The sequence below is a fragment of the Solanum lycopersicum genome, chromosome 7 (genome assembly GCF_036512215.1).
Source record: "Solanum lycopersicum chromosome 7, SLM_r2.1".
Taxonomy (NCBI): domain Eukaryota; kingdom Viridiplantae; phylum Streptophyta; class Magnoliopsida; order Solanales; family Solanaceae; genus Solanum; species Solanum lycopersicum.
This window is the reverse complement of record NC_090806.1, coordinates 10,635,929-10,708,017: the sequence shown is the minus strand read 5'-3', so window position 1 is coordinate 10,708,017 and position 72,089 is coordinate 10,635,929. Positions and strand designations below refer to the sequence as shown.

At 38.2% G+C, this 72,089-nt stretch overlaps 1 long non-coding RNA gene across 2 annotated transcripts; it reads left to right on the top strand.

The window, feature by feature from the left end:
• The first annotated feature begins 37,516 nt into the window (after nt 1-37,516).
• On the top strand, nt 37,517-64,116 carry LOC138337455 (uncharacterized). Of its 2 annotated transcripts, XR_011210865.1 has the most exons (4): nt 37,517-37,674; nt 37,738-37,818; nt 44,570-44,604; nt 44,683-44,876. It is a non-coding gene; the product is annotated as an uncharacterized lncRNA (long non-coding RNA). The 2 variants fall into 2 exon arrangements; XR_011210866.1 differs by lacking the exons at nt 44,570-44,604; nt 44,683-44,876 and adding an exon at nt 63,590-64,116.
• Nucleotides 64,117-72,089: the final 7,973 nt, after the last annotated feature.

Below are 72,089 nucleotides of genomic sequence, written 5' to 3'. Positions count from 1 at the left end.
ACTATCTCTCGATCAAAGTTTAAGAGAGTAATAATAATCTACCTTGAAAGCCCAGTATTCGTGCCATGAACTGTTAAAAAATATAGCCTTGGAACTCTCCTAATTTATGAAGAATAGTCTATATGAGTATATGAGTCTATCAACACCTATATTATTATTATTTTTTAAAAAAATATAAACCAATGGTCATTTATTTATCCTAAAGAAGTATCACAAAAAACAGGCCAAATAATAGCCCAATTTTAAAAAAATGAAAAATTGCCCAAAAAGCAAATAAAAGGACAACTCATCTTGGTATTCATTACCAAGAACTTTCCATTCATTAAAATGGGGTTTTCTAAAGAAAACTCTCCATTTCTCACTCTCTTGTACTCTGACACGTCTATGTTTCTCGCTCCCTTCTCCCTTTATTTGCTCATGCTTCATCCCCGGGTCCCTAACATTCTTCATCCATGTAAAAGTAGGGTATATCAGCTCACAAAGGTATATAGAACTTATTTTTTATCCACTCCCAACTATAGTTGACCTTTTTCTTTTCTTTTTGTTGATGTGAAATCCAGTGGAGGTGTTTAGACTTCAAGATTAAATTTTTGTTGGATTTTACGATGAAAGTCCTTATGGAGGCTTGAGGTAGGTCAACACCTATACTTATGTATAAACTCTAGTAAAACGCCTCACAGAGGCAGCCCTGAGCCCCTTAATTCAAAAATTGAAATTGATTTCAGAATTAGATTAGATATCGAGTGAAAAGCTCACGCGCCTAAAATCAGATGAATTTGATAAATTGATTCTCAAATATAGAAATTACATTGCATTTATCTTAGGTGATTAAACTAAATTTACCTAATCCAAATACAATTTTTCGATAACTGTAAATCTTATTACTTACCATATGTGTTATTCTGTACAACTTGGAACTTTGGATATCGACATGTTTCAATTTCAGATCAAAATCTTCTTTACACTTGTGTACTATTCTAAAGATAAAAATTAAGACTATACATACATTTTAGGTATCATGCTAGATCTATGATGCATATCTTGGATAATTAGTTGGTTGATCATTTCTATGGTCCTCTCCTTATGTTTGAATATACATATGTTATTGATATGGAAGGAACCTCGCAAATGCGAGGTTATTGATATGCACTGTCCTCGCAAAAGCAAACCTTGGTGCACAGTGAATCTCCGGTGAAGCAAACAATGAATCACAAAAGCATAGCCGCAGAAATCTAAGAAACCTACCCCAATCCCCTTAAGATCATCAAAGAGGAATCAATCCAGAACCTCCCAGAAAAACCAAACATATAACTCTAGCTTCTTGTAATAATTAGATCATCAATTGATGAAAACTTAGACAAATGTTGATTGGGGTCAAATCTAAACTTTAGGGAAAAAAAGAAATCAACTCATGACATTATTCACTCTCGAATACCTTGATATCCATGTAAAAGTAAATCATAAATAAACCCTAAATCTCATGGAATCATCAAAATTTTTATCTGAGTTTGTTAACCTAAATTATCCACTTTAGTCAATTATCACGATTCAAAACTATAAAAATAGTTGTTCCCAAGATTCTACTTAGAGCACCTCGAGAATTAAGTCATCCATGTGTACAAGTAATAAAATAAAGAATTAATCTGTGAGAAGGCCAAAAACAAGAAGAAAAACACAAAGAATATGAGGGTCACTATATTACTTTAAGCCTTTCACATATTATAAAAGTATTAACTTATCAAAAGTTGAAACACCCTTCAAAATATTTCTTGTTACTTCATGGATTACGCCACTAATTATGTCATGTCAACGCAAAATTATAACATTTCAATATATAATCTAGACGCAGAGAAAGTGGTTAATGATTTCCCAACTTTTTATTTATCAAATATGCATTGCAATTATTTTCTTCCTTAAATATATCGAACAACAAGATTTACTTCTTCATATTTATTGATTTGTAGTAATTGTTTTTCCCTATATTATGTATCCTCTATATATATGGACAAGCTAAGACTTTTTGCTAAAATAGTGGTCTTAAGTTATTGTAGATTGAGTATTCTCTGTGATGATCTATCTTGATAACTTATTCAATTCACCCTTTTCTCTAATTTCATCACTTTAGAGACATTTTTTGAGCAACAATAGCAAAAATTATGATCTTTTTTAATGTTTATGTAAGATACTTGACCAATTTCATTTATGTTAATGACACGTACTTCTAAATATATGTGTATTATGAAACAAATATCATATGTATGGTTTCAATCTAGCTTTAGAGTCATGTGGTATATTTTCAGCTATAATTCATTTTCCTTCACGAGCTTCCTCTTCTTTTTATTTAATTGAGAAACTCCTTTTTTATTAAAAATGTCTTAGAGATATAGTTTGGGGAATTTCATTTTCCCTTTTTTTGATTTTGTGTAAATAATTTTTCGTGTTTTGTTTTAGCTATATTTGCTTTTTGATGTAGTCTGTCAACATTTAAAAGAAAAGGAAAGTGATTCATAAACAGACGTATGTGCAAATGTTGATCCAACTATTAATGGATGTTGCAAGAACATGTAAGATGGCTTAGTCACTTTTGTTTGAGGTATGCCTTATTTTGTAGTTTTAAATAATGTATATTGTTTCTAATGCTTATATTCAACTTCGAGTGAAACTGTAATTAATCTCTGTTAGGTTGATAATTCGTTGAAGTGTTAATTGATCAGTCGAATTACTTCAATTTATGGTTTCCATCTACTTGTTAATTTTTTAAAATGATAAAGTTCCCTAAACTCTACCGGAGAGAATATATATGATATGAGTGCCCAACTCCAAGCCAAATGCAAAACCCAATACCATACTCAAGCAAAACACTTTGAATATCTATCATAAATCCTCTAAGAACTCTCTCTGTACTAGAACTTACCCAAATGAGGAAGTGTCAAACCAATACTATGAGCACAGTTTCACGGAATAAGAGTATTTTCTAAGACTCTGTGCGTCCCTCGACGACTTACTCACTAATCTTTCAAGATCTTGTAAGTTCAAGAAAGCTATTAAGACTTGGAACACTAAGAGAATGCTTTAAAAGACTTAGAAAGAAAAGGAAAGAGAGCTTTGAAGAAGACTTTTGTATTTTGCATGGAGAATGATTACAACTTGTTTGGTGCCTTTGCAAATGAGGAGTACCTCTATATATACTACAAACTAAGGACTAAAGTTCAATTAATTTTTAATTTACAAGTCCCTAAATAATTATACGTTTGTCCCTTTTCTAGAGAATTCTTCACTGTTATGGGACCTTGCCTATCCTTCTTGAGACTTCAGAAAGGTTCTAGAGTTCTCCACACAACTCTAGAACATTCTGCCTCTATCAAGACGCAGAATCAAGATGGAATCATGGAGGGACGTCACACACTCTCCTACCTAATGATGCGACAACCGTGGGACATTGCTGCAAAAACTCCTGAACTTTGTCTTTGTATTGCCACATGTCTTCCTATTTCTCCCATGTGGCCTCTTCTGGGGTTTGTCCCTTCTAATGCACAAGGAACATGGTGCTGGCTTGTCGACCTCACTTCCGTTTGGCTTCATAATATATGATAGCTTCAATTTACCTGTCATGCGAGACAGTGACTGTTATAGGTGCCCGTTGTGATCAGTTCCGGCTTGGATCCTCTTTATCCTTATGGTATGGCTTTAGGATGCTAGCATGAAACACCGGATAGATTTTGAAGTGTGGAGGTATCTCCAACTTGTACGAGATCTTGCCAACCTTGGAAACGATCTTGAATGGACCCTCATATTTACGCACTAACTTTTGTTGGACGCCCCTTAGTGCCTTGAATTGTCTTTGGTTGAATTTTACCAGGACCATGTCGCCTTCTTTTTAATCAATAGGACGACGCTTGCGGTCGGCAAATATTTTCATCTTCTTGGATGTGTTGTCCAAGAAGGAGTTGGCAGTTTCAAGACGATCCTCCCGTCCCTTGGCAAGATGGTAGGCACCCAAACTCTTACCTCAAAAACAGCTAGCTACAAATGCGGAGTTTGGGGTTGTTGTCCTGTCGCCAACTCAAATGGTGTGCGCCTACTGGACTCACTTCTATGCAAATTAGAGGAAAATTGTGTCATGTATAGGAGTTTGGCCCAATCCTTCTTATGCGCACTAACATAGTGCCTTATATAGCACTCCAATATGGCGTTGATGCGTTCGGTCTGGTCATTGGTCTACAAGTGGAAACTTGTGGATAAGTGAAGCTCCATACCAAGTATCTCAATCAACTCTCTCCAAAAGTTCCCAGTAAAGTGGGGTTCTCAGTCGCTAATGATATGTCTTGGCAGCCCCCAATATTTCACCATATTCTTGAAAAATAATTGAGCAGCTGATGTACCATGGTTTCATGGTACTTTGAATGCTTTTTCCTTAAGTGTAGTGTGTGTCTAAGACCTATTTGTATTGGTTTTAATGTAGTTTTCTCTTTGTTTGCAGGAAATCTGTCTAGAAGGAGAACGTGGAAGAATTGTGCTGAAAATTGCAGAAGTGACGACCTACGGAGCCATCGATGGTCCGTCGTGACCTCAACGATCCATAGGTGGTTACCGTCGTACGAAGAGAAATAATTATAAAGGAAGTTGGGGAATTCATACAAAGTGTGGGGCTACAAAGGATCTCGACAGACCTTCATAGACATGACGGACCATCATGCACATCCGCCAATGTTAATAGAAAGTATTCCCAATACCCATCTTCAAAAGATTCTAAGTATGGACGAACGAAATCCATCGACGGGCCATTGTGCATTCAATGGACCATCATCCATGTATATCGATTGTAACAGAACATTGCTAAAGAAAGCTGCAGAAAAAGAAGTTAAGTATTGAATGACGGAGGGCCTCGATGGTACATCGCTACAGTCGTAGACTCAGACGTGTTTTTGGGCAGATTTTCCTTAAATAGATTTCCCTTTTATGTTAAGACTTGGATATTATAAATATTTGTAAAAACCTCAATTTTTGGGTTAGACTCTGGGTATTTATCAGATTTCATTATTCTAGTTGTGAACTTGTGATTTTGGGAAATTATTCTATTTTCCAAAAATCATTTATTGCAAGCTTAATGATCAATTCAAGTAATTTTCTAGGTCTTCAGCAATCCTATGAAAGTAAGTGTATGAATTTTTATCAAACTAATATGTGTGTGATTATTTACATGGGTAACTAAATCCATAGCTAGGGTTGTGGGAACCATGGGTTATTAACAAGGTAAAAACTAGCTGAAATAATAATCTTAGAATAGTATTTTGCATGTATTGATAATTCTATCATTTAGAAATCTTTTTAACGAGTGCACGCGTTAGAACTCGCCTTGTTGTTACTTGCCGGACCAAGGAGGTAGATAATAAGAAAAGAATTGTCAACGTAGTTTAGCATGTACTATCTAATAGGCTAGTGCCGATTGGTGCAAAGTAATAATAAAGTCATACATTGATTATGATGCCTAGTATGAGGTAAAGGTAAGGTTTAGTAAAGCATACACACCTAGCCGGACCAAGGTGCGGAGTGAAATTTCCTAGTTGCCGGACCAAGAAATAAGGGATTCATCACTTTCAACTTTGCATGCAAGATACTAGGAAAGGATTGTTATAGCTAGAAATACCGCGTTTTGAACATGTGGGGAACAGTTAAGCCCTAGTTACGCTCATTACTTGATGAAAATCAAATCTTTAAACCTATCACTTGTTTATTTAGAAATAGCTAATTACATTTATTGCTTAAAAAACCCTTGTTTGTTACTTTTTTTTGGAAAGGACTTGACTAAATAGAAGTAATAATAAGTTAAAGTTAAGTCTAAATCATTTTCCTCATACGACCGTTTTATAATTCTTTTTCAGAAGTAAATTTGAGCGTATCAAATTTTGGTGCCGCTGCCGGGGAAAGTGGATTTTAGATTAACTTTAAGCTTATTACCAAAGTTTAGTCCATATTTTTCTAATTTTACTTTTTCTCTTTGTTTTTGTTTCTTGTTGATCTAACTTCCATATATGCCAAGTACGCGGAGTAGAGGAGAACTTATACTCTCACCTGACACCAAACTAGAGCGTACATAGTGCAGAATGAATCAAAATTTGGGTATTCTCGATAAAGATCACAACCAGGAACTTCTACCACTTGTTGTGCTCATGATCAATTATTACCTGAAAATCATGGGGAAGGTGAAATACAGAGGAATCCTCCCACTCCACGCCCTCAAGAGATATGATAATAATATTGACACTGACGGGCCAATTGTCTTACCTCCCCTACCACACGACCATACTTTCATGGTAACTAGTAGTCTGATGCAAATGGTCACTGCTAAAGGTTTGTTTTAGGGGCTACCTTCAGAGGATCCACATGCTCACATCACCAAGGTGAGGTCGGTGTGTAAGAGTTGTGTAGGGAGGCATGATTTGAATATGGACGTAATAGGGCTGAGAGTGTTTCCTCTCAACTAACAGGAGAGGCCGCTATATGGTTTATCTAGCTCCTTTTTAACTCAATCAAAACTTGGAATCAATTGAGAGGTGTGTTCTTAGCACATTACTACCTGGTGTCGAAGAATCTAAACCACAAAGATAGGGTGAACAACTTTGTGGCATTGCCAGGAGAATCAGTCAGTAGTTCTTGGGACAGGTTCACTTCCTTCTTGAGAAGTGTTTTAAATCACTGCATTGATGATGAGTCACTCGAAGAGTAATTCTATTGGGGACAAGATGATACTAATAAAGCAGTACTGGATACTATAGCAGGTGGTCCTTATAGGGAGTGTCCTTGTGCCGAGATTGCTGAGAAGTTGGAGAAAATCTCCCGAAATAATAAAGGTTGGAGCAGTAGAAAGTCAGATACTTGGAGAAACACTTTTGAGTGCATTCTGCACACAACCCAGCCACAGATGAGAATTGTGAAGAAATGGCTCAAATGAGAACTGAGCTTGGATTGGTGTTAAAACACACTAGGGGTGCCCGAAAAGTAAATACGGTGAATGATATGCTCAAACTTACTCCTCAAATAAGAAGTAAAGCGGTCGTGTCAATTAAATAACCCAACTAGTGAGGTTGGGATCGTTCCCACGAGGAAAATAGTTTAGACTTAACTTAAATCTAATATTACTATTGTTTAGTCAATTACTTCCTTGGAAAGAAAAAATGATAAAAGGGGGGTTTTCTATTTATAAATAAATGAAAATAACTAGCGAAATTGAAGGAGACAACTAACAGCTTCAAATGTTGGAGTTCAATCAATTAATAAAAGTAACTAGGGTTTACGTGTTCCCCACAGGTTCATAACATGATAATTCTAACTATAACAATTCTTTCCTAGTATCTTGCATGCAAAGTGATAGGTTATGTATTTCTAAATCTTTGGTCCGGCATCTAGAAAATTTCACTCCGCACCTTGGTCCGGCTACGTGTGTTGCTATACTAAACCTTATCTTTACGTCATATTAAGCAACTAAGTTATTACCTCGTACCAATCAATACTAGCCTATTAGATAGTATAAACTAAATCTATGTTGATAATTCTTTTCCTATTATCTACCTCCTTCGTCCAGCAAGTAGCATTAAGGCGAATTCTAACGTTGGTCATCCGTTAAAAAGACTTCTAAGCAAAAGAATTATCAAAGCATGCAAGACACTATTCTAGAATTGTGATTTTAGTTAGGTTTCACCTCATTATTCGCCTATGGTTCCCACAACCCTAGTTATGGAGTTTAGTTACCCATAGTCATAATCACAATATTCAAATATATGGTATAAGAATTCACGCACTTACTTCACTAAGAAAGAGTAAAATCCAAAAGTTCACTTGATTAATCAGCAAAAGTCACCAACAATCAATTACAAAAGTCTCAAAATATTCAAGACTCTCAAAATAATCAATAATCTCACAAAGAGTCTAAAAAATAATCAAGAGTCTAACCTCAAAAATTAGTTTTTCGAACTATTTATAAAAAAATTAAACCTAATCAAATAAGGACTCTATTTGCTGGAAATCTGTCAAAATGCGGCTGGATCGACGGACTACGCGAGAGATCGTCGTGGTCACGACCGGCCGTCACAGACTCCGTCGTCCCATACTTAAGCAATTTCTTCTGCTTCTCTCTTCATTACCCTCGACGACAGGTATGACGGATCGTCACAGGCACAACGGTCCATCGAGGGTCTCTGTTACAAACACTTGAACTCTTGGAATTTGGGTACTGGGATTACTTCTCTTCTCTTAATGACGAACCAGCAGTACAGACCTTCATGGCTACGACGGTCCTTCACGCTTTCCGTCACCCCACACTTGGTCGGACATTCCCATCTTTCTTCAGCAGCTACAGTATAATGCCACCTACGGACCGTCACGAGCATGAGGGACCGTCACTAGATACGTAGGTGGTACTTTTGTGTATTATAGATCAAAAACCTCCACATTCATATTTTAGACAGATTCCTCCAAATAAAGAGAAACTTACATAAAAATTAGCACAAAAAGGCTTTTGGACACACTAAACTTAAGGAAAAAGTATTAATAATACCGTGAAACCACAGTATATTAGTGAACTACTTGTCTAAACTACCACCTCCAACTGATGAGTATAACCATCAGAAGGACTCTTATGTGGTAAATGAGCAGACGGGGAGTTTCCGATCAAACGCCAAAGGCTCCAATCAGGAGAAATAGCGCCAAGTTTTAGGAAATCAAGGTTAGAACTATAGTAATTACAACCTATAGGGTCATTATGTCCGAGATGCATATTACAATCGCAAAAACAACTTCAATCAAGGTAACTATGGTAACAAATGATAGAAGTGGGCACTACGTTCCACCTTAAAATCGTGAAGTTGCTCTTATGGATGGTAGAGTTAGTGTGGTGCAAGTTTAGGATATGTTGCAGAAAATGATGAGGAGGTTTGATGCTAGTGATGAGAACACTAAAGAGTTGAGGAGTTACTTAGCTAGTATTGGGCAAAAAATTGATGCACATGCAATCTCGATCAAGCATCTTGAGTTGCAAATGACCTAGTTGTCTTCGACTATGAACCCATGCCAATCAGGCACTCTTCCTAGCAATACTTTCAAAAATCTAAAAAATAATGGACATTTAATGGCAGTAACGACTCGAGGTGGTAAGCAAACCATTGAATCACCGATGTCTTCTGGTGTAGAAAATGTGATAAGAGGCAATGATGAGGTAGTGGAGTTTAGTGGTGAGTTAGGAGACAAAAAGGGGAAAGAAGTTAAGGTACCCCAAAAGGTGACCCCCATGCCTAGACCATCACCTCCATTTCCACAGAGGTTAGTGAAAAAGATCAAGGATTGTAAATACCGGCGTTTTATCACTATGCAAAAACAACTTTCCATCAATGTCCCTTTGATATAAGCTCTTGAACAAGTGCCCGATTGTTTCAAGTTCATGAAAGATATGGTCACTAAGAAAAGATCGATCATTTTTTAGGATGATAATAGAATGCAACACGTAGTGCTATTGCTACAAGGTCTCTAGTGCAAAAGAAAGAAAGATCCGGGTGCCTTCACTATTCCATGTACAATCGGTTTATTACACTTTGAATAAGCATTATGTGATCTTGGGGCAAGCATAAATATCATGCCTCTCTCTATTTACAAGAAGTTAAGTTTGGGTGACCCAAAGCCCACTGCGATGCGTCTACTGATGGACGATTGGATTGTGAAGAGGCCTACTAGGATACTCCACGATGTGTTAGTAAAGGTGTAGTCATTCATATTTCCGGACGATTTTGTGATTCTGGATTGTGAGGTTGATTTTGAGGTATCTATTATTCTTGGGAGGTCATTCCTTGCTACGGGTAGAGCCTAGGTTGATATGGAGAATGGGCAAATGAAATTTTAGTTGAGCAATGAAGTTTCTTTAAACATTTGTAGGTTCATGAGGCAGATAGGTGAGATCCAATTGGTATCTGTCATATCTTACAAGGTTAAAAAGTTACCTAAGGTACAGATTGAAGAGCGTCTAGGTGTAGAAGCACTAGCGAAAATGATCATGAATTTGATAATGATTGCATGGAAGAGTATGGGTCATTGGTGGCGGCACTTGATCGAGGTAATGTTCGATTTAAACCAAGAAGTTGGAGTTAGATATGAAACATCGCGACTCTCCACCCGTAAAACCATCTATAAAGAAGTATCCAAAAGTAGAACTTAAGGCTCTACCACCTCATCTAAGGTATGTATTCTTGGGACAAGGCGACACTTAGCTAATAAATATTGCATCAGATTTGAAAGTGCATCAAGTTGAGAGTTTGGTGGAGCTGTTAAAAAAATTTAAAAGAGTTATTGGGTGGACTATTGCAGATATTAATGGGATCCCTCCAAGGATTTATTCACATAAAATCCAACTGATGCCTGATCATAAGCCAAGTATTGAGCACTAGAGACGTTTAAATCCACCTATGCAAGAGGTGGTGAAGAAGGAAATCATTAAGTGGTTGGATGTTGGAGTGATATATCCAACCGCCGATAGTAGTTGGGTATGCCCTGTTCAGTGTATACCTAAGAAAGGGGGAATGACTATGGTCCCCAATGAGAAAAATAAGCTTGTTCCGATGAGGTTGGTGACTGGATGGAGGGTATGTATGGATTACCGTAAATTAAATACATGGACCGAGAAGGACAATTTCCCTATGCTCTTCATGGATCAGATGTTAGATAGACTTGCCAGAAAGGGGTGATACTATTTTCTTGATGGCTATTCGGGTTATAATCAGATTTTTATTGCACCGGAAGATCAAGAGAAATCACCTTTACTTGTCCTTATGGGACCTTTGCATTCAAGAGAATGTCGTTTGGGTTATGTAATGCGCCAGCCACATTTCAGATATGTATGATGTCAATATTCTCCGATATGGTGGAGGACATTATTGAGGTGTTTATGATGATTTTTTAGTGGTTGGTGACTACTTTGAGCGGTTTTCGAGTCATTTGTTTGAGGTTCTCAAGAGGTGTAAAAATTGCAACATTCTGCTAAAATGAGAAAAAAACTTCATGGTGAAATAAGGTATTGTATTGGGTCATCGCATTTGAGAGAAGAGGATAAAGGTTGATCGAGCTAAAGTTGAGGTGAGCGACTTCCTCCACCTATCTCTGTAAAAGGTGTGAGAAGTTTTCTTTGACATCTAGTCTTTTACCAGAGGTTCATCAACGATTTTTCAAAGATCGCACATCCTTTGTGCAAGTTGCTTGAGAAAGAATGTAAGTTTCATTTTGATGAATCTTGTCTTAAAGCATTTGGTTAGTTTAAGGAAAAGTTTGTGTCTGCACCTATCATCATTTCTTCGGATTGGAGCAAGCATTTTGAGGGGATATGTGATGCGAGTGGGGTTGCTTTTTTGTATTATTGGGACAAATAAGGAACAAAATCTTTCATCTCACTTACTATGCTAGTAAATCCCACCGTGACTGAAAAAGAGCTCTATGCAGTAGTCTTTGCTTTTGAGAAATTTCGCTCCTATTTGCTTGGCACGAGGGTTATAGTGCATACTGATCATTCTGCTTTAATATATTTGATAGAAAAGAAGGATGTGAAACCGAGGTTTATTCATTGGGTATTACTATTCCAGAATTTGACTTTGAGGTGAAAGATAGGAAAGAGACCGAAAATCAAGTTGTTGATCACTTGTTTTGATTAGAATATGAAGCATTGAGGGAGTTAGGCAAAAAGGTTTAAATTGATGATACTTTCCCTAATGAGCATGTATTGGCTGCCTCCCGAGACTTGATTCCATGGTTCACAGATTTTGCAAATTATCAGGCTAGTGATATCCTCCCACCGGACTTGTCCTTTCATCAAACGAAAAAAGTTCATGCATGATGTGAAAAATTTCTTTTGGTATGAGCCATACTTATATAGGAGTTTTGCCAATGGGCTTATTCGGCATAGTGTGTCGAAAGTTAAGATGTTGAGTGTTTTGAAGGCATGCCATTCTTCGCATGTAGGTTGGCATTATAGTGGTATCCGGACTACTCACAAGATCTTGCAATGTGGCTACTATTGGCCAACCATCTACCAAGGTGCTATGTGTTGGCCAAGGCATGTGAAAGATGCCAAAGAGATGGTCATTTTGAGAAAGCAAGAGCTCATTTTAATTCCAATTCTTGTGATTGAATTGTCTGATGTATGGGGCATTGACTTTATGGGACCTTTTATGAGTTCTCATGGGATGAAATACATTCTTGTGGCAGTCGATTATGTGTCAAAATGGGTAGAAGCTATCGCACTTGCGAATAATGAACGGAAGAGTTTCACCGCGTTCATGAAAAAGAACACATATTTTATATATGGTAGGCTATTATTAGTTGATGGGGGATCCCACTTTTACAACAAGTTGTTTAGGGGATTATTGGAAAAATATGGGGTTCACCATAAATGTGGCCACTTCTTACCATTCTCAAACTAGTGGGAAAGTTGAGGTGTCAAAAAGGGAGATTAAGCAAATTTTGGAAAAAATGGTGAATGATAGGTGATGGATTGGTCAAGGAGGCTTGATGATGTTGTTTGGGCCTACTAGACAGCATACAACACTCCCATAGGTATGTCTAACAACTTGTATATGGGAAGGCTTGTCACTTACTGGTTGAATTAGAGCATAAGGTCATGTGGGAAATGAAGAAGTTTAAAATGGTTTGGAATGAGGTTGCAAAACAGAGGTTAAACGGGTTGAATAAGCTTGATGAATTTTGCTTGAAGGCATATGAAAGTTTAGTCCTCTATAAAGAAAATATTAAGAAGTACCATGACCAAAAGATTGAGAAGCGCGATTTTTTAGTTGGGGATTTGGTGTTTTTGTTCAATTCTAGGTTGCGTTTTTTTTTGGAACAAACTCAAGTCTAATGGAGTGGTCCCTATTTGGAAACATATTCCCTCATGGTGCGGTTGAGTTGGACAACAATGAGGTGTGAGGTTTAAGGTGAACGGGCAGTGAATAAAAATATATATAGGGCATGCTGAAATGGCAAAGGAAGTGATCGAGGCATACCACCTCGATGAAGTCTGAGTAATCAAGACTCCTTCATCATGCCGCGACGTTATATTATGCGCTGATTGGGAGATAACACAATGTGTATCCTCTAGCCAACTATAGTTTTTTCATAATTTTCTGGTCATAGTTGCATTATATTTGCTTTTATTTATTTAGTGTTTCGTCTTACTTCTCTTTTCTTTTTTGTTAGTAGTTTTGGCTAGAGCATTAGATTCCATGTCCAAAAAGTTTCCAGAAAATACAAAAAGATTATTTTAATGGGTGTTAAATGTGAAGGTATCAAATCACCAGAAATCTGCAGAAAATTTGTCTACTGCACCCATCGACGAAACCATCGACGGATCGTCGGTGGGATCCGTCATGCCCATGTATGTCTTTCAAAATTTTCCAAGTAAGGTCACCCTCGAAGGACCCATGATAGAACGTCGACCCTGTTATATTCCGTTGATGGGTAATTGTCGTGTCTTTACCCACCAACCCGACCTAACATGTCCAGCTGAATATGAAAAGTTTTAAACCTTTAAAGTTCCCACCTCTTCACATAACCTCTCATAGCTGTTTCTCTCCTCATTTCCTACCATTTCTTCCCACTTCATCACAATTAACTCCCATTCCCTCTCCATCTTCTGATTTCTCAAAAATTTCCCCAAATTCTCACAGTCCCTCTCTCTCCCAATTCTCCCAGTTTCTGCAGTCCATTGTCAGTCGGTGTTTGGGGTGTTTGTGCTGCTTTTCAACTACCAGTGTCTTACTTCTTCTTTCTCTACTCCGGTTATCAGGTATGTTCTTCTGATTCGTGAATTAACTATCGTTAGTTTTTTGTTTTCTTACTAAACTTGTTGTCCTACTAGTGAGTCTCCAATTTTAGACCCTTATTGCATGCTAGAACTCACCCTCGTAGTCCTAAGTTCCCGTGGAACACATATATTGAAAAGGAATAGGGGTGTTTTGTTAAAAAATGGTATGTGTTTCCTGATTCTATTTCTTACCAAGGGTTGATAGGCTATCAAAATTTGAATGCCATAACTTAAAAAATTCTTGCCCTAGGGATAATGCGATGTTGGGTAGTTTTTTGGGAATCTTGGGTTGTTAGGGATACTCCACATTAATAAGTATAAGATATAATTCAAGTAAAAAAAATTTATCCCTAAAGGACAGTACGAGACCGCGTCGACGGACCATCATGCACTCAACGGACCGTCGTGGGGTCCGTCACTCTCCACTTCTCATCGTTAGTTCAAGTGTCCCTCGATGGTCCGTCCTTCACAATCGTCAACACTGTCAGAACCTTTGTTTCTGATGTTTACAAATTTTAGTCTAAGTGTCCCTCGACGGATCGTCGTGCCTTCGACACTCCGTCCTATATAATCATTACCACTTTCAGAACCTTTGCTTCAGATGATATATAAAAATTTCATTAAGTGTTCCTCGACGGACCCCATGACGGACTGTTGTGTCTTCGACAGATCATCTATAGGTACGTCATCCAGTGCTGCAACTACTACACTGCCATTCCATATCTGTTTCTACTTTGTTTCTTTCTTCTGTTGCATTTACTGGTGCTAATTGCTTTTCTTTGAATGTAATAATGGCACATAAACAAGACCGCGTCTACTCACGAGGGCGTTCCAAGTCCATTGCCCCATCCATCTGGATGTTCATAGGTTAAGACGATAAGCGTGACCCAGAGTAGGTGCCACCAAGAACTCTATCTCCCACCCGTGCTGCATGCACCACCATAGCCACACCCACGAAGGTGGCACCCGGTGGAGTCACTGCCTCTTAGTCTGAAAGGGAGCGCATATTTACCAGCACACCTCTAGGTTTACTGCACAGTATGAAGGAGCAACTAGATCCGAGGATGCTTGCGGTTCTGAGGAAATGTTTGGTTCTTAGGAGGTCTCCAGGTCTGAGGACTCCACTTCTCCCGCCAGCACATCCCAATCTTCCTTGTCTGATGTGGCTGATAGTGCTGACTCTACTCCAGCACCCTAGACTGGCGTCCCCGCCCCGGTTGCTTATCAGACCAATCGGTGGTGTGTTGAGGGGCAGTATCAAGTATACACCGACGCCAATCTTCCGAATGACAAGGGGGTCATGACCCGTATCATGACACTAGAGCAGTGGGTTCTTACGGGAAGTCTCCCTATCATGTCACCTATTTATGAAATATTCACCAGGCATCGGCTGGAGTGGACAACTCGGGATGTAGGACGCTATCGTGAGGAGATGGTCCGAGAGTTCTACGCCTCATACGTCGCGAATCACCGATCACAGCTAGATAGGAAGGCAGTACCCACAAAATATTCTCCTTTGGATTATGTCCGAGTCCGCGGCAGGCGGGTTGACATTTCCTTGCCGTCCATCCGCAAGTTTCTTTATGGCGCGGATGTTGATGCCACCCGGACACCTCTCACCATCGAGTTCAACTTTGGTGGAAATTGATTAAAAATGGTCGGTTCAAGCGTGAGCCAGAGTTGAGAAAGATCACCAAGCGGCCGATTGGATGATGGAGCCCAAAGAAAGTATTAAGAAAGCTAACCTTACTTTCACGGCCAAGTTTTTTGTGGTTACTAGTCTGACACTGCATTTCCCGGACAGTAGCTGACAGCATTGTCACTTGCGATCCTGTGGTACTGATGGCGGCAATGATTGTGGGGCTTGAGGTGGACTTCGCATGGCTACTACAGGCGATGATACACTAGAGGGCCTTCACGTCCACTACTACTTACCCCTTCCCGTGCATGGTTTTATCTTTGTGTAAGATAACAAGAGTGTCCGCGTGGCACATTTATGTGCTCAAGACCCGCCTGGCACAGTAGATATTGGACTTATTCGTGATGACGCCAATGAGTTGTCTCCCAATAGAGGGCCCCTTCCGGAGGTGCAGCCGTTTGGTGAGAACCTAGCAGCAGTGGTAGAGCATGCCCAAGTGGCTAAACCGGCTACATCTTAGCCTACCGACACCACTACGGTCGAGTCTATCTCGGGTGGTCACACTGCTCCGAGCTTCTCCTGCTCGTCTCTAGCTGCTACTCTGGTCCCACTTGATAGGGTCCATAAACTTGAGGCCCAAATGGCAACACTTATGCACCATATCTAGACTTGGATGCAGAGGTCTATTGCTGAGGCAAAGGACCGCTTAAGAGGAAAATGGCCCAGCACACCGAGCAGAAGGTCAAGAAGGTCCACCAGCGCTAGGACGCTTTTGAACTGCGGGTTCTTGCCCGACCAGCCTCTATAGTGGATGTGACGGATCTTCAGGCTCATGTGGAAAGTGTTAGAGCAGACTTAGATACTATATTAGAGGCTCACGTGGCCGAGTCTTAGGCCCCTTCTGCATAGCCCGCTGAGGACACATTGTTCACGGCTTTTTTATCCACTGCCACAGTGCCACCACCTTCCCCACGAGATCGTGCCAAGAAGCACAGAGTTAGATATGAGGAGGAGTCTAGGGCTCGGAAGAAAGAGCCCCATGAGTTAAAGGTTACGAGAAGAGCCTCGCTTATTGATAAGGAGGCTTGCCAGTTGAGGGCTATAGAGTTGGCTACTGGGCGTATAGCTCTAGAGTTGTTGAGGTTGAAAGGAGCCCTACTCATGGTGGTGTTGTTATTGAGGACACTACTGAGGGTGTCCCGACTAAATAGGGAGCGGGTTCCGGGCAACCAAACCCGCCTGCTTGTTGATCACCGGTGCTTTGCGCCTCAGGTTAGTTTCATCTACCACCCTATTTTTTTATACTTTTATGCATTGGGGAAAATTGAATATCTTTTTGTTGGGTGTGGGGTAAATGGAAAGTGAGTTCTACGGTAAATTTTGAGTATCCCACCCAACTCATGATCCTCTCTTGGGGTTTTCTTGCCTGTGTTCTTTTTCCCAGAGAGACTGGTTATTTTTATTGTTGAACCGGCATGTTGGTATCTTTTGTACATAGTATAGAAATGGACTCTGAAGTATGATGGCTAAACAAAAAAAATGATATCCTTATTTAAAGAAAACATTGCATTACTAGGCATAGTAACTCATAAATGTGTGGCTCTAAGCATGACATAGAGACACACACTTGCATGACCCTAAATCTAAAACTTGAACTAGGATCCTGATAATTTATTAAAGTAATGAGATTTCAAGTGAGTGTAAGGAAAATTTAAATATTCCACCATTGGTACTACGATAGAACTTGCATGGTTAGTCCTGCTAAAAGTAAGTCGTAATAGACAATTAGAAAGGATTATATGTCTTTGTTAAATATAGCCAATCTTTACCCTGAATAACAGAAATCGAAAAAAATTAATCCCTTCTCGATCCAAATGATTTGAGCTTAAAATAGACTTTTACTTTTCACCCCAATTGATCTTTTCTAGGAACAATGTGTTGTCCCTGGTCCCTCCTTGGACATGTACACCTCCGCTTATACAAAAAGCATAAGTTGACGGTGGCTAATGCAGAAAACAACCTTGTCGTGGCCTTGACTTGACTTTGGGTATTGTGTAATTTGACTCATGGAAAAGCTATGAGTTGAGGGTGTCTATTATGATGCTCCGGAAAGTGGGGTTGAAAGAACAAAGAGAGACAAAAAACTAAAGAAAAGTGACGCAAGTAAAGTTGAAAAAAAAGTCAAAAAAATGTGAAAATGTGAAATACAAGCAAGGAAATAAAAGAGTTACTTACAAAAAAAAAAGAAGGCAGAATAGTAAGGTAAACTAATACAAGAAAATTAAGAAATAGTGCGGAATAAAATGATTAAAAGGTAGGACGCTTAGCCGTTATGTCAAGGAGGGCGATAAGTTACTAAAATACATCCAAATTTACGCTACTTGACCCTGAGCCTAAGTTATACGCTAAGAAAGTCCTATGTTGATTCTAAGAGTCTATTATGGTGAACTTGAAGCAGTGAAAATAAGGGCGAGCCTATGTCAATAAGTATAAATAAGGATAATCTTGTACAAAGATTTTATGGTGAGTCATAGTGCATCGCTTGAGGACAAACAACGAATTTAAGTTGAGGGTGTTGATGTTATATGGTTTCACGGTACTTTCAATGCTTTTCCCTTAAGTTTAGTGTTGTATAAGGACTTTTTGTATATGTTTTAATGTAGTTTTTTCTTTGTATGTAGAAAATCTATCTAGAAGGAGAACGTGTGAGAATTCAACTAAAAATTGCAAATGTGATGACCTACAAAGCCATTGATGGTCCGTAGGTGGCCACCGTCGTACGAAGAAAAAGGATGTTAAAGGAAGTTGAGGAATTCTGACTAAGCGTGGGGCTGTGGAGGCTCTCGACGGACAGTCATGGCCATGACGGACCGTTTGGCACATCCGTCAATGTTAACTGAAAGTAGCCCCAGTACCCATCTTCAAAAGATTCTAAATATGGAGAAACGGAATCCATTGACCGTCATCCATGTCCGTCGATGGTAACACAAAGTTGGTGAAAAAGCAGCAGAAAAAAAAGTCAAGTATGGAACGATTGAAGGCCTCGATAGTCCGTCGTGACGTTGACGGTTCGTCGCTCCAATCGTCGACTCAGCTGAGGTTTTGGGCAGATTTTCCTTAAATAGATTTCCCTTTTATGTTAGGACTTGTCTATTATAAATACTTGTAAAAAACTCATTTTTGGGGTTTGACTCTGGGTATTTTTCTGATTTTATTGTTTTGGTTTTGAACTTGTGATTTTTGGAAATATTCTATTTTGCGGAAATTGTTTATTGCAAACTTATTGATCAATTCAATTAATTGTCTGGGTTTTCTTCAATCTCTTCAAAGTAAGTGCATGAATTCTTATCAAACTAATATGAATTGTGTGATTATTAACATGGGTAACTAAATCCATAGTTAGGATTGTGGGAATCATGGATAATTAACAAGGTAAAAACTAGCTAAAATAATAATCTTAGAATAGTATTTTGCATGTATTGATAATTCTTTTGTTTAGATGTCTTTTTAACGAGTGCACGCGTTAGAACTCTCCTAGTTGCTACTTGCCGGACCAAGAAGGTAGGTAATAAGAAAAGAATTGTCAACGTAGATTTAGTATATACTATCTAATAGGCTAGTGCCGATTAGTATGAAGTAACAATAAAGCCATACATCGATTATGATGCTTAATATGAGGGAAAGGTAAGATTTAGTAAAGCATACACACGCAGCCGGACCAAGGTGCGGAGTGAAATTTCTTAGTTTCCAGACCAAGGAATTAGGGATACATAACTTACCACTTTGCATGCAAGATACTAGGAAAGGATTGTTATAGCTAGAATTACCGCGTTATAAGTTTTTGGGGAACACTTAAGCCGTAGTTACTCTCATTACTTGATATGAATCAAATATTTAAACCTTTCACTTGTTTATTTAGAAATAGATAATTACATTTATTGCTTAAAAACCCCCAGTTTGTTACTTGTTTTTGGAAAGGACTTGACTAAATAGAAGTAGTAATAGGTTAAACTTAAGTCTAAATCATTTTCCTCGTGAGATAGAATACAACATTATAGTTGGGTTCTTCACTTGATTCGACCACTTATACATCTTTTAGAGATGTAAATTTGAGCGTATCAGCAACTTCCTTTGTGGTGCAACCAGTTATGGCGGGCATGAAGGTATTATAATTTGAGAACCTATCCAGCACGACAATGATCGTACCAAACCCGTTGGACATCGGCAAGGAAGTGATGAAGTCCATGGGCATTCTGCTACGACTTGTTGCTCTAGTAACCCTCTCGGTTTCCTTTTCTCCACCTTGTCTTGTTGGAACACAAGACAAGTCTGCAAATAGCAATCGATGTCATTTCGCATGCGTGGCCAAAAATAAATAGCCTCGATCAGCACCCTTGTTGTTCGCTGCCCCGGATACCCAGCGCACGAGGTGTCGTGGCCTTCCTTAATGATGTGCCGCCTGATAAACCCAAACTTATGTACATAGACCCTTTGACCAGTAGTGAGTAAAAGTCCATCGTCTACCTAAAAACGTCTGTTTTACCTTTGGCAGCCAATTACATAAGCTTTTTGTCCTCTAGATCATGTTGCATACCATCCTTAATTGCATCTTGAATGTCACAGTGTGTTTTATTGATGGCAGAATACTTGTCCTTCCTACTTAGTGCGTAGGCCACTATGTTTCCTCTTCTTAGTTTTATTCCAAGACGTAGTCAAACTCCGCTATAAAGTCTTTCCATCTATATTGTTTTGGGGTGATCTTCTTTTGTGACAGGAAGTAGCTAATGGCCACGTTATCAGTCGTTACCACGAACTTTGAACCCAGTAAGTAGTGTCTCCATATGCGTGGGCAATGCATAATGACCGTCATTCTCTTTCTCCTACACTGTGTAACCCTGTTCGATCTCGTTTACTTGCGGCTTTCGAATGTAATAGGGTGTCTATCTTGCATTAAGACTCCCTCAATGGGAATGTCTGGGCATCCATTTGTATTGTAAAGGTCTTGGAGAAGTCGGGCAGCGTCAAGACCGCCTATTCTGTCACTGCAGCCTTGAGACCCTCAAATGCTTTTTTGCACTCCTTGCTCCAAACACATGGCTTACTCTTTTTTAACAACTCGGTCACCGAAGAGTTTCTATCAGAGTAGCCACTAATGAACCTGCTATAGTAGATCGCAAGTTCAAGGAAGTATCGCAACCAGTCTCCTTCTTGGGAACCTCCCACTCCTGGATTGCCCGAATCTTTGCCACGTCCATCTGTAGTTCTCCCTGGCTGATAATATGGCCTGAAAAGTGCATCTCGTGTTGGGAGAACTCGCACTTCTCCCTCTTGAAATAGAGTTGGTCCTCCCGTAAGACTTGGAAGACATATCTAAGTGCTCTACATGTTCCTCCAAAGAGCTATTATGGATGACTATGTCATCCAAGTACAAAACCACGAACTGGTCCAATTAGGGAAGAAATATCTTGTTTATCGGCGTGCAAAAGGTTGCAGATGTGTTGGTTAAGCCGAATGGCATTACCAACCACTCATATGGTCTATATCTTTTCACTCATGCTATCTTCGGCTCATCCCCCTCTAGATGCGCACTTGGTAGTAGCCTTTTACGAAGATCCATTTTGGTGAAGTATTTAGCCTGCCCAAGTCTATCAAAAAAGTCTTAAATAGTGGGATACGATATTTATTCTTTATTTTTACCTTTTTGAGCTCTCGATAGTCGATGCATAAGATAAATGACCCATCTTTCTTCATCTGGAACAGCACTAGTGCACTACAAGGTGCCTTGGATGGATGAATGTGACCATCCTTGAGGGGCTCCTTCTGCTACTTTCTTAGCTCCTCTAACTCGGGTGGATCCATATGGTAAGGTGTATGTGCGGGTGGCTTTGATCTGATCTCCAATTCTATCTTGTCATCTATCTCGCGCCTCGGAGGTAGAGTCTTCGGCAGCTCGTCCAGCATCACATCCTTGTTCTCTTCAAGGAATCTCTCTACTATCGGTGGAAAGGACTCCATAGTACCATTGTCTTTTCCCGAACTTTGAATGGTAGACAAGAACGTCAGTTCTCCTTTATTTAGGCCCTACACAATCTGCAGGGCCGAAAAGGGGGTGTGACCTTCCTTCTTTTGCACCTTTAATAGTGGTACCATGCATGACCCTTCCTGCTCCATGACCATGAATCTTTGGAGGTAGGGATTGATCATCATGTGGCAGCGCTGGAAGAACTCTTTCCCGAGAATGATATCAAATTTATCTAGAAGACGACGGTAAAGTTTGACTTTCCTTGCCACTTCTCCAACGTTATGCTTACTCTTTGGGCGACCCCTCACACGAGAGTCGATGGGGCGTTAACGGTCTTGAGGTGGGTGTTTCATGGCACATAATTCAACCCTAACCTCTCTGCTGCCGTCTTGGTCATGATGTTTGCTTCGGCCCCAGATTCTACCCTGGCACAAGTTGGTCGTCCATTTATGGAGATGTCTACATACTACTATGTGCTAAAATCTCCTGGCTTCTTGGTCTGCTTGGCAATCACACTGCACAATCAAACCACACCCAATTGAATTGTCCCCGCGTGCTACCTTTGCGCTTGTGCGTCCTTCTCCTGCCGTTCACATAGGATGGCACCAAGGTTCTTCATCTCGGGGCACCTAGCATAACCGTGCGGTCCACCGCACGTGTAGCATCTATCTCATTTGTTTGTTTATGCCCGCTTCTCCGTGTAATTTTGGCGCATGAACCACTTCCTGTCCAGCTTGTGGGGGTCGTGCTACTTAGGGTGTGCGTGATGCTCCTTGCCTTGGCCTCAATCTCCCCTACCATTGGCATGACTACTTGTTGTATCGTTTCCCTTAGCCTTGTCGTGCCGTTCATGATTGAAGTCCATCAAGGACTCAACTTGTGTGATGGTTTCGTCTATGTTCCCAATTTGTAGTCTGTCCATGAAATTGAAAGGCATGTCCTTGTTGGTGAGGTTAGAAATATGAAGCATTAGAGTTGTGAACTCCGTCACGCACGCCTGAATACTTCTTGTTTGCTTCAATTCGCAAAACTTACGCTTAACCTCGTACACAATGTTGTTAGTAAATAAGGCTTTCTTAAATTTTTTTATGGATTTTCTCCCATATTTTATAGTGCAAGTCCCTTTCCCGATCTCAGTATATTTGTGCCTCCACCATAGAATAGCCATCTCGAACAAGTAAAACATGATAGTGTTGATCTTATTCTTGTCGCTTCTCACCTGACTACTCTTGAACTAATTCTCCAAGTGCCATAGAAAGTTTTCCACCTTTTGAGCGTCACAGACGCCCTTGAATATAGGTGGTTTGGAAGCCTCAACCCATGCCTCCCTATCACGGTTAGGTGATGCCGATCATCCAACCTCCACGCCTTTCTTGAGTGTTTTCACTTCGACCTTCAACTTCTCAATCATGCTAAGCGCTTCCATAAGCCAACACTCCAAGGAAGTGTGGCCTCCTTCATCTCGAACTCGGACCGCTGGCAACCCTCCTGCTCCTTATGGATGTCCTCGATCTCCTCAGGGATGAAGTTCTCAAGGGTTTTAAGCTTGTCGTCTGCCACGTTCATGCACCGGCATATTATCTCTATAACATGTTTTGCCACTTCCACCCTTGCAGCCCATTCTTCTACAACAGTTACGTCTATGGAGTCTCCGCTTAATTCATTGTCACTTGCTTTGTCAGTCGAGGATGGATGAGATATTCGCTCCTCACTAGGTGTGGGTCGGGCAACAACTCCTCATTACTCTTTTGATGGTTCTTCCCCTTTCGGTTCTTCTATCTACCATTCATACAGACGTTGGTTGTTCTACCGCCGTTTATGTATCCTTCGGTAGTCATTACCTTAGTATCAAACCTCGCTTTGATACCACGGTGTCACGGACTTAGAGTATCTGTTAAGACTCCGTGCAGCCCTCGAAGAGTTACTCACTTATCTTTTAAGATCTTTAAAATTTAAGGAAGCCTTTAAGACTTGGAATGCTAAGAGAATGCTTTGAAAGACATTGAAAGAACAAGAAAGAGAGCTTTGAAGAAGGCTTTTGTATTACGCTTGGAGAATGCTTCCAACTTGCTTGGTGCCATTGCAAATGAGGGGCATCTTTATTTGTATTACTTCTTAGAGACTAAAGTGCAATTAAAATTTACTTTACAAGTCCCTAATATAATTACACTTTGGTCCCTTTTCTAGAAAATTCTACAATGTTCTGGGACCTTCACTAGCCTTCTTGAGACTTCCAAAAGGTTCTAGAGTTTTCCACACAACTCTAGAACGTTTTGCCTCTATCCAGACACAGAATCAGGCTGGAATTATGATGGTACATCACAATAAAATACACTCTCTCAACACACCATTGATCCTTTAAAATGAGAAAATGTACCCTTCCACTTTAACCTAAGGATTCTCGGCAATGCTAAGTGTTGGTATTTGAAATATTGATAATGCTCACAAACATGCAACATGGTCCCATATTTGATCTGGTATAAGAAGTCAATTGGTGAACATCTAAAAATATAATCACTTCTAATGTGGTTGGTGAGCACAAGCAACGGTACAAGTGTACTCAACAAACTAGAATACACTATATTGTTTTGTTCAACTAATAATATATCTTCATTGACATGGAAAAAGCTAGTTAACAAATTCAAACCAAACAAAAAGGTGAAATTTCTCTTTGAAAAACTAAAACTTTCAACACACACCTTAAGGGACATGATAGAGTTATCAAATGTGTCTTTTGGTTGTTTGTTCAGAAATGCTTGTGATGTGGTAAACTTGTAAGATCTATTTCTAATCTATCAAGGAACACACTAAGTTTGTCTGAAGCTAACACATGAACACTGTTAGAGTTAATTGTGTGGTGTCTGATTGAAGTCTATATTAATTAGAATTTGTTAATATAATGGGCAATACATGTATTAGTTTGACTCTTTTTTTTTATAATAGGGTTATTACAAGTTGTGATGTTAAGAGTATAATATTTGTATGTATTCCCTGTTTTTTTACTTTATAGTTAATTCTCTTCTATTGCAATACTATTGTATTATCAACCCGGTCCCTTAGCACGCAGTGGATTAGCACATCATTTCAATAGTTATCAGAGCATACTTTTCTATTTGATTAGCATTAAGAAATGATCATGCAAACATGACATCCCAACAAAACTTAGAAGAAAGACAGTCTACAAATCGTCCCCCTAGTTTTAACGAACAGTAATCGGTGGGGAAGATTTAAATACATGACTATATCATGGTAGAAAGACAGTGAACTATGGGACCTAATCTGGTAGCCGTCATATTCCCATTACGGATGTCAAAGAAGATGAGTTAACTCGAGTGGTTCTTAAGACCAGAAAAGAATATGATGAAGCTCATAGAAAGAAGATAGAAAAGAATTATAAGTCCAAGAATTTATTGGTCTGTGGAATTGGTGTTGATTAATACAAGATGATCTTACCTTACGAAATAGCCAAAAAGACGTGGGACTGTATTGAAACACCTCATGAAGGAACCATCCATGTAAATTAAACTACTTAATATGAAAACTTTAGCACGAAAGAAGGAGGAAGACCGTTCATCAAATGCACACCATATTCACTTCCATCACCAATTAGCTTTAATGATGCGGTGAACAATTTATCCAAGAAACAAGGTTCGAAACATTCTTCAAATCCTTCACAAATCATAGGAAAGAAAAATAAATGCAATAAGTGATGCTAGGAACCCAAAGACTCTTACCATGGGCGAGTTGTTTGGGAACCTTAAAACATATGAACTAAACAAGAAGCAAGAAAATTCCAAAAGGGAGGATTGGAAGACATGCCCTTGGGACTAAAAGCATCACCAAGTGATCTGTCGAAAGATGATGATGAGATATCTTATCTGGCTAGAAGATATCATAAGATAGTAGAAAAGAACATGGAGGATTTCTGATGAAGGGAAAGTCTAGTCAATCAGCAAATGTCAGTGATATGTTTCACAAGTGTGTAAATCTAGGACACCTCATGAGAGATTTTCCAATGCAGAAGATGGAATACAAAGAGTATTCCAAGAGTGTACGAGATTGAGAAAAGCTTAGCAACTAGATTCCTTATAATTCTAGAAGAAAAGAAACTTCTAACCAGGTGGTAAAGAAAGCTCTTGTTGTATGGGGAAATTTCTCCAGCGACTTTGAGGAACTAGAATACCATCAAGATGCTTCCATGATAGTGGTCAAAGATGAGGAAGAAATTGTCAAGTCTTTGTTCTCATTAATGTCAAAAACGAATAATAATGACATCAAGGAAGATGTAACCCTTCTTGACCTCAAAAGTAACATAAATACTTATTCCATCAAAAGGTTAAGAAAGCATGTTGTTATTGATTATATATATTAATTACCTGTTGAAAATAATTCTCTTAATGAGAATCAAGATTTTTGCCAAGATTAAAAGATAACCTTAATATGTCAAATGTATGAAATAAATGATCGAATGATGGTTTAGGTTGATGAAAATCTAAAACTCAAGGAAAAACCTGAAACTCTCTAAATGAAAAAGGGAAGCTTAGTAGTTTTGAGTTGGAAATGGAAGAGAACTTACAAAATTCTAAAATAAAAATAGCTGCCGCACTATAATGAAATACTCAAATAGAGGTGGATCTTTGTCAAGATAACAATGACTCAAATAGATCCTTGAAATGGAATAACTCTACAAAGATTCTGGAAATTTTGACTTCTCAGAAATACAATCACAGAAAGTATGTCTCTTGTCTCTGAGAACTTATTGTGTACTCTATATGGTAAACAGGGTCATTTGAAAAAAATATAGTGAATCCTTATAGAAAGTGAAAGAAGGCTAGGAAATTTTTTTTAACCTTACATGAAAAAGAATAAATGAACCTAGTTAAAGTGACAAGTTGAACAAAAAAAACCGCCTACATCGACGAGAAAGTCTTTTATTTAGACTTTTTCTAGTTCTTGGGAACCCGTTCTCAAGTGGGTTCCTTAATCTAACAACTAATTCTTCATCTGCAAAAGAGAGGAAGTAGTCAATGATTGTTTTTGGACAACTAATGTTCCAAGCTTATGACTAGAAAAAAAAATTTCCTTTCTCTTGAAGCACATCAAGGTGGTGGTGTGCCATTTTGTAATGTAAAGAAGGATTACATTCTTTATTTTGGGAAATTGGAAGATCTTTGGAGCATTCGTTAGATGATGTGCACTATGTGAATAGGTAGAAGTATAATTTGCTTAATGTATCTCAAAAATGCAACAAGGTAAATGAGGTTAGATTCTTTTCTAACAAATGTATTTTCACACATTTAACCTCTTGTGAGGTCATATTGATAGGTAAAGGCCTCGAGAACATGTGTAGCTGATTTGGACCCAATATGAGGAAATAATCTTACCTGTCTCAATGCTCAAAGTAACAATGTTAATGTGCATCATAGAAGGCTAGGACATGTGTGTGCCTCACTTCTGAGAAAACGTGTGTCGGAGGACCTGGTTAATTGTCTACCAAACTAATATTTTGAGTAAAAGGATTTGAGATGCATGTGTCAGAGAGGTGTAAGCACAACCATGACATTGAATCTTCTTCATATTGATCTATGCAGACCTATAAGAATTTTAGCGTATATGTTGAAAGAAGTACATTCTTATGATAGTTTATAATTACTCAAGATTCACCAGGACAATTTCTTGAGGATCAAGGATGAAAATCTAAAGTCTTGATCATTTTGCAAAAATGGCTCAAACAAAGCTAGATTGTAAAATGGTTAGGATCAGCTCGAGAACCCCTCAACAAAATGGGGTAGTCGAGAGGTAAAATATAATGTTGGTGGATATTGCAAGGATTATACTAATTAATTCTAATCTTGCAAAGAATTTCTGACAGAGCTGGTGAACGGAACCACCAATGTAACCAACATATGTCTTATTAGATTTGTTCTAAAAAAGAAACCCTATGAATTGTTGATCAAAATAAAGCCAAAGATTAGTAATCTTATGGCTTGGGTTGCAAATTTTTCGTTCTCAACATTGGTGAAGATGTTATTTGTGGGGTACTCCTCAATAATTAAGACATATATAGTCTTCAACAATTAAAACTTTATGCATTGAGGAAAGTATTCATGTTATCTTCGATAAATGGTAAAATGAACAGTATAAAGAACAGAGATAACATTGAAATTGAAGACCTACTGCATGTGCAAAGAGATAGCCTTCTTGTAGAAGCCATAAATAGTGAACTGTCTCTAGTAAAGAAAATCCTGACACAGAAGAGGGACTTGGTAAATCAAATAAGAAAAATACTGCATATTAGGTGAAATGAGGAAGCTGACTCTAAGGATTATGAATAAGTTGTAGAACCAGCCCCTGAGTCTTCAAAAAGGATTGCAAGGAAACATTAGCCATCTCATATAATGGACAATCTTGTCTCCTCACTTAATTTTGAGATGCACACCAGGTCTCAAACTAGAAATCTCATGGCTTTCTCATCATTTATCTCCACCTTTGAATGCAAAAGAGTGAAGGAGGACTTGAAGGATACTGACTGGATCAAATCAATGTAGAATGAGCTTCATCAATTTGAAAGAAATCAAGTGTAGCACCTGGTCCTACACCAGTACACAGAAGTGTAATATGAACTACGCAGGTGTTAAAAAATTGAATAAGAACAAAGTCATCACAAGAAACACATCAAGACTAGTAGTGAAGGGCTATATTCTAGAAGAAGAAATTAATTATGACGAAACATTTGCTCTTGTCACCATGATGAAGGTTATCATAATTCTAATTGCTTTTACCTCATACATGGGATTTAATATCTTTCAAATGGATGTAAAAAGTGTTTCCTGAATGGGTACTTGATAGAATAAGTATATGTTAAACCTCCTAGTTTCTAAGACATTAATCTATCAAATCATTTGTTGAGATTGGATAAGATTTTTTATGGGATGAAGCAGGAACCAAGGGTATGATATGCAATATTATCAAAGTTTCTTCTTGAAAATGTCTTCAATATAAGAAATATTAATGACACCTTGATTCTTAAATCAAGATAGAAGGAAATTCTCATTTTCCTAGTATATGTTGATGACATTATCTTTGGAGCAACCTTAGATGCATTATTCAAGGACTTTGCTACCTTAATGGGAAGTGAGTTTTAAATGATTATGATGGGGGAGCTTAACTTCTTCTTAGGGTTACAGATCAACTAGTAAGAAGATGACACTACTATTTATCAAAAATAAAATTACATCAAGGATCTAAAAAGGTTCAACATACTTGAAGAAAAAACAATTGACATACCTAGGGGAACAATCTCAACACTTGATAGCGATGAAGTAGGGTGTGCAGTAAATGAAACCATGTATAGAGTAATTATTTTATCCCTCCTCTACTTGACTACAAGTAAACCTGATGCGGTTTTTAGCATGGGAATGTGGGAAAGTTTCCAGGCCTGTTCTAAGGAATCTTATTTGAAGGCAACCAAGACTTTTTTGAGATATCTAAAAGGAATTCAGGACTTGGTCCTATACTATCCTTTATGTGACTAATTTGAGCTAATTGGATATGGTAATGAGTACTAAGTAAGGTACTTCTTTGATAAAAATAGTGCCTTTGGTATGGATCACTTCCTTGGATCATCATCACTCTCTTGGCGAACGAACAAGCAAAACCCAGTGGCATTATCCATAGCCGAACTTTGTGTCATGTTGTGCATAACTCCTATGGATAAAGAAGTAACTTTAAGTTTTTTGGTACTCACTGATACAATTTCCCTCATGTCTGATAATACTAGTGCTTTGAATATGGCAAAAAATCTAGTACAATATAAGAGGACAAAACATATTGATATTAGACATCACTTTTTGAGAGACAATGTTGACAATGGAAATATCCTCATGAAGTTTTGCAAGACGGAAGACCAAGTAGCTGACGTCTTCTCCAAAGCTTTAAGCAAGATCATTTTGTCAAAAGCATGTTGAGGCTAGGGTTGCTCAAACCAAACCAATATCTTAATATAAATGCATTTAAAACCTTTACATACTACAATTAGAATCTAAGCAACATTGTTTTTTGTCTTGCACTCATGTATGAATTCAATTCAGAACCATCTACTTATATTCACTCATCGAGACTTACCTAGAGAGGAGCGGAAGACACAACAAAGTCAGGGCAGTTGATGTATGAACAAAAAAAGGAACATGGTCTTTACTCAAAGGTTAGTATCTTCGTACTATGTAAGAAATATTGCAAAAGCAAATATAACTTGCTACGCGTCTATGTCTCTTGAAGTAACATATTTTCTTATTCAAAACCCAAAAGTCACCTGTGTTCAGGGATAAGAGCCCTTCTACAAAACCCTTTCAATTAAAAAAGACATTCTTCTTTCTAACTTTTTCCAAAACTTCCTTCAATTACTTAAGTATGTCAAAATCGCCTTCCTTTTCTTCTAAAGAACCCAAGTCCTATAGAATTCCAAGAAATATCTTTAAGGGTGAACATCAACTACATGTTGAATTTATGAAATAAGTCCTTCTTCGCACAACATAAATAATTGTGGCTTCTTCAGCCTATTTGTTTCTCATGGAATTAATGATTAGTATGAAGCCATGAATATTCTTGAATTATGATAGAACTCATGTATAAGATCATGACATTTAATGATGGAAAACATGAAATGGCCTATGGGTACTTGCTGAGCAGAGTGTTCAACCATTTCAACGTGCCTCATTGCAAAGGATGGATGAAACAATAAAACAAACCTTTCCCCTATCTACCTTAATTGACTGCAAATGTATTGAGGGAAAGGTGAAGTCAAAATTTCAAGTCTCGAAGCTTCTTCAACAACAAGGTGTTAAAGCGCGGAATGGGAGATATTACTACCTTGATGGCAGTAAAGGACTCGAAAATTATGCGGCTGAAATAACTATTGGACTTGGTAATGTACATGATAAATATCATATGGCCAAGCAAGTTTAGCAAAAGAAAGCCCATGCAAAGAAAAACAATGATGTGCCCACGCAGTTGGATAAAATTTAGATTTTAGGGTTAAACACTCGAAGTTAATAGATCTCACTTGAAGGGTGAAGCAAGTCAATGGTAAAAAAAAGGGTTGGAGGTATGTACAACGTAGACTAGCAATGGTTATAAGCCACATAATGACAATACCTACAAATTATCATCCTAAAAGGTTAAAGCCAAAGGCTTAAGGAGTGGGAGGATACTGATTAAGGAGATTAACCCCTAAACATTCCATTAATAATGATAGTCACTTGAAATATAAAAGCATTGAATAGCAGTAAGAAAAACGTTCACTAAGATGATGAATAGGTAAATAAATTCAAGAGGTGGCGTCACAACTATGACCATGCTAGTAGGGGGGGAATATTGATAAGTTTTTTTTTTGGAATGCTCATGAGGTTGATGTATCTGCATTGGGGAATTATTCTCTATTCATACATTTCACAATAATTGTACTTGAGTTGGATACTAGTTTTGACACCAATGTCATTTATGTACTACATAATTTAGAGCATAGGAGGAATCTCTAAGATGGTTTAAAAATGATTTATTATAGAGTACAAAGATGCTGCACTTTGATGTTGCTCTTTCCTGCCGTTTGTGAACATTCATGTTGATTTAATCCTATATGTTGCTTCATGGAGAATTTCCAAAGTATGGTGAGCTTTTACTTATGGAAAAAGGAGAGCGATAAGATTTTTATGTTTAGTAAGGCATAAAGATGAATAAAGAGAATTAGAAGATGAGTTTACCAAGGAATCATTATCCTCAATCTTTTATATTTCAGGCTTCAATAATGTCACATCAACAACATCATTCAATTCACCAACAACATACATTGTGGAGATAATGATAAAGGACTCGTGGATTTGAATACAATATGAAAAACATAGAGTGCCTCTCTTTGCATAAAACATATATGCCTTTTGTACCAAAACGACATCTTCTTGAACAAAAACAACCTATGAAAAAAATCAAACAAAATATCAACCTATGACAACTAACTTGATATTTTGTTTGATTTTGTCAGATGTCGTTTTTTTTCAAGAAGTTGTTTTGGCATGGTAGAAATATATTATGTTTTATGGAAAGGGAGGTGCTCTCTGATTTTCAGATTATATGATGTTGTAGTTGAAACATCTCTAAAGCTTGAACTCAACAAGATTGAGGAAAATCGTTCCCCTGGTAAACTGATCTTCTACTTCAATTTATTCGCGAATCCATGTTATTGCCTTACAAATATAGAAATCTTATCACTCCCTTTATGGACGTTTATCTACCTATTTAAAACTCCATTATCTTCCTATTCACTTTAAGGAAGATTTGTCACCTATATATAGTAATGATTTTCTTTTGATTTTAATAGAGTGTCATAAAAGTTACTATAAAGACAGTTCTTATTAGTTGAAGGGAGATGCTATTTTTGTGGAACTTTGGATTCAATTCTTACCCAGGGTTTGTTGACTTATACTTTGTGATTTGGGTTGTTGTATGCTAGAGAGGACAAGTAAACAAAACTAATGTTGGACTGGCGAAAAGATTTGTCTTAATGGGCTTGAACCTACTTATAGAGAGCGAGATATCTGTGTATCAACATATATATAATTAATTTCAATTGTAATTTGTATTCTTGTAACTTTAACTAACATATTTAATTAAATCAAAGGTTAAAGTTTCAGATAAGAGGAAAAGTAAAGAATTGTCAGCAAACATATAAGGGAATACTTGAGAAAAAGATTTTTGGAATAAATATACAAACTTGGATCGAATGTGAAGATCATTATATTCAATGGGGGAATTTGGAGAAGAAGCAAAAGGTAAAAAAAAGTAATTACACACTAGTGTTTTTGTAGTGTCTATTCTCGGGGGATGACGGAAGTCACCTCCAATGGGGTGCCAAGAGATACCCTTTACCGGAAAATTACGTTGTACATAGAGATAATATTTATGACATCATATGACACAAGTTGAAGGCTTAGTTTAATTGTAAAGGGGTTGGAAAAATTCTTTGCGACAAGGTGTTCTAACTCTACTAGCCTCATAATTTTTTTTTACTATAACCACTAATAATCCTAAATGAAATCCTTGCTAATAGATTACTTGTTACATAATTGAAACCATAATGGGCATTGACTGTCCCACATATCGAGCACTATCTATTTTTCTCCATAAATTTGTTTACTTTTATCAAACGAACTCTCTTTATTTTTTACTCTTATTTTCATCTATCGTTTTTGGTGTAAATGTATGGTTATGATTATATACATCTAATTCATATGAATTATACTTAGTTAAGAAAATTGTTCATTTTATGTGAATGATGTTTTTGTTTTGTGAGTAAAGAAAATTATTAATCATAATTTTATTCAGTTTTTTAAAAGTACTTTGAACCACTAATTTTTTTGTCGATTTTATCACTTTTCTTGTACTTTTACAGAATAATTGGTTTGTGAGTGAAAAGAATTTGGTCATTATTATATTCTCTTAAAACTGTTTTAATTCATTGACAATTTTGTCGATTTATAGAACTTTTCTTGTTGTTTTATAATAGGGATTAGGCACAAATACATCTACACTATAACCAAAATCCCAACAACACAACTTAACTTTACTGAGGTCCTTTTACCCCCCTCCCTCCCCCCTTAAACTAATTTTAAATGAAATAAATACATCATAAATATTGACATGACATAGTGAACACACACTCTTGATGGTAAGTGGTGAGTGAACAAATTAGATACACGTTATTGTATCAATTAATAACTTTATCATTAGTTAGTATAGATACTTATATATATATATATATATATATATATATATATATATATATATATAGAGAGAGAGAGAGAGAGAGAGAGAGATAGATATATTGATAGATAGATAGATAGATAGATAGATAGATAGATAGATATAGATATAGATATATATATATATAGAGAGAGAGAGATAGATAGATATAGATATAGATATAGATATAGATATAAAATATATATTTAAATTTATTTGTTACTTTAATTATCTTTATTCTCTTTTCTTTCGTTAATTTCTTATATTTTCTCTTCTAAACATTTTTACAAACTTATATGTATTATTTTTAATAAAATAATTAAAAGTGCCCTTTGATATAACATTCTATTTTTTTGTTTTATTTGATTTTCTTCACTTATTTTAATATCCAATCAAAATTAAATTATTTTAGATATAAAAATTTAGAATTAAATTGAAATCAAAGCAAAAAAGAAAGACAAAGAAATAAAAAGAGTAAATATCAATATAAAAAAATAATTGAGAAAAAACAATGAATGAAGAAAAAAAAGATGTTTAGCTACAGATTTTTTAATAATATGTGTACTAACTCAATTTAAATACACAATAAATAAAATCAAAAGATATTTATAAAAAAAAATTAATTTTTTTAAAAGATACATACTATTATTTAAAACCAGTTTGAATATTTAAAAAGAGTAATAATAATTAGACATGTGGCAGACCCGTATGTACAAATACAGTCAACTTGGGTGGTTGAAGGTGTCACGTCATCACAAAAGGTGCACAATTTAATAAACAAGTGAGTTAGAGATGAGGAGAGGGGGTGGCTACTAGGACCCTCCCTAGTTAAGCTTAGGTGTGTCGCTACAAATTCGATTATAGTCTACGGGGGTACTTGTGACTTACTCCTTTCAAATACAAAGAACTTGTTTAAAATTTTTTAAAGAATCCATACCCAAATTAAAAACCAAATATAAGTGATCCAAGTACTTGTCACAATCCAAAATCAGTAAAGTAATAATGACACCTACACCATCCCTCTGATAGGGTAAGAAAAACCTACCTTAATTAGGCGAAAACGAAAACAATTGGAGGAAATAAGTCATAACATAACTTTTCATAAAGACAAAATATGCAAAACACTAAAACACAACTTCATAATTTAGCGTCACACAAACAAGAGTGACTAAGAGGCAAATACAATAGTTCAATTATGAAAACCCTAAACAAAAGTAATAGATATAGGGACTCTTGGTGCAACAGAATCTCCATGTATCTCACACGAACACCCAAAATAATTGTGTTGGGCACAAATCAACTAAGCATACTGGAATTCGAAGTAGAATCTACATAAACGGATGAGACAAGTATAGTGTAAATATCAGAACACGTGTATTAGAAGGCATCATAGGCCGATAAAATTGATGTCACGTGACACGGCTACCCCTTAGACGTAGAGACGTGACTTAGGATCATGACCAACCCAAGCTAACCCTGTTGACTTATCATAAGCATACTAAAAACGGAAATAAAGAAATATTTTGCAGAAGCTAAATCATGAGATATACTGAAGTTATAGGAAATACCCATAAACTATCTGAATATATAAAACTGAGAATTTATCAACAACTGAAAGGTCGAACTCAAATGCTAAAGTTGAATCTATCTATGCCCGAAAAAAGCATCTAACAAACTAGAAGTGTTGAGACATGCCCCGGATAAATCAAGAAAAAACTAAAACTAAGACTAAAATCAGAGGAAATCTTTCTATCGTACTTTGGAGAATGAGTACTCACCGTTGATACTACTGACCTGAAGATCACAAACCAATCTATATGTGATCTAGAAGCTGAGAACCTAAAACTACACCACAAGAATATTAAGGTACTAAGCATGCATGATAGGGTAAAACTGAATAATAAAAAAACTAATCATGCATATAACTGGGCAATGATATAAGCTAAGCATGATTCTATACTAAAAATACTAAACATGAGCTAACTGAATGCAATGACCAAGTTTATAAGATCCTAAGACTGAAATCTATATGAAAATTGATAACATGGTCAATGCAATAGAATCTGACTGAAAGGGAGCTACAAATAAGAGACATAAAACCACGTGAGCTAAATGTGGATCCCCATGTATACGCCCATCGAGAGGACCCAATATATCATGCTAGTTGTATAAAGGCATAACTCGTGTGATCACTATAATGATACCCATAGAGGGAACTTACAACCTACAGGGAGATTAGTTATGGGACTTGAGGCTGACTAATCTTAGTCCACTCAGTATTAAGTCTATCCCAATTGATTATATAGTTAACAATTTATGACTAAATTTCTATAATACTGGATAGCTCAAAATACTGATATGCTAACTGAAAATGCAACATTAAGTACTGATAATGGAACACTCAAATCGAGGCATGTATATCTGAAATATCTGACTTGGCATGAGTAATTGATGAACTAAAAGAACTACATCGCTAGAGCTATGAATTTATAAAAGAATCTATGCACAGACATACTAAATCATGATAATCTTATTAGGAATAATAAAGTAACTAATTCGTAATGATCCGCTAAAATTCTAGAAACCCTAATTCTAGATAATTTAAGGAAATCAAGAATCTGACTCAATTATAGGGATCCAATGGGTGAAAGGATCCCACTAACTAAATCCCACATACCAGGTGACAAATTTCATGGAGATATCATTTAATTTTGGTGTTGGAATTGATGGAAACCCTTTGCGTTCTTGAACTAGGGCTTGGCCAACTTTTAGCTTTTTCGTCTATTTTTGCTCTAATAGATGTCTTTTTTGGTTAAAGAATGATTTGGGTAAGTTCTAATTATTTTACTAGGCTAAGACTAATCAAAACTACATATCTTAGGGGTTAAACAGTGTAGTTTAGGCTTCAACATATATGGGAAAGACCAAATGACCCCTGACTTAACTACTGTCGGAGGTCACCAACCGACCACACTGGTGGTCTATGGATGGACCGACATTCCTTCTTGGTCACTCGTTAATCTACACTTAAGAGCTGCTGAGTGGGGGTCTAGACAACGACGTGGACAAAGAACTATGGTTTGGCCAACAATCTGTAGGTCCTAGGGTGTAGGTACATGCTTTGCGAAATTTTCAGGGCCTTGTAAGGAAAGGTTTACCAGTGGTGAACTACACATGGACCGTAAGTCACCTTACAGTCCGTGTGTGGTTTCTGTTGGTACCACCTAAAAATTCTGAAACCTGCATTGTGTAAATCTAGCATACAGGGTGCTACAATTGAAGTCTAACTATATACCATATAAAGTACAAAATTTAACTTATATAAGTCTTCAACTTCTAAACAGTTAATGGAGATGACAAGAGACAACAAATTAACATCACCCAATAAACAACATATGTGAAAATCAAGTAAAAATAAGATGTGATATAATGTTGTGGTTGTATATTCTATCAGTATACATCTGCTCCCACTAGTAGCATGCAAGGATCATAGCAAATGACCCATGGGGGCTTACAGGTCCATACACCCATCCTAAAAGCTTTCCATTGGGCATGCATGATTTAACTTGCTGGAAGTCAGTCTGATATCATATAATAATGAGTTTTGGTAACCATTTTACATTAGGGTTCACTAATATATTATATCTACCATACCATTTTCATAATTTATGCGAATGAATATGTATTGATTCATCACAATAATAAAGCATGATCATGTGCTACATAAGCAAGTATATATCTATCATGATAGTTTCCTTAGGACACTAACCCATTCAGATACGATATAACAAATAAATAAGAGCGGTGCAACAAAACATATGCAATTCAATTCACATAATATCTACTAGTTATGTCCAACTTAGAAAGCACCTCAATAAGTCATTCATTCAATACTGAATAAACCAATAAACCATATCTCGAGCAAAGTGTAAGAGAGTATCATAATCTACCTTGAAAGCCCAGTATATGTGCCATGAACTGAAATATAGACTTGGAACTCTCCTACTTTATTAAGTATACTCTATATGAGTATACAAGCCTATCAGCACCCATATTTTTACATTTAAAATATTTTATTGACCAATGGTGTGTTTATTTCACATAAAGAAGTATCATACACAAATAGGCCAAATAATAACCCAATTTAGACTAAATACCAAATACCCCAAAAATGGAAATAAAAGGACAACTCATCTAGGTCTTGATGACCAAAAAGTTTCCATTCCTTAAAATAGGATTTTCTTAAGAAAGCTCTCTAGTTCTGACTTTTATGTACTCCGCCGCTTCCATGTTTTTTGGATCCCTTCATCCTTTATTTTCTCGTGCTGCATTTTAGGGTCCTTAACATTATTCATCATGGAAAATAAGAAGATGTATGAGCTTGCAAAGGTAAATTAACCTTATTTTTATCCACTCTCAACTATTCTTGACCTTACTTTTTCCTTTTTGTAGATCTGAAATCCAGTGGAGGTGTTTGGAGATCAAGATGAACTTTTTGTTGGATTTAACCATGAAACTCATTTTGGAGGTGAGGTATGTCAACACCCATATTTATGTACTCACAGAGACAACCCAGAGCCCCTAGATTAAAAAATTAAAAATTGATTTCAAAATTAGATTTGCCATCGTATGAAAAATCATGAACCAAAAATCAGCTAAATTTGATCATTATTTGATTCTCAAATAAAGAAATTACATCTAATTTACCTTAAGGTCTTAAACTACATTTCACCAATCCAAATACAATTTTTTCATAACTGTAAAATCTTATTAATTACAAGATGTGTTTTTCTACACAATTTGGAACTCTGGATAGGAACATGTTCTAGTTTCAAATCCCTAATACTTATAAATCTTCTTCACATACTTTTTTAAAGATATAAATTAAGACTATGTATTTATCGTGTTAGCCTAGGTATCATGGTATATCTATGATGTATATCTTGGATAATTAGTCGGTTGATCATGTGTGGGATCCTCTCTTTATGTTGGAACAAATACACCTATGCTTCCTTTCTTGCCATATATGATATATTGCTTCTTCTAGGGAAATTTGTATGCATAAGCCATAGTAGATTTGCTAGTAGCATGGACTGTGGCCCATTCTAGCTCCTCATTCCATCCAGTGCTTCCCCCTGTGACGAGTAACCAACTAAGCATTTTTTGTCATATCTATTTTGAGAGTGAATAGGTGAAAAATAGGTATTGATGTGTTTCAATTATTACCTTGCATAATTAACATACAACTGCATCAATAATTCCTCAGTTGCTTAGTCTTTCTTTGGTGTATAGCCACATGTAGTGCAAATACCCATTTAGGAATGCAAGGATTGTTGAAAGTGAATCTTTTCCATGAGTCCTTGTTGTACTCTCCTTTTCGTATATATTTCTTTAATGTTGAAATTTTCTTCCTCCATGATTTTAGGTACTTGTAAATCCATCTCTTTAAGACATTGTACTGCCTTGATAATTTTATTTTAGAATCCATGAGACTTGCTTGATTTCCACCTCTCATGATGTTAACCCTTTAGATAAATGGTATGAACCCACACAATTCATAATTTTTCCATTTTCATGTAGCGTTCCACATATGATTTAATATAGCTTCCTCATTCCACACATATATATCAGTGATATTGAGTCCTTTAAAAGCCTTTGGGAAGCAAATTGTTTCACAAGATATAAATAAGTTCCCTTTATTTTGTACTTCACCATTCCATAGAAACCTTTTTCACTTAAATTCTATTATTTGTAATATTTTTTTTTGGCATTATGAAGATCTTTGACCAGAATCCTTGCATGGCTGATAAGACACTATTAACCACAATCATTGCATGGATAACAAGACACTATTAAAAATGTCATTAGGAAGATCTTTGACCAGAATCTGCATAAGATAGGAATGAATGATGAGTTAGTAAGGAAGTAAAAAATACTAGGTGTACATTTTTATCAAGCATTTTTAGTTGTTGTTAAGATCAAAGAAAAATAATTAGCACTATATTTTAATATGTGTTAAGAAAAATAACCAGAAAATAAAAGCACATAAACAAAAATATTTGTATAATAAAACAGAACAGAACAAAAAAGGATAGCAAAACAGAGCAGCAGTACCTAAAACACTCAGCCACATACTGTCCTTATTGCAATCCTCGACCGCCAAACCTTCTTATCTAAAGTCATATCTTTAGTAAGTTGAAGATGTGTCACGTCCCATCTAATCACCTTCCTAAATTTTCTTTGACCTATCTATACCATTGCTAAAAATCTATTATATCCAAACTCGCGCACCTACTAACCTGGAGCTTCCCGCACCTCTTCTTCACATGCTCGAACATCTCAAAATTGCTACCCTCATCTTGTCAATCATGGAGGTCACTGATAAATTGTCTTGTATAGCTTTGTTCCAAATCCTGTCACTCCTAGTATTCCTACACATCAATCTGAGTGTGTGCGTTCTTGATATGGAAGCAGTCTTCCCCATACAACTGTGTATGTCAAAGCACCACTCTATCACATTAAGAAAAGGTGGGGGTGACCCAAGGTACTTGAAACTTCTTCCCTTGAGTATGACTTGTTTATTGAACTTCAATTCCACATCCACTTCATTTAGCGTGGCTTAACCTGAAACTTTTGGACTCTAGGGTATGTCTCGAAACTTCTAATCAATTATTAAATCTACCATGGGTCTTTCAATCGATACTATGTCATATGCAAATAACACAAAACAAACACATCCACTTGAATATGTTGCGTCAATTCATCCATCGCTAAGGTAAATAAAAATGGGCTAAGGGTTGATCTCTAGTGCAACCCTATCATGATCGAGAAGTGTTTTAAGTCAACTCAAACGTTTCTTACCTAGCTTTAACAATATCCTTATTAGATGGATGACTTTTGTAGTTGGCTTCCCTGACCTGAACTCTAATTGGTTCTCGGAGATAGGCACACCCCTCCTCATATTTACCTTGACCACCATCTCCCACACTTTCATAGTGTGGCTTAGTAACATCATACCCCTATATTTGTTGTAGTTTTGAATATCACCAATGCTTTTTTTACAAGTGGATAAATGTAAATACCGGTATATTTGTGTACGCATTAATAATACAAGGATCATTTCAAAATTTATTTCAAACACTGCAAAAACAATAACCTTAGGCGAAGTTCTCAGGTGCGAATTTTGTACAAAATTTGATGACAATTTTAGGGGATGTTGTATCTAAGGATTGGATCATGGTGTATAGTAAAAAGAAAGTAGCAATTCAAAAATGTCCAAGACCCATGAGATTTAAACATTGAAACAAACATGATTTATACAGAACATAAGTAGTTGAATTTCTTATCCACCGGAAAGATTTGATTCTTCATTTTACAATGATGAATAAAATTAGTCAATGAGTACGTAGAATTTTACCATTCGGTGTACTTCAACAAAGAAAATGATGTGGCAGATGCATTAAGAAGGAAATTCATGGGCTATTTGGCTCATCTCCTGCAAAGAGACTTTTGGCCTAAGATATGCATAAACTTGAAGAGATAAATATCAAATTCAGTTTGAGAAAATCATTCTTCATTATGGATACATGAGTAGATCTTAGTTTCATATTTCATCCAGAGACAGACGGAAAATTTGTGTTTGTTAAGAGCTTGCATTCTTATTTTGGATGTTTACATACAATTTGCAAAATTTTCCTACGACTATGAATTTAAGTCAAGCGTTTAGATTGCTCGATAGGAAGCCTATATGTAATTATTTCATCAAACAGTTTGAAGTTGGTGAGGCTAATGTATCAGGATTAGACTTGGTACAGGAAGGTTTGTGCAAGGTCTCCCAAATCAGACAGAGGATGCTCAAAGTTCAAATAAGATAAAAGTCTTATGCGGATAAGTGAAGAAAACACTTAGAGGTCGTTATTAATGCAAGTAATGCATGGATTAGTAATGAAGGGATTAGCAACGGAGAGTTTATTGCTAACATCCTTTAACTTTTGAACTCCTAAAGTAGCGACATCGATCATTTTATTAGTGTGATGAGTAGTATTCTTTTTCTCTAATACACCAATAAGAATTACTTGGAACACTTGCAACTAAGCGCTAGTCATGATCCTAAATCGGTTCGTGACATGAGAGTACGTGGAATGAATTTGTATAAATTAGAATTCCACCAAGTGAAGGGTATATTAGCTTTACATATAATTCAGAAGCAACACAAAAACTTCTAAATAAATGGAGACAATAAATATAAGCTAAAGTTCACATTAAAGCTTAAAGGTAGTCATCACAAAATCCTCCACAGACCATAGGACTAATAAAATCAAATTTATAATGGTTCAACATCTATTTCTCATCTTCCTCAGCTTCATCAACTAGCAATGATTGTTGCATTCTATGAATATTTAAGTAAGTGACTATTCATTAGATTCAACTTTTTTCATATATTCATTTTACCATCACCAGTATTAGTCACATCCGCTTGAAGTAATGCCTGGAGTTTTTTTCCTTCTTTACATCAACATATTTCTTCATTTCTTCCCTTACAGCATTGGGGCATTGTTCACAGCATGAGACGTCCATGCAAGTACCAATGAGGAGTTGTTTATGACGAAAGATTCCTCCATTATTAACTTTTTTTACAAAATTTACACTCAACTGGCGGACTTATTGGTCTTACTTGTTCTTTTCCAATATTTCCAACCCGGGTCATCAGTTTTAAATAGCTTTTAAGATCAAAGACATAATAAAAAAGATAAACATAGCAATTGAAGTAAAAATTATTAGTAAAAATGAAGATTAAAATATTATGCCAGTACTACTAAATGAAGAGAAGATGAGAAAGGGAGAATAGAACACGACTACCTACTATACTTACATACACCAACAAAGTATTTGCAAAGAGAGATCACTAATCAATTTCAACTACTTCAAAGGACCTGTTAAGAAACTTGAGCATATATTTGGACTTGAACCACTACTCTATATGCTCAAGGTAATACTCCTTGTTTATCCATTTATAGACTTGTGACTAGTCTAAGATTTCACTTTCGCATTTGATGATGAACTTAGTATTATTTTGTTCTGAATGGCTATTGATGATATTATTACTTGTTTGGTTGATATTTATAGGTTTTATTGTTGATTCTGAGACAACTAAAATATTTGGATTGCTATTAAATGAAGAAAATCTGTCCCATTTTCTAAAAGTTACCAATAAGCATTGCCTTTACACTAGATTCTAAGCGCCAGTCGTGGTCCTAAACTGGATCGTGACATGAGAATACAAAGAATAAAAGTAAGAATGAGATATTTGACCTTCAACTTGGGTTTTCGCTGAGTCATCTTCTTAATTACCCTATTTGTTGGTTCCAACTTGAACGTAGACCCCCTCACTATCATTCAATATCTCTGTGTTCTCATTTCCTTCACTAGTTCCAGAGATCACTAAAGCAGATTCGACATCAGTTGAGTCATAAATTGGAAGATTATCCATGATATATCTGCAGTAATAAGGCCAAATTGAAATAAATATACAAGAATTAGAATGAAATGAGTAAAAGTTGTAGCATTCAAACTATGGTATCACGGGCAATTTTACTGTGATCAAATTATCGATATTTGACCTAAAAGTTGTTCTTATTACTTTTACAAATAAATGAACTACGTCAATCTTATCATTTATTTAAAAAATAATGGTTAAGTCATCCAACAGTAAACCAAAATGATGCAAGCTTTAACTCTAATGTTTCTCTTTCACATCGAGAAACAGGAATCAAGATGAAGAAGTAATGGATCTCCTGAAACAAATAAAGTTAATAGAACCAGAGTCTAAAGATTTGTACAAACTACAAAAAAAAGTGAGCATTACCTGTCATCACCATATTCCCAGACAAGGTTGTACTCCTGAGCAAAGATAAAAAAAATGGAACAAAAGAATAAGATATGAGACTAACGGATTTATATAGAATTTAGAAGCATATACCAAAATCCTATAAGATTGGGTGTCAATGTCTCAGGATTAGAACACAGTACTATTTCAAAACACTTCAACAATGAGGCTTATCAATATCAACAAGAAACAAAATCTATTGACCCATTGATCAACTATGTCTTAGATGGAAAAAGAGAAGAAGACATTTACAACAAAGACACTAATTGTTGTGCTTTAAATTCAAACATAATAAGCAATTAGAATTTTTCTTTTTCTTTTTATCATAGAAATAATATTTATCCTAAACGACTTTCCTTTTCAGCTTCAAATGCAACACACTGAGTTTGACAAGGATAAACCATACTTCAACATGTGACATAGGGAATGTAATGTGTGACAAGCAAATTCAATCTCTATGCATAAATCATTACTTTGTTTGTTTTCTAAAATCTAGGAAGAAGGAACATGTGATATGATTCTACAAAGGGCATTCAAAAATAGAAATTCATAAGAAACTTAAGTTACCCAAAATCGTAGAGAGTTGGCACACAGAAATAAAGAACAGTTTGCAGCTCCACACAGACAACGAACATTTGCACCTCGATACCAGTCAAAATTATATTCATATGTCATCTCCATTCAACTATACCTACCCTTGTTTCGCCCATTTAAATATACCTACCCTTGGAATGGAGTTGACATATGAATACAATTTTGAGTGGTACGGGAGTGCAAATGTTTGTTGTCTGTGTGGAGTTGCAAATTGTTCATTATTTCTGGGTGCCAAGTCTCGAAAATTTTGGTAACTTAACTTTATAATGAATTGTTATTTTTGGAATACCCTTTGTAGTATCATATCACATGTTCCTTCTTCCTTGATTTTATACAACAAACAAGTAATGATTTATGCATATAGATTGAATTCGCTTATCACACACTGCAATCCGTAAGTCACATGTTGTAGTATGGTGTATCCTTGTGTCAAACTCATTGTGTTCCATTTGAAGCTGAAAAGGAAAGTCGTTCAGGATAAATCTTAATGCTCCAATAAAAAGAAAAAGATAAATGATTATTGCTTATTATGTTTGAATTTGAAGCACAACAATTGATGTCTTTGTAAAAGATGTGTTCTTCTGTTTTTCCATCTAAACATAGTTGATCAAGGGGACTATATATTTTGTTTCTCATTGATATTGATAAGCCTCACTAGTGAAGTGTTTTGAATTAGCAATGTGATCTAATCCTCTCACATTGATACACAATCTTAAGGGATTTTGGTATATGCTTCTAAATTCAATATGAATCTGTCAGTCTCGTACGTTATACTTATGTTCCCTTTTTTTTATCTTTGCTCAGGAGTACAACCATGTCTGGGAAGATTGGGATGACAGGTAATGCTCAAATTTGTTTTTTTTTTGTAGTTTGTACAAATTTTAAGACTCTGGTTCTATTAACTTGTTTTGTTTCAGGAGCTCCATTACTTCTACATCTTGGTTCTCGTCTCTCAATGTAAAATCAAAACATTAGAGTTGAAGCTTGTAGCATTTTGGTTTATTGTTGGAATACTTGACCTTTAATTTCAAACTAAATTATAAGATTGAGGTAGTTCATATATTTGTAGCAGTAATAAGAAAAACGTTTAGATTAAATATATATAGTTTGATCGGAGAAAAATTTCCCATAGTGCAATAGTTTGAATGCTACAACTTTTACTCATATCCTTCTAATTCTTGGATATTTATTTCAACTTTGCTTTGTTACTACAAAATATATTATGGATGATCTTCCAACTTATGACTCAACTGATGATGATATACTACAGTGATCTCTGCAACTAGTGGATGAAATGAGCACAAAATGATATTGAATGACGATGAGGGTTCTACGTTCAAGTGGGAACCAACTAATAGTGCAACCAAGAAGAATTCTCAGAGCAAACCCAACCTTAAGGTCAAAGATCTAATAATTACATTTATTCCTTGTATTCTCATGTGACTATCCAATTTAGGACCATGACTCGTGATTAAAAGCTAGTGTTCAAAGCAATGCTTATGGATAATTAAAAGAAAATCAGATAGATTTTCTCCACTTTAGGGATATCCAAGAAATTTTGTTGTGTCAGAATCAACTATAAAACCAATTAATATCAACCAAACAAGTAATATCTTCCTCAGTAGATATTCGTAACACAATAATACTAAGTCTATCTGCAAATGCGAAAGCGAAGTTTAAGACTAGTCACAAGTCTATAAATTGATAGGAATGTAAACAATGCTCGGATGTTGTAAGGGAAAAAATGAAAAATATGTTGATGTAGGGAAGGAACAAAAATGATAGGCGTTAATTAAAGCGGATGTGATTAATATTGATGATGATTAAGATGAAAATATGGAAGAAGGTGAAGCTACTGAATGATCACTTCCTTCAACTGTCATAGAATGCAACAATCATAGCTAGTTGATGAATCTAACGAAGATGAGAAATAGATGTTGAACCAATATAAATTTGAATTTGTTTGCCCTATGGTCTAAAAAGTATTTTGTGATAATTACCTTTTAGCTTTTAATGTGAACTTTAATTTATATTTATTGTTTTCATATATTTTGCCAATTTTTTGTTGCTTCAGAATTATCAGTAGAACTAATATACCCTTCATTTGGTGGAGTTCTCATTTACGCAAATTTATTTCCTTGTATTGTCATATCACGGCCCAATTTAGGATCATGACCAAGGATAGAGTGTTCCAAGCAATTCTTATTGTTATTTTAGAGAAAAAGAAAAATACTCATGACACTAATAAAAATGATTGATGTCACTAATCTAGGAGTTCAAAAATAAAAGGATGTTAGCAATTAACCCTCAATTGCTAATCCCTCATTACTAATCCATGCATTACTTGCATTACTATAGACCCCCAAGTTTTTTCTTCACATATCTGTCACGACCCAAATCGCGTCGTGAGTGGCACCCACATTTACCCTCCTATGTGAGCGAACCAACCAATCTGAACTCCAACGTTTCGAACAAAATAATAGAAAACAATGCGGAAGACTTAAAACTCATTAGCGAATTCAATAATCAACTTCTAAAACTCAAAACTTATCATTATTCCCAAAATCTGGAAGTCATCATCACAAGAACATCTACAATCAAATGACTAAACTAAGAGTATTCTAAAAGCTAAAAATACATAAGAAGCTAGTCCATGCCGGAAGTTCAAGGCATCAAGACTTGAAGAAGAAGATCCAGTCCAAGCTAGAAGCATTAGCTCACCCTGAATTTCCGATTTAGTAAGACTGGCTTGAATTACTATTGAGTTGAAGACGATGGCACGTTTGCTGCACTCCACAAATAAACAAGAAGAAAACATAAAAGTAGGGGTCACTACAAAACACGGGTACTGAGTAGATATCATCAGCCAACTCAAAATAGGGGACAATATATATCAATGTTATCGTAAATCAACTATATAACTCAACATGTAGACACAACAAGTATTATAATCATCAATAAGTACCATCAAGTTCATCCATGAGGGCTCAAGCCTCAACACCATACTCATTTGGGAATTATGTTCAATAGATTAAGTATATTATCATCTTTCCAGATTCATTATCTTTAATACTCTTGTGTCGGTACGTGACACTCCGATCCCTCATATTCATTATTCCTCTTGTGTCGGTACATGACACTCCGATCCCCTATATCTACGTGTCGGTTCGTGACACCCGATCCCCTAATTCTACGTGTCAGTTCGTGACACCCGATCCCCTAATTCTACGTGTCGGTTCGTGACATCCGATCCCCTAATTCTACGTGTCGGTTCGTGACACCCGATCCCCTAATTCTACGTGTCGGTTCGTGACACCCAATCCCCTAATTCTACGTGTCAGTTCGTGACACCTGATCCACTAATATCATTTAGTAAATCATCAGGCCTTCTCTATACCAAGGCATCATCAAATCCCATTACTTTAATTCATCAAGCCTTCTTCTATACCAAGGCATCATTATTAATAATGTATATTAAAGTTTCCTTTCAAGATTTGAGATTCAATATTTTCATCATGCTCATCTTATCACAATCACACAATCATATTCATGCAAACATACAATTAAGCATATAGTAGGGTTTACAATACTACCAATACATATCATTCTCTATTAAGAGTTTACTATGAAAGCATGTAAACCATAACCTACCTCCACCGAAGAATTGAAATCAAGCAAGTTAATCCTCAAAGCTTGGTGTTTTCCTCCTCTTCTCGATCGTTTCTCTCTCTCCCTTCTTGTTCTTTCTATTTTCTTATTTCAACCCTCTTTCTTTTACCCTAATTAGTATATAATTAAGAATAAAAGATGGCAATAATACCCCACTAATTAACTTAGGGTTACCTCTTTTAACCCCTCAAAAATTTGAGTTATTAATATAAACCCACGAACTTTATAATTAAGGCAAGAATAGTCAAAAACGTCCCTTAAAACTTAACAAGAAATCCGACTCTGCCTGGGATTTGCGCAACCTGTGATGGGCCGTCGTGCCTGCGACGGTCCGTCCTGCAGGTCGTCGCAGAGTTCAGAGACCCAAATTTCCACCAAGGGTTTGTGACGGTCCGTCACACCTGTGACGGTCCGTCCTGCCATTCCGTCACAAAGTTCAGAGAGTTGATTTTCAGTACCCAATTTCAGATTTTCTAAGTATTTTGGGACGAGACCCCCTCGACAGTCCGTCGTGCCCATGACGTTTCGTCATGGGGTCCGTCGTTTCTGCCAGTTTTTCCAGAATCGAAGTCTGTTGCTCAAAATGACTAAACGGGTCGTTACATTAGATACCAATTTACCCATCGTTCGTCCCCGAACGATCAAAAGAAGGAAAACAAGGGTGAAAAGGAGTACCTGAATCTGTAAACAGGTATGGGTATTTTTCTCGCATATCCGCCTCCTTCTCCCAAGTGGCTTCTTCAACCGGTCGATTCTTCCATTGCACCGTGATGGACGCAATCTCTCTTGACCTCAACTTGTGAACTTCTCTATCTAAAATAGCAACAGGCTCCTCCTCAGAAGACAAGTTCTCATCAAGTAAAAACTGAATCCCAACGGATAATGTAATTTCCATCCCCATGATATCTTTTCAACATCGACACATGGAATACCGGATGTACTCCGGACAGCCCTGGGGGCAAGGCTAACTCATAAGCCACTTCCCCTACTCGCTTGAGTACTTCAAATGGTGCAATGTACCTTGGACTTAGTTTACCCCTTTTTCCAAACCGCATCACCCCTTTCATGGGCGAAACTTTCAACAAGACTTGTTCACCTTCCATGAACTCTAAGTCTCTAACCTTTCGATCTGCATATTCTTTTTGCCTACTTTGCGCCGCTAGAAGCTTTTCTTTAATAGACTTCACTTTTTCCATCGAATCCCTCAAAAGGTCAGTACCCCAAGGTCTAACCTCGAACGAATCAAACCAACCAATGGGAGACCTACATCTCCTCCCATACAATGCTTCAAATGGGGCCATATCAATACTTGAGTGATAGCTGTTGTTGTATGAAAACTCCGCTAAGGGTAGGAAGCTATCCCAGTGACCACCAAACTCTATCACACACGCACGAAGCATATCCTCCAACACTTGAATCGTCCTTTCAGACTGGCCATCGGTCTGAGGATGGAACGCAGTACTAAGGTCCAACCTAGTACCCAATTCCGCATGCAATGTTTTCCAAAACTTAGAAGTAAACTGCGTACCTCTATCTGATATGATGGATAGTGGAACCCCATGCAATCGCACCACTTCCGAGATGTAAAGTTTGGCTAACTTTTCTGCATTATAAGTCACCTTGACCGGAATGAAATGAGCAGATTTAGTCAACCTATCAACAATCACCCAAATGGAGTCATACTTACACATTGTCTTCGGAAGACCAACCACAAAATCCATTGCAATTCTTTCCCATTTCCATTCTGGAATGGGCATTCTCTGAAGTGTTCCTCCGGGCCTTTGGTGTTCCTACTTTACTTGTTGACAGTTTGGACACTTAGCAATAAAGTCAACAATATCACGCTTCATTCTACTCCACCAAAAGTGTTGTTTTAGGTCACGATACATCGTGGTTGCACCCGGATGTATAGAACACCTTGAACTATGAGCCTCTGTCAGAATAGTGTTGATCAAATCATCGATGCGGGGTACACATACCCTTCCCTTGATTCTCAAAACACCTTCCTCATCGATTTGTGCTTCCTTAGCCTCCCCTCGCAATACTTTATCTTGAATTCTTCTTAGTTTCTCATCATCAAACTATTTTCCCTTAATTTTGTCAAGAAAAGAAGATCTTGACTCCACAGAAGCCAACAATCCTCCCTTCTCATTTACTTCTAATCTCATCAAGTCGTTAGCTAGAGTCTGAACCTCTCTAGCTAATGGGCGTCTAGAGGCTTGCAAGTGAGCTAGACTTCCCATGCTTCCCGCTTTTCTACTTAAAGCATCCGCCACAACATTCGCCTTCCCTGGATGATACAAAATGGTGATGTCGTAGTCCTTCAGTAGTTCCATCCATCTTCTCTGTCTCAAGTTCAAATCTTTCTGAGTAAAGACATACTGAAGGCTACGATGATCCGTGTAGACCTCTCACTTAACCCCATATAAATAGTGTCTCCATTGCTTTAATGCAAACACTACCGCAGCCAATTCCAAATCATGAGTTGGGTAGTTACGTTCATGCACTTTTAATTGCCTCGAAGCATAAGCAATCACACTCTTCTCTTGCATTAGTACTGCACCCAAACCCGATAGGATGCATCACCGTAAACAATGAAGTTCTTACCCTCTACTGGTAAGGTAAGGATAGGTGCGGTAGTCAACAAAGTCTTGAGCTTCTGAAAGCTTTCCTCACATTCATCCGACCATACAAATGGGACATTCTGCTTAGTCAAGTTCATCAATTGGGAAGCAATAGAAGAGAATCCCTTGACAAATCGGTGGTAGTATCTAGCTAACCCAACAAAGCTCCTTATTTCTGACACATTAGTGGGTCTTACCCAATTCTTCACTGTCTCAATCTTAGAAGGATCCACCATCACTCCATCCTTAGAAACCACGTTCCCCAAGAAGGACACCGCATCTAGCCAAAACTCACATTTAGAGAACTTGGCATAAAGCTTTTTCTCCCTCAACATTTCCAATACCATTCTCAAATGCTCTTCATGTTCCTTCTTGCTCTTTGAGTATACAAATATATCATCAATAAATACGATCACGAAGAGGTCCAAATATGGATTAAAAATCCCGTTCATCAAGCTCATGAACGCAGCAGGGGCATTCGTAAGACCAAAGGACATCACTACAAATTCGTAATGCCCATACCTTGTTCGAAAAGCAATCTTTGGCACATCCGTTGCCTGTATTTTCAATTGATGATAACCGGATCTCAAGTCAATCTTAGATAAGACACAAGCACCTTGTAACTGATCGAACAAATCATCAATGAGGGGAAGAGGGTACTTGTTCTTAATAGTTACTTTATTCAGTTGTCTGTAATCTATGCACATCCGAAAACTCCCATCCTTCTTCTTTACAAACAAAACCGGAGCACCCCAAGGAGATGCACTTGGTCTAATGAAGCCTTTGTTCAATAACTCTTGAAGTTGTGCTTTTAACTCTCTTAACTCCGCGGGAGCCATTCTATAAGGGGGTATAGAAATGGGGCGAGTAACGGGTTCAAGATCAATACAGAAGTCAATATCCCTATCCGGTGGCATACCAGGAAGATCTGCAGGGAACACATCCAGAAACTCACGAACTACTGAAACCGACTCAATCGAAGGTACTTGGGTAGTGTCATCCTTGAGATGTGACAAGAAAGCTAAACACCCTTTACTAATCATTTTCTTAGCACGAAGAAAGGAGACGATGCGGACCGGATTGGAAGTGTAGTCACCCTCCCACACTAACGGGTCTGTCCCAGGCTTGGCTAACGTCACCGTTTTAGCATTACAATCCAAGATTGCAAATTGCGGAGAAAGCCAAGTCATACCCAGAATCACATCAAAATCATCCATTTCTAAGATAACCAAATCTACATAAGTGTTGCTCCCCACAAAGTTTACCAAACAAGACCTATATATCTTTTCAACTACCACAGACTCACCCACCGGAGTAGAGACACGGATAGGCATATCAAGTAATTCACAATGTAAATTTAGACCATTAGCAAATGAGTAAGATACATACGAAAACGTGGATCCAGGATCAAAAAATACAGAAGCCATGCAATCACAAACCAGAAGATTACCTGTGATGACAGCATCAGATGCCTCCGCTTCAGACCGCCCAGGGAAAGCGTAACAATGGGCCCTATCGTTTGTCTGTCCGTTGCCCCTACCATGTTGTGATGTAGTGGCCCCAGTTTGCCCATTACCTCTGCCGTTTTGGTGACCACTATTACCTCGACCACCATGCCCTCCAGAAAAACGGCCTCTACCATGACCACCTCTACCTCTAGTTATTGGGGGTCTGTAACTTGGTCTGGGACAATTTCTCCTAATATGTCCAATCTCCCCACATCCATAACATTCTTTGGAGTCGATCATATGCCCCTCGGAGAAGTGTTGACCGGTCTGAGGTGGTCCCCCAACTACAGTCTGTAGTGAAGACTGAATAACTTCCCGAACCTTGTCCTCTAGTGTAAGAACCATTAAACTCACCTCTCTTTCGAAGCCTTTTTGATGTCGGTGTTGTGGTGAAGTCGTCTGGCTTCACTCCTTCCACTTCTATCACAAAGTCTACCACCTCTTAGAAGGATTTTGCCGTTGCCGCTATCTGTAAGGCCGAAATCCGCAATTCTGACCTCAACCCCTTCACAAACCGGTGAATCCGCTCTTGAGGACTGAAACAGAGTTGAGTGGCATATCTGGATAGCGCACGAAACTTAGCCTCATAAGCATTAACCGACGTCCTACCTTGCTCTAGGCTCAAGAACTCATCCCTTTTCCGATCCCTCAAAGTCCGGGGGATATACTTCTCCATAAACAAACTAGAGAATGAGGCCCAAGTCATAGGTGGTGCCTCTATTGGTTGACACTCGACATGTGACCGCCACCACATTTTGGCGTTCCCTTGAAACTGATAAGTCACAAACTCCACACCAAACCGTTCTACTATACCCATCTTGTGTAGTAGCTCGTGACAGTCAACCAGAAAATCATAAGCATCCTCAGATTCCGCACCCTTGAAGACTGGAGGTTTCAATTTCAAGAACTTACTGAAAAGTTCATGCTGATCATTTGTCATTATAGGCCCAGTAGTAAGGCGTGGAAATGTGCCTATGTCCAATGGAGCATCCATGCGGGGAGCCATAGTAGCCACATGTTGTACCTCCGGAGCCTCAGGTGCTGGTGTAGAGAACAGTGGGGGTGTCTGGCCTTGATAAGATAACCCGCTAAGATAAGCCAGAACCTGATTGATCATCTCTGGGGTAGGTTGGGGTGGCATTTCCTCGTTTTGCACTTGTTCAGTTTCCCCATCCTCCCCTTCTCTTATTACTTCCTCAGTCGGTGGAGGAGTCACTGCCTTAGTATCAGATGGGCTAGGTGCTTGTCCTCTCCCTCTAGAGGACGTCCTCCCACGACCTCTTCCACGGCCCCTTGCCGCTGTTCTTCCTCGAGCCACAGCCCCAGTGGCTGGCTCAGTTGTTTCTTGTCTGGCCGACGGTTGTGTTGGCGTAGTCGTTGCTCTAGTTCTAACCATCTGCGAAAGAGAGTGAAGATGGTCAGATACCAATTCGTATCGCCTAGATACCAATTGGACTCAAGTAGTAGCACGAAAGAAAGAATGAAAGAGTGAAATTTTTCCTAAAGTCTTATAGCCTCTCAAGGAAAAGTAAAGGCGTCCCCCTACCGTTCCTTAAGACTCTAGTAGACCTGTTCTTGTGTGATGAGACCAACGAACCTAATGCTCTGATACCAAGTTTGTCACGACCAAAATCGCGTCGTGAGTGGCACCCACATTTACCCTCCTATGTGAGCGAACCAACCAATCTGAACTCCAACGTTTCGAACAAAATAATAGAAAACAATGCGGAAGACTTAAAACTCATTAGCGAATTCAATAATCAACTTCTAAAACTCAAAACTTATCATTATTCCCAAAATCTGGAAGTCATCATCACAAGAACATCTACAATCAAATGACTAAACTAAGAGTATTCTAAAAGCTAAAAATACATAAGAAGCTAGTCCATGCCGGAAGTTCAAGGCATCAAGACTTGAAGAAGAAGATCCAGCCCAAGTTAGAAGCATTAGCTCACCCTGAATTTCCGATGTAGTAAGACTGGCTTGAATTACTGTTGAGTTGAAGACGATGGCACGTTTGTTGCACTCCACAAATAAACAAGGAGAAAACATAAAAGTAGGGGTCACTACAAAACACGGGTACTGAGTAGATATCATCGGCCAACTCAAAATAGGGGACAATATATATCAATATTATCGTAAATCAACTATATAACTCAACATGTAGCCACAACAAGTATTATAATCATCAATAAGTACCATCAAGTTCATCCATGAGGGCTCAAGCCTCAACACCATACTCATTTGGGAATTATGTTCATTAGATTAAGTATATTATCATCTTTCCAGATTCATTATCTTTAATACTCTTGTGTCGGTATGTGACACTCCGATCCCTCATATTCATTATTCCTCTTGTGTCGGTACGTGACACTCCGATCCCCTATATCTACGTGTCGGTTCGTGACACCCGATCCCCTAATTCTACGTGTCAGTTCGTGACACCCGATCCCCTAATTCTATGTGTCGGTTCGTGACACCCGATCCCCTAATTCTACGTGTCGGTTCGTGACACCCGATCCCCTAATTCTACGTGTCGGTTCGTGACACCCGATCCCCTAATTCTACGTGTCAGTTCGTGACACCCGATCCACTAATATCATTCAGTAAGTCATCAGGCCTTCTCTATACCAAGGCATCATCAAATCCTATTACTTTAATTCATCAAGCCTTCTTCTATACCAAGGCATCATTATTAATAATGTATATTAAAGTTTCCTTTCAAGATTTGAGATTCAATATTTTCATCATGCTCATCTTATCACAATCACACAATCATATTCATGCAAACATACAATTAAGCATATAGTAGGGTTTACAATACTACCAATACATATCATTCTCTATTAAGAGTTTACTATGAAAGCATGAAAACCATAACCTACCTCCACCGAAGAATTGAAATCAAGCAAGTTAATCCTCAAAGCTTGGTGTTTTCCTCCTCTTCTCGATCGTTTCTCTCTCTCCCTTCTTGTTCTTTCTATTTTCTTATTCCAACCCGCTTTCTTTTACCCTAATTAGTATATAATTAAGAATAAAATATGGCAATAATACCCCACTAATTAACTTAGGGTTACCTCTTTTAACCCCTCAAAAATTTGAGTTATTAATATAAACCCACGAACTTTATAATTAAGGCAAGAATAGTCAAAAACGTCCCTTAAAACTTAACAAAAAATCCGACTCTGCCTGGGATTTGCGCAACCTGTGACGGGCCGTCGTGCCTGCGACGGTCCGTCTTGCAGGTCGTCGCAGAGTTCAGAGACCCAAAATTCCACCAAGGGTTTGTGACGGTCCATCACACCTGTGACGGTCCGTCACACCTGTGACGGTCCGTCCTGCCATTCCATCACAAAGTTGAGAGAGTTGATTTTCAGTACCCAATTTCAGATTTTCTAAGTATTTTGGGACGAGACCCCCTCGACGGTCCGTCGTGCCCATGACGTTCCATCGTGGGGTCCGTCGTTTCTGCCAGTTTTTCCAGAATCGAAGTCTTTTGCTCAAAACAACTAAATGGGTCGTTACAATATCCGCATAAGACTTTTATCTTATTTGAACTGTGAGAATCCTCAGTATGATTTGCTAGACCTTTCATAGAGCTTCTTGTACCAAGTCTAGTTCCAATGCATTAGCCTCAACAACTTCAAATTGTCTGATGAAAGAATGACATTTCCTATTATACAAGGCTTCATACTGAGCCATGTAAATTCTTGAGGGAACTTCATAGTCGTAGTAATATTTTGCTAATAGTACCTAAACATCCGAAATAAGAATACAAATTTATAACAAACTCAGATTTTCTGTCTGTCTTCGGATGAAATATGGAACTAAGATCTACTCATGCCTCCTAAATCAAGAATGAGTTTCTCAAACTTAATTTGATACTTACATCTTCAAGTTTACGCATATCTTAGGCCAAAAGTCTCTTTGCAGGAGATAAGCCAAATAGCACATGGATTTCCTTCTTAATGCATCTATTACGTCATTTTCTTTCCTGAATGACCTCGAATGGTAAAATTTCTACGTAGTCATTGCGTAATTTTATTCATCATTGCAAATTGAAGAATCAAATCTTTATGCTGGATAACAAACTCAACCACTTGTAATCTGTATAATTTTTGTTGGTTTCATTTTATAAATCTTGTGTCTTGGCTATTTTTGAACTGTTACTGTCTTTTTACTATCTAGCATAATACAATCCGTAGATACAACATCTCCGAAAAGTGTCATCAAATCTATTAATAAATTCACACCTAATGAACTTGGCCTAAACCAATTGTTCTTGCCGTGTCTGAAACACAATTTTAAGGTGATCCTTGTATTCTTTCTGTGTACACTAATATACTGGTATTTACATTGATCCCCTTGCACAAAAAGCAATGGTTATATTCAAAACTGCAAATATAGGGGTATAAAGTTACTAAGCCATACTACAAAAATGTAGGTTATGGTGGTCAAGGTAAATATGAGGAGGGGCGTGCCTATCTTTGAGAACCAATTTGAGTTCAGGTAAGGGCGGCCAACTACAAAAGTCATCCATCTTATAAGAATATTGTTAGAGCCAGGTAAGAATTGTTGGAGGTGACTCAAAACACTTCTCGACCATTAGGGTTGCACTAGAGGTCAACCCTTAGCCCATTTTTATTTGTCTTAGTGATGGACGAATTGATGCAACATATTCAAGCGGATATCTCTAATTTGTGTTCTTCGCATATGAAATAGTATTGAGTGAGAGACCATGGTGGATTTAATGATAGGTTAGAAACTTGGAGACAGACCCTAGAGTCTAAAAGTTTCAGAATAAGTCATTCTAAATGAAGTCGATGTCACTCCCCGAGCTACTCCCGACATGTGGACACGAAACCTAAGACTACAAGTGATCCCAAGCTAACCCTGATGACATGATTATGAGCATACTAAAGATAATAAACTAAACGTGGAAGTTAAATTATAATTTATTCTAAATAATAGGGGGTACCCATATTTTATAACTGAGATATATGAAATATTGATGAGTTTATTACAAGAAGTTATTAATCCAATACTAAGTTGAAACTAACTATGTCTAAAATAAGCGTCTAACTGACTAGAAATGATGGGACAAGACCCAATTAAGTCTATCAAAAACTGAAACTAAAGGACTAAATAGTGAAAAGAAACTCATGACTATTATCCTCAGAGAATTAGGACTCACTACTGAATTTGCTAAACTGGAGATCGATAATCCATCTAAGCGTGATCTGGATGCTGAAAACCTGAACCTACATCACGAGAATATGTAACGCACATATGCGTCAGTACTTGAGGTATTGAGCATGTACGATAGACAAAAACTTAAATAAAACATAACTGAACAAGCACAAGAGCAAGTATAATAATTTGAATATGATATACTAAATTATGAGCTAACTAGATGCCATAACCAATTTATAACATGCTGAAAATGAATACTGAATATATTGATAAATGGCCAATGCAAGAGAGTCTGAATTACACTATGGGAGCTACTAATAACCGATAATAAAATCACATGAGCTAAATGTGGAGTCCGATGCATACGCCTCATCGAGAGGACCCAAAATACCCTACCAGATGTATAAGGGCATGTTGTCATGATCACTAAATTTATTGCCCACACAGGAGACTTACAACCTATTTGGCTAGAGGGACAAATTGAGTACGTTGAACCCTAGTTCAACTCGGTATTATGTTACTCCCAATGAATAATGTAGTTAAATGATTACGAATGAGTTTTGTAAATACTGGATAGCAAAAAACTGGACATGCAAACTGAGAATGAAATATTTAATCTGATGATGATGCATTAATAACTGAGGCATGTATAACTGAGTAATTGAAATATCTGATCTAGCATGTGTAATTCAAGAACTAAATAAATACATAGCTAGGCATCTGAAATTCATGCAATAATCGGAGTAATAACATGATAATCTGATTTGGAACATATAACAAATAAATTCATAAAGTTCTGTTAAAGTTCTAGAAACCCTAGGTCTAATCATGATATGGGAATCAAGAATCTGATTGAAAACTAGGGACCTAATGGGTGAAAGGAACCCACTAATGAAATCCCACATACTGGTGATGAAATTCACAGAGAAATTTTCAAAGTTTTGGGGCTAGAACTGCTGGAGCCTTACTGCGTTCTTAAACTAGGGTTCTTGAACTTTTTTCTTCTTTCTTGCTTCTAATTTTCTATGTTTTTTATTAATGATTTGACTAAGATAAGTTTTAGTTATGTTTCTAGGCTTAAACTAACAAAAATATGATGATTTAGGGTCAAAACGATGTATCTTAAGGTTTAAACGAAGTGGGAAAAGATCAAAAGACCCCTGAGTCAATTGGTGTCGGACCAAATGATAATTTGGACTGACGGTCCGTCATTTAATCAACGTTCCATCGTTTGGGTCCGTAGGTTGGGTCTATTCGACAGGCCTTTGCTAAAACGGGTATAACCTTTTACTCGGAGGTCGGATTTTTGCAAGGTTGGTGGCTATGGAAGGTTAATTAAATTATTAATATGTGGGTATGTCATGGGACACCTAAATTATTTTATTCTAAGAGTTCTGATCAATTGAAATTGACCCAACTAGATTTCCCCCCATAACTATCTGTTAATTTCTACCTATGGTCATATCTATGGCTTGTAGGTCCATCTACGGACCGTGCTGGTCAATCATGGTTCTTGTCATAGAGTGGGTAAATGGGGTGTTTATCGATGACGCAGACTACGGATCGTTGTCTAACCTACGGACCGTAGGTCCGTTCGTTGTTCGACACCTAGTCAAATTATCCTAGGCTGAGATTTTCGGGGTTTCTGACTCAATCAATGGATGTGTAGGACATGCCGTGGGTCAGGCTACGGGCCGTTGATGGAAACCATCGACTGCACCTGCAGATTTTTTGAAAAGCTGATTTTTCATCTATTTTGGATATGGAGTGTATTACCTCCCCCTTGGGAACATTCGTCCTCAAATGAAGACTAAACTAGCTGAAATAGAGAAAGAGAGTTTCAATCCTACAACTAAATATTGAGAATTGAGTTTCTGACTAAATTGAGTTCTGAGAACATGCAAATATGTTGAAAATGCAAGTACAAACTAAGGGAACATGATTCTAAGGCTGAATTCACGCATGAATGACTGAAAAATTGAAGAGGAACTATTACCTCAAGCTGGAGTGGAATCGGAAGGAAAGAGGTGAAGATACTTGGATTTCATGGTTGCTTCTGCTTCCCAAATAGTTTTCTCTACGGACTGACTCCTCCACAAAACTTTGGCTGAAGCGACTTCTTTATTTCTCAACCTTCTAAACTGACTGTCAAGAATCTCAGCTGGTACATCCTCATAAGAAAGAATATCCTTCACCACCACACTCTCTAATGTCACTACAGAGGCTGGATCACCAAGACACTTTTTCAAGAGTGAGATGTGGAAGACCAGATGCACTGCTGCTAATTCTGCTGGTAACTCTAACTCATATGCCACCTTTCCAACCCTTTTCAAGATCTTGTAAGGGCATACATATCTAGGACTGAGCTTCCCTTTCGTGCAAAATCTCATCACCCCTTTCATAGGTGAGACTTTCAGAAAAAAACCAATCATCAACTTGGAACTCCAGTTTCCTTCTTCTAACATCTGCATAAGATTTCTGACGACTTTGGGATGTCTTAAATCTATCTCTAATGAGTTGCACTTTCTCCATCGCATAAAGGACTGAATCTAACCTGATCAAAGTTGTTTGACATACTACAAACCAATCAATAAGAGATCTACATCTATGCCCATACAAAGCTTCATAAGGAGCCATCTTAATGTTGGAATGGTAGCTATGGTGTTAGGAGAACTCAATAAGAGGAATGTGATCATCCCAACTACCCTTGAAATCTATCACACAAGATCTCAACATGTCCTCTAAGGTATGAATGGTATGCTTTGCCTATCCATCCGTCTATGGATGAAATGTTGTGCTAAGGTTAACTTGAATACCAAGACCCTTCTGAAATGACATCCAGAAATGAGAGGTAAACTGAGGACCTCTATATTAGATGATAGAAAAAGAAACCCCATGTAACCTCACAATTTCATTAATGTAAAGCTTGGCATAGTCCTCCACCGAATTTGTAGTCTTGACCGCTAAAAAACGAGAAGACTTAGTCATCCTATCAACTATCACTCAAATTGAGTCATGTTGTCTACGAATGCAAGATGACCCTGTGATGAAATCCATATTGATCACATCCCACTTCCAAGTAGGAATATCGATCTCTTGAGTCATACCTCCTGGTTTTTGATGTTTTACCTTGATTTGCTGGCAATTGGGGAACTTACTCACAAAGTTTTCTATATCTCTCTTCATGCCTTTCTACCAATAGACTTCCCGCAAATCGCGGTACATCTTAGTGGCACCTAGATGAATAAAATATTTGGAGTTATGGGCTTCTGCAAGGATATGCCTTCTCAACTCACTACATCACGAACACACAATCTGTCCTAGTAGCGAAGTACACCATCTACCCCTTAGGAGAAAACCTCCATTCTCTGATTGTGGACTGCACCCTTAAGTTTAAGAAATATTGGATCAATGTCTTGCTTTTCCTTAACCTCCACTACCAAAGAAGATTATGCCCCATTCTGAACAGTTACACCACTGTCTTATATGCTCATAAGGTGAACTCCTACGCGAGCAAGCCTGTGAACATCCTTCATTATCTCTTTTTTTTTCTTCCTCAACATGGGCCACACTACCCATAGATAATCTGCTAAGAGCATCTATTACTACATTCTCCTTACCGGGATGATAATGCACACTCATATCATAATCCTTAAGGAACTCAAACAATCTCCTCTAGTGAAGATTCAACTCTTTCTAGGTGAAAACATACTGAAGGCTTTTATGATCATTGAACACATCTACGTGAACACCATACAAGAATTGTGTCCAGATCTTGAGTGCAAACACCACTACTGCAAGCTCGAGGTCATGAGTTGGATAGTTCTTCTCATGAACCTTAAGTTGTCTTGAGGCGTAAGTTATAACCTTATCTCTCTGCATCAATACACAACCTAGGACAACTTTGAATGCATCACAATAGATCACATAGCCATATGAACCCTCTGGTAGATTCAAGACAGGAGTGGTAGTCAATCTAGTTTTGAATTCTGTGAAGCTTTTCTACAATCATCTGACTATTGGAACTTGACCATAATCTGAGTCAACCTAGTTAATGCTGAGTCTATGGATGAAAAAACTTCCACGAACCTTCTATAATAACCTGCTAAACTAAGAAACTTCTGATATCTGTAGCAGAGGTCGATCTGGGCCATTGCTTCACTACATTTATCTTATGTGAAGCCACTAGGATCCTTTTGCTAGATACAATGTGACCAACGAAAGCAATGGATTGCAACCAGAACTCACATTTTCTAAACTTAGTGAATAACTCACGATCATTGAGAGTCTATAGAACAATTCTCAAATGACTCACATGTTCTTCCTCATTCCTAGAGTAAATAAGGATATCATTAATAAAGATGATAACAAACAAATTCAAAAACTATTTGAACAATTTGTTCATCAAATGCATGAAAGCTATAAGAGCATTGGTTAGTCCAAACGACATAACTACAAATTCATAATGACCATACCGAGTTCTCAAGGTTGTTTTTGGAATGTCACTATCTCTGATGATAACCCGATCTGAGGTCTATCTTTGAGAAATGGCAGCACCTTGATGTTGGTCAAACAAGTCATCTGTTCTGGGGATGGGATACTTATTCTTGAATGTTACCTTGTTCAATTGTCTATAACCAATGCACATTCAGAGAGAATCATCTTTTTTTTACGAACAACACTGGTGCACCCCATGGTGAAATACTAGGTCTGATGAAGCCCTAATCTAGAAGGACTTTCAAATGTTCTTTAAATTCCTTAAGATCTGTTGGATCCATTCTGTAAGAAGGAATCGAAATAGGTTGGGTATCTGGAATGAGATTAATTCCAAAGTCGATTTCCCTTTCAGGAGAGACTCCGGGAAGATCTTATGGAAACACACAGACTAGTGTAACTAACTCAAGAGTTGGGGTTTTAGAGCTAGAATTTTTAACCCGGACTAGATTATAGAGATAAACCTTGAATATCATCTTTCTGGCTTTAAGGTAAGAAATCAATTGACCCTGTAATGCCCCAAAATAAACTAAGATGAACTAGAGTCTGTGAGTGTTTCTTGAGTTAATTTGGAGTTAAAATGATTTACTTTAGTGTTCTTAGGCAGTGTGTGAATTTTTATTAATTTTGGAGGTCAAACGCCCATGACGTTCGGAAGGTGTGCCTTAGAAAGTGTTGGTGTGTCTTGATATGTTTGAGTGAGTTTTACGTGTTCGTCTTAATAAAAATTGATGTCGGATGTTCCTAAGACCTAGAATGTTTGGTAAAGTCTGGGTAAGACTCCATCTAGGACCCACGAGGGGCCCTAGCAGAGGACCCGAACACTTAGACAAAACTGCCCAAAAGTAGTGTCCATCGACGAGCCAATCGACGGCCTGTCGACCAGGAAATGGCTCGTTAACCTGGTCCGTCATTTGTACATAAAGGTATGCAGGTTTGGGATTTTCATACCCAAACCACGATCCATCATCAATGGGACGTCGACTCATTGACGGTCTGTTGTTGAGAGTTGTCGTTTGTGGTCAGCAAACACTATCTAGTCTGATGCCAACTTGGGGTGTTTTGTGTAAATTTACACCAGTTATTTTATAACCCTAGGTCAATATTTTTAGTTTTTTGAAGTTATATTAGATTAGTTTTAAGTCCTAGACCTTGACAAAACCCCTCACTTCAAATATTCAAACTTCCTCTCTAAAGAAAACTCTCTCAAAGTCACTATTGGAGCTAAGACTCAAGGAGGGAAAGAAGGGCTGGTTTGGACGTGTTTCTTCACCAAAATTAGTGGGTTTCTTTCTCATTTAGGTATGGTATCCATTCTTGAACCTTCTTCTATTCAAGGAGTCATTTCCAAAAGATTTCAAAAGGGTTTTCAAACTCTATTTTCTTCTTCTTTGATTTTAAGCATGGGTCTTCTTGTAAAAGTGTTTTAATCATTAAAATGTTTTTATTATAGTATGAATTGATTATTATAATTTCAAAACCCTAATGAACTCATGTTTATGCATATTTCAAAGTTTTAACTTAAGAAATAGGTTAAATGAGCATATTTTTGTAGGGTATGAACTTTGGTTTTCTTGTGTTGTTATTATGTTTTAGATACTGCCCTAAGGGCTTTATTATGATGAAATATTGAAGAAAATTAGTTCTAGGTGGTAATGGATTGATTATATAGTGAGTTACTTATATTATATGATTCTTATTGTAAATTGTTCTTGAGTGGTACGGTCCACCTTCTTGGTGACTGTGTCTAATTGATGAACTTGATATTATTGAGTACGTATTGTGAGTATTGATGGCCTAATATGTAAAATGAAGTAATGAATATGATTCTTTTGTTATGTATTAATAATCTTGAATTGCATGTTTGACCTAGATTATGTCTAAATGAAGTATATGATTATGTGAATCTAAGTTGAGTGACTAGAGGGATTTGAGGTGCAAACTCTTCGTGAGTTGAGATGAACTGTCTAGTAGAAACCTCACTACATCCTCAGATCTTTCTAAGATAGATCGGAGGATGAATGCCCTTCGTGAGTTGAGATGTGGTGTTCACTACTTATACTTAACCTATAGTTTATAATGTTTAGAATCCATGGGGGTTATGTCTAGCACTAAGAGGATATGAAGAAGAGGTGGTTACACTTTGTGAGTTGAGTTGTTGTTTTCCAATGTAATAAGTTAATTAGTAACAATCTCCTTAGCCATTAACTATGTGACAACATAGGTGTAGTGATATACCGTGGTTTCACGGTATAATTAATACTTTGTACTTAAGTTTAGTCTGTCCAAAATCCTTTTTTGTGCTAATTTTTATATAAGTTTCTCTTTTATTGCAGGAAATCTGTCCAAAGCTGAATGCGGAGATTTTGAGCGAAGAAATGCAGAAGAGACCACCTACAGAGCTTATGACGGTCCATCGTGCTTGCGACGGTCCGTAGGTGGCAGCGTAGTGCAGCTGCTGAAGGAAGATGGGGAAGTCTAACCAAGTGTGGGGTTACGAAGCTTGTGACAGTCCGTCATTTCTATGACGGTCCGTCCTGCAAATTCATCATGAAGTTCAGAGAAGTGATCCCAGTACCCATATTCTAAAAGTTGAAGTGTTTTGAAACGAGGGCCCTCGACAGACCGTTGTGCCTATGACGGTCCGTCAAACTTGCCGTCGAGGGTAATGATGAAGAGAAGCAGAAGAAATTGCATAAGTATTGCACGACGGAGTCCATGACGGTCCATCGTGACCATGACGATCCGTCGCGAGGTCCGTCGACCCAGCCGCGTTTTGGCAGATTTCCAGCAAACAGAGTCCTTGTTTAATTAGGTTTTTATTTTCTATAAATAGTTCGAAAAACCTCGTTTTTGAGGTTAGATGCCGTATTGTTAGACTCTTATATTGTTAAACTCACTATTGTTAAACATTATATTGTGAGATTCTTAATAATCATTAGACTTTTTGTGAGATTATTGATTACTTTGAGATTTCTGCAAGTGAATATTGGTGATTAATCAAGCAAACTTTCGGATTTAACTCTTTCTCATTGAAGTAAGTACATGAGTTCTTATTTAATATATTGGAATATTGTGTTTATGGTCATGAGTAACTACACTCCATAACTAGGGTTGTGGGAACCATAGGCAAATAATGAGATAAACCCTAACTAAAATAACAATTCTAGAATAGTGTTTTGCATGTATTAATAATTCTTTCGCTTAGAAGTCTTTTTAACAGATGGCCAACGTTAGAACTCGCCTTAATGCTACTTGCCGGACCAAGGAGGTAGATAATAGGAAAAGAATTATTAACATAGATTTAGTGTATACTATCTAATAGGCTAGTATTGATTGGTACGAGGTAATAACTTAGTCAAATATCGAATACGATGCTTAATATGAGGTATGGATAAGGGTTAGGATAGCAACACACGTAGCCGGACCAAGGTGCGGAGTGAGATTTTCTAGATGCCGGACCAATGATTTAGAAATACATAACTTATCACTTCGCATACAAGATACTAGGAAAGAATTGTTATAGTTAGAATTATCAAGTTATGAACCTGTGGGAAACACGTAAACCCTAGTTACTTTGATTAATTGATTAAAATCCAATTGTCAAAGTTGTTAAGTGTCTCTTTCAAGTTCGCTATTTATTTTCACTCATTTAGAAATAGAAACCACCCTTTTTATGTTTTTACTTTCCAAGGAAGTCATTGACCAAACAATAGTAATAACATGTTGAAGTTAAGTCTAGACTATTTTCCTCGTGGGAACGATCCCAACCTCACTAGTTGGGTTATTTACTTGACACGACCGCTTTACTTCATATTTGATAAGTAAGTTTCAGCGTATCAAATTTTGGCGTCGTTGCCGGGGATTATAGCTTTTAGATTAACTTGAACTTATTACTATAGTTTAGTTGATATTTTCTTGATTTTACTTTGTTTTATTGTTTTTGATTTTTTTAGAACTATCCTCCATGTATGCCAAATACACGGAGAGGAAGAGAACTCTTGTTTCCCTACGATCACGAGCTAGAGCGTACACTGCACAATATGAATCGAAACTTGGGAATAAATGATGATGATCCAAACCAAAACATCCCAGCTTCGGTTGATGTTCACGGTCAGATGTTACCCGATGCTCCGGGTGAACACCAACAGAGGGGACAAAATCCCGCTCCACGGCCCCAAGCATACTACAGAGGCTATGATAACATAGCAGACTCGGATGGGCCACTTGTCTTGCCTCCTCTACACACAGGCCACACCTTTGTGGTAACTAGTATCCTGATGCAAAATGCTCACTGCCAGAGGTTTGTGTTCAGGGCTACCTTCTGAGGATCCACATGCTCATACGGCACAGAATGTTTCCTCTCTCACTGATGGGAGAGGCTGCTATATGGTTCACTAAGCTCCCATACAACTTAATCTTCACTTGGAACCAATTAAGGGATGTTTTCTTAGCACGCTACTATCCGATCTCCAAGAAACTAAACCACAACGACAGAGTGAACAACTTTGTGGCACTACCAGGAGAGTCAGTTAGTAGTTCTTGGGATAGATTAACCTCATTCTTGAGAAGTGTTCCAAATCATCGTATAGATGATGATTCACTGAAAGAATACTTCTATCGGGGACAGGATGATAACAACAACGCGGTGTTGGACACTATAGCAGGTGGATCTTATGGAGAATGCCCTTATGCTGAGATTGCTGAAAAATTGGAAAAAATCTCCTGGAATAACAAAGCTTGGAGTACTAGGAAGTCTGATACACGGAGAAACACCTTCGCAGTGCCGTCCACTCACAACCCAACCACAGATAAGATTCATGAAGAAATGGCTCAGATGAGAACTGAGCTTGGGTTGGTACTAAAACATGTCACTTGGGTGCAGAAAAGATAAATGCAGTCAACTACTTGGCTAAAACACCACCTCCTAATGATGAATGCTATTATGCGGAGGGCACTCATGCAGTAAATGAGCAGATGGGGGGTTTCCCACCAAGCGCCCAAGGCACAAATCAGGATAATTGGCGCCAATGTCAAGGGAACTATGGTAATTACAATCGTGAGGGTCATTATGTTCGAGATGGAAATCACATTCACGACAATAACTTCAACAAGGGTAACTATGGTAATAGAAACGACAGGAATGGGCCCTATGTCCCTCCTCAAAATCGTGAAGTTACTCCTAGGGATGGTGGAGACAGTATGGCGCTAGTTGAGGATATGTTGCACAAAATGATAAGGAGGTTCGATGCTAGTGATGAGCACATTAAAGAGTTAAGGGGTGATGTAGCTAGTATTGGGCAAAAAGTTGATATACATGGAATTTCCATTAAACAGATCAAATTGCAAGTGGCCCAATTATCTGCGACAGTGAACACACGGCAACCGGGCATTCTTCCTAGCAACACTGTCCAAAATCCAAAGAATGATGCGCACTGTATGGCAATCACTACTCGGGGTGGTAAGCAAACCATTGACCGACCTATGTCATCTACTAAGGAAACTATGAGAAAGGATAATGATAATGTGGTAAAGGGTAGTGGTGAAGCAGAGGAAAGTAAAGGAAAAGATGCAGAAGTACCTATCAAGGTAATTCCCATGCCTAGGACACCACCATCCTTCCCTCACATATTAGTGGAAAAGACCGAGGATGGTAAATACCGGCGTTTCATAACAATGTTGAAGAAGCTTTCTATCAATGTCCCTTTTGTAGAAGATCTAGAACAAATGCCCAGTTATGCCAAATTTATGAAAGATCTGGTCACCAATTAAAGATCGGTCACTTTCGAGGATGATGATAGACTGCAGCATTGTAGTGCTATTGCTACAAGATCTTGGTGCGTTCACAATTCCTTGTACAGTTGGGTCATTACATTTTGCGAAAGCATTATGTGATCTGGGGGCAAGCATAAATCTCATGCCCCTCTCGATTTACAAGAAATTGGGTTTGGGGGATCCAAAATCCACTGCGATGCCGCTACTGATGACTGATCGGGCAGTGAAACGGCCTATAGGGATACTCCATGATGTGCTAGTAAAAGTGGAGTCATTCATCTTTCCGGCTAATTTTGTTATTCTTGATTGTGAGGTCGATTTTGAAGTGCCTACTATTCTTGGGAGGCCATTCCTTGCTACAGGTAGAGCATTAGTTGATATGGAGAAGGGACACATGACATTTCGGTTGAATAATGAAGAAGTGACCTTCAACATTTGTAGGACCATGAGGCAGAGTGGTGAGCTCCAATCGGTATCTGTCATATCCCACAAAGAAAAGATGAAGAAGGAGACGGAACAGAAAAATGCAAAACAAGAATTTATGGTTGGGTATTTGGTGCTTGTAGACAGTTCTGGGGTGCCTTGTCTCCCGGGCAAGCTAAAGTCCAAATGGATTGGCCCTTACTTGATTATCCAAGTATTCCCTCATGGAGCAGTTGAGTTAAAAGACAAGGAGGGAGTGCGTTTAAGAGGAATAGAGATAGAATAAAACTCTATTTTGGGCATAAAGCATCGGGGAATGAAGTGATAGAGGCATACCATCTTGATGAAGTCTGAGTAAACAGGGGTCCCCAGTCGTGCCGCGACATTAAATCAGGCGCTTGTTGGGAGGCAACCCAATACTTATAGTCTTTTTAGTAATGGTAGCATTTTTCTACTAATGGGTTTTAAATTTGCAGGCACATCACCAGAAAATTCTGCAGAAAAATTACTCTGCAACAGTCACTAACGGACACATCGACGGATCATTACGCCCGCGAAGGACAGTCATATGCATCCGTCGTACCATGTACGTTTTTCTATTATTTTCAAACTAGGGTACACACGACAGAACCAACAACGGGTCGTCACAATTGTGACAGACCGTCGTCGGGGAACCGTCGTGTGATTAATGAGTCGTACCCGACCCGACCCTGCTGGAGTTTAATATAAACTTTCACCATTTAACCTCCCCAACCCCTCATTTCACCCCCATTACTTCATTATTTCTCCCATTACTCTTTCTTTCTCAACTTCCAAAATCTATTCCTCTATCAACCACCGATCATTGCCCCCCACAATTCTCCAAAGCCCTAAAAGTGTTAATCTACTAGTCGGAGCTGCTGTTGTGGGTGTCTGCCTGGCCACCGAGTACTTGTCTATTTGTTTTTCTCCATTTCTAAGGTATGTGTCTCTAATTTCTACTCATTTATCTTGTATTTTTGTTTATTAGTTAGTATTAGCTTAGTTCTTTGTCGTATGTTGTTTCCTTTATATGATTATGTCTAACCTAGGTTCAAAATGTTTGAAATTGCCATGTTGACAACCCTAGACATAGGTGCTTTTGCATTGCTAGTTTCCTAGGTAGTTGGGATATACAAATGTAGGTCCAAAACACTACAAGTTTGATGTGTGTTCATTGGGGATGCATGAGGTACCCCCAGTTTTGTCACTGTTATACAGAACGAGACACCGACGACGGACCTTCGTACCCACGACGGACCGTTGTAGGGTCCGTTCCAAAAGCCCTAGCACCCTGTCCCAACGGACACATGTGAAAGCGTCTTCACAACGGTCCGTCCTACACAACCGTTCCGGTTGTCAGAGACCCTATTTCTAAGGGTCTCTCATTTTTTCCTAAGTGTTCCCCAACGGACACATGTGACGGACCGTCGTCTTCCTGCACAACTATTTTGGTTGTCAGATACCCTGTTTCTAAGGGTCTTTCATTTTATCCCTAGTGTTTCCCAATGGACACATGTGACGGACCGTCGTCTTCACGACGGTCCTTCCTGCACAACCGTTTTGGTTGTCAAAGACACTGTTTCTAAGGGTCTCTCACTTGATGGTCAGAGACCCCTCTGCTAAGGGTCTCCATATTTTTTTAGTGTCCTACGACAGACAGCTACGACGGACCATCGTACCTGTGATGGTCCGTCCTACACATACCGTCATGCTAGTCAGAGACACTCATTTAAGGTTCTCTATATATACATAGTCTAAGTAAAACACGACGGACCTCATGACGGTCCGTCATAGTCACGACGAGCTGTCACCAGGCCCGTCGTGTGTCACTGTTTCTATAGCAATGACATACTATTTTCAATGTTTTATTTAGTATGGTTTTGCTTGTCTTGTTTTCCACTACTCGTACTAATATTGATCCTTTATAGGTACTATCTACTATGGCACCCAAGTAAGACCGAATCTACGCACGTGGGAGATCAAAGTCTATCGCCCCGTCTGCCCGCATGGTCATCGGCTCTGATGATGAGCGTAACCCTGAGTATGTGCCCCCAGGCACTTCCACTCCTTCCCGTGCTGCACGTGCTCCAATAGCCACACCTAAAAAGGTGGTGTACGGCTTAGTCACTGCCTCTCAGTCTGATGAAGAGCGCACACTGACCGGCACACCCTCTGGGTCAGCCACAAATGAAGAATGAGCGTCTGGCTCCTTAGGAGTATCGTGGTCAGAGGAAGCCTCCGGATCTGCTGAGGTTCCCGCACCCGCCACCACTGCAGCGTCGGCCTTGTCTGAGGAGGCTGACAGTTCGGATTCCACCTCAGGCTCACCAGCTCAGGCCCCCACCCCAGCCACTGACCAGCCCAACCGGTAATGTGTCGAAAGGCAATTTCAAGTCTACTCCGACGCCAAGTTCCTGACTGATAAAGGAGTGATGACTCGAACACTCACCTTGGAGCGGCGGGTCCTTAAAGGGAGTCTCCCGATGATGCCAGAGGTCCACCATCTCTTCACCAGGCATCACTTGGAGTGGACAGCACGTCCGTTGGGACGTTACAGTAAAGAAATGTTCCGAGAGTTCTATGCATCCTACATAGCGACTCTCCGATCACAGATAGATAGGCGGGCTTCCTCCACTAAACAGCCCCCCTGGAGCAGGTCCGAGTACTGGGCGTACAGGTTGACATTTCACTGCCTGCCATCCGCCGGTTTCTATACGGCGAGGGTGTTGATGCTACTCGAACCCCTCTCACTGCTGAGTTTGACTACCGCTGGCAGATAGTTAAAGATGGCCAGTTCCTGTGCGATCCATCACTGAGAGAGACCACCAAGCGGTGGATGGCCCTGCACCTTTTAGTAGATGGAGAGGGTGAAGATTGGGTGACTGAGCCGAAGGGGGCCATCAAGAAGGCCAACCTCACTTTAATGGCGAAGTTCTTGTGGCTGCTTGTCCGTCACTACCTTTCCCCCACAGCTACAGATAATATCGTTACCTGGGATCGAGCAGTGTTGATGGTGGCGATGATAGACTGGGTTCGAGGTGGACTTTGCATGGCTTCTACGGGCAGTCATGCACGAGAGGGCATTCAAAGTCACTACTACCTACCCTTTCCTGTGAATGATCTTTGCTCTCTGCAAGTCCGTAGGTGTGCCCATATGGCACGTAGATTAGCTTAAGACCCCGCAGGGCACTGTTGACGTCGGCCTCATCAGAGACGAGGCTAATGAGTTGGCTCCACGCAGAGGGCCCCGTCCAGAGCTGCCTCCACTTGCTGATGATCTTGCTGATATGGTAGCCCAGGATCGCACAGCTACACAGGCGGTGTCAGTGACACTACCCCGGTCGAGTCTATCCCGAGTAGTAGCACTGCCCCGAGCTCCTCTCGCACAGCCCCTCTATCGGCACTGGTCCCGCTTGATAGGGTCCAAAAACTAGAGGCGTAAATGGCCACACTTTTGCATCAAATCCAGTCGTGGATGCAGAAGTTTATTACTGAGTCAGAAGAGCGCCTAGAGAGAAAAATGGTCCAGTTTACAGAGCGGAGGATCACTGAGGTTAACCAGCAATTGGACGCCTTTGAGTTGAGGGTGCTAGCCCGACCAGCCCCTCCGGTGGATGTGTCGACTCTTCAGGCTGCAGTCGACAGTCTTCGTGCAGACATCGACACGATCTTAGAGGCAAGGGTGTCGGAGTCTTGTGGCCCCTTCTGTCGAGCCTGCTGAGGACACAGTGTTGGCGGCCCTTTTTGCTACTTCAGAAATTCCACCACCTCCCCCTAGAGAGAGTGCCAAGAGGCGTAGGGGTCGAGCAAAGGACGAGGCGCGAGCACGAAAGTAGGAGCACCGAGAGATAGAGGCTGCGAGGAGAGTCTCACTTGTTGAGGAGGAGGCGCACCAAATGAGAGCATCAAAGTTAGGGGCTGGGGCGTCTAGCTCCCGTACTGTGGAGATATCAGGAGGCACTACTGATAGTGCGGTTGTTACTGAGGACACTACTGAGTGTGTCCAGATTGTACAAGACGTGGGTTCCGGGGAACTGGACCCACCAGCTTGATGATCGACGGCGCTTTGTGCCACAAGTTTTCTTAACCTACCACTCTAGTATTTAAATTTTTATGCATTAGGGACAACTGCATGCCTTTTTGTTGAGGTGGGGTAAATGGAAAGTGAGTGTTAGGGTAAAGTCTGAGTAGCCCAATTCACTTTCCTCTTTTGGGGTTTTCTTTCCTGTGTTCTTTTTCCCCAAAGACTGATTACTTTTTCTGTTGAACCTGCATGTGTATATCCTTTATACATAGTTTAATTCTGGAGCATGATGGGTAAAATGATATCTTGATAAACTGGAAAATGATGCATAACTAGGCACAGTAACTGATAATTGTGTGGCTCTAAACATGACATAGAGTTACACCATTGCATTACCCTAAGTCTTAAATTCAAACTAGGTGTCTGATAATCTCGTATAGTGATGAGATGTCAAGTGAGTGTGAGGAAAATTCGAATAAGTCCACTATTGGTACTGAGCTAGAACTTGCCTGGTTAGTCCTGCTAAAAGTAAGTTGTAATAGACAATTAGGAAAGGATCATAGGCCCTTATTCAATATATCCCATTTCTAGCC